The sequence below is a fragment of the Symphalangus syndactylus genome, chromosome 19 (assembly GCF_028878055.3).
Source record: "Symphalangus syndactylus isolate Jambi chromosome 19, NHGRI_mSymSyn1-v2.1_pri, whole genome shotgun sequence".
NCBI classification, from domain to species: domain Eukaryota; kingdom Metazoa; phylum Chordata; class Mammalia; order Primates; family Hylobatidae; genus Symphalangus; species Symphalangus syndactylus.
This window is the reverse complement of record NC_072434.2, coordinates 60,580,190-60,652,278: the sequence shown is the minus strand read 5'-3', so window position 1 is coordinate 60,652,278 and position 72,089 is coordinate 60,580,190. Positions and strand designations below refer to the sequence as shown.

At 37.5% G+C, this 72,089-nt stretch overlaps 1 protein-coding gene across 2 annotated transcripts in view; it reads right to left on the bottom strand.

Annotated features, from left to right (window-relative positions):
- The window catches only part of KCTD3 (potassium channel tetramerization domain containing 3), a 58,082-nt gene extending 57,435 nt beyond the window's left edge, over positions 1 to 647 (bottom strand). Inside the window, exon 1 of one of the 2 annotated variants that reach the window (XM_055233798.2) lies at positions 69 to 647. In XM_055233798.2, the coding sequence (XP_055089773.1) occupies positions 69 to 151 (83 nt within the window). In that variant the 5' untranslated portion in view covers positions 152 to 647. The remainder of the gene's footprint in view (positions 1 to 68) is intronic. The other variant, XM_055233797.2, reaches the window with a different exon arrangement.
- Positions 648 to 72,089: the final 71,442 nt, after the last annotated feature.

Sequence of the window (72,089 nt, the reverse complement as noted above, 5' to 3'; positions counted from 1 at the left end):
GTCGACACCAGAAGGAGGAGGAAGCCGCCACGGCATCCCCGCTGCAAGCCCCCTACCCGCCGACTCACCTGGTCCCCCCCACGTTCAGTTGGACGATCTCGCCGCTGCCAGCCGCTGCCGCGGGGAAGCTGCCGCAGTGCCCTCCCGCCATCTCCGGCGGCTCCGGACGCGCTCGCCGCCCTCCTTCCCCAGCCGGGACCGCCGAGCCCGGGGCTGTAGCCCGAGGCAGCGGCGACGGCTGCAGGGCCAGCGGGGCGGCGGCGGCCGGAGGGCGGGGGGTGCACGGGGCTTCCCCCACCTTCCCGGCTGCCGGGCGGGGCTCACTAGCTTCTGCCCCTTCCCGGGTCAATCCTGCTGTGCACAAGGGCGGCCCGGCCTCCACCTTTCGCGGCCTCCAGGCCGCCGGGCCGCCTGGGCCTCTCCTCCGTGCTCTGCTGCCACCGACGCCGCCACAGCCTGCCTGGGAGGAGGGGTCACCGTTCGGGACAAAATACCGCAGCGCTCACGCTTCGCCCGCCACTGCCGCCTAGATGGAGGAGGAGGAGGAGGAAGGAAAGGCCAGGGAGGAGCTTCCCAACGCCGCGGGGCTGGCGCATAAGGAGGCTAGGGGAATGTGCTCCTGGCCAGCCGCCTGCCCACGCGGGATTCCATTTCCTTCCTCCTCCCCACGAGATCCCAGCCCCTTACCCTTTTACATTTCAGATTTTCTAAAACGAGGAAGCTGATTTGCAGATTGAGGGCAGATCTGGGCAAACCATCTACGGATCTTTATGACCCACTTTGTCAACGTGGATTGGGAAAGGAAAAACTAATCCTAGAGGTAGTAAAAGTTGATGCCTAAATGTAGACAGTGCAAATGCAGGGAACATTTGGAGATTTTAAAACCTTATAGCGTTTACCCCAGAAAACTGCTTACTTTACCCTCTTCAATTTAATCCCCAATCTCCCAAGCAGTTTTTTTGTTTTGTTTTTTGTTTTTGTTTGTTAAGCAGAAAGGAAACCAAAGGACGAAAACCCCTAGGCTGTGTAATGTCCAGCAACCTATTTCTGGAATATAGTAAGCACTCAACTAATGTTAGCCACACGCAGAAAACACACAACTTTATGCGCTTGTTTATTTGTTTTTGCTTTAAACGGTATCTATTCAAACCCAAAACCTTAGTGGCTATTAAGATATTTTTTAAATCGGAATACTATAATACCTGATGCCCTGCTAACAAAGACTAACAACGATAGTGCGTTATGTTTCAGAGGTCATTAGTTTGTGGTACTAAATTCTTAACATCAATTGTTTTGTCATAGTTGTACCATAATAATTCAAACTGATTATGTATCTGATGTTGTTTTTATTCTCATTGTCATAATTTTTACCAAAAAATAAAAAATAGCCTCTGGCAAGCATACCAATGTTGTGATATGCTCTATCTAGATTCGACTTGAAAGATGTTAGTAGTGTGTCCGGAATTGGTGGGTTCTTGGTCTCACTGACTTCAAGAATGAAGCCGCAGACCCTCGCGGTGTTACAGCTCTTAAGGTGGTGCATCTGGAGTTGTTCGTTCCTCCCAGTGGGCTCGTGGTCTCGCTGCTTCAGGAGTGAAGCTGCAGACTTTTGCAGCGAGTGTTACAGCTCATAAAAGCAGTGTGGACCCAAAGAGTGCACAGTAGCAAGATTTATTGCAAATTGCAAAAGAACAAGGCTCCACAGTGTGGAAGGTGACCAGAACAGGTTGCCACTGCTGGCTCAGGCAGCCTGCTTTTAGTCTCTTGTCTGGCTCCACCCACATCCTGCTGATTGGTAGAGCCCAGTGGTCTGTTTTGACAGGGCGCTGATTGATGTGTTTACAATCCCTGAGCTAGACACAAAGGTTCTCCAAGTCCCCACTAGATTAACTAGTGTCAACACAAAGGTTCTCCAAGGCCCCACCAGGCCCCACCAAGACACAGAGTGTCGACACAAAGGTTCTCCAAGGCCCGACCAGAGTAGCTAGATACAGAGTGTCCATTGGTGCATTCACAAACCCTGAGCTAGACACAGGGTGCTGATTGGTGTGTTTACAAACCTTGAGCTAGATACAGAGTGCCGATTGGTGTATTTACAATCCCTGAGCTAGACATAAAGGTTCTCCACGTCCCCACCAGACTCAGGAGCCCAGCTGGCTTCACCCAGTGGATCCTGCACCGGGGCTGCAGGTGGAGCTGCCTTCCAGTCCGGCGCTGTGCGTTCGCACTCCTCAGCCCTTGGGTGGTCGATGGGACTGGGTGAGGTGGAGCAGGGGTGGCGCTCGTAGGGGAGGCTTGGGCCGCACAGGAGCCCATGGAGGGGGTGGGAGGCTCAGGTATGGCGGGCTGCAGGTCCCAAGCCCTGCCCCACGCGAAGGCAGCTAAGGCCTGGTGAGAAGTCTAGCGCAGTGCCAGTGGGCTGGCACTGCTGGGGGACCCAGTACACCCTCTGCAGCCGCTGGCCCGGGTGCTAAGCCCCTCATTGCCTGGGGCCGGCAGGGCCGGCCGGCTGCTCCGTATGCCGGGCCCGCCAAGCCCACGCCCACCCGGAACTCCAGCTGGCCCGCAAGCCCGGCGCGCAGCCCCGGTTCCGGCTCGCGCCTCTCCCTCCACACCTCCCTGCAAGCTGAGGGAGCCGGCTCTGGCCTTGGCCAGTCCAGAAAGGCGCTCCCACAGTGCAGCGGTGGGCTGAAGGGCTCCTCAAGTGCCGCCAAAGTGGGAGCCCAGGCAGAGGACGCGCGGAGAGCGAGCGAGCGAGGGCTGTGAGGACTGCCAGCATGCTGTCACCTCTCAGTAGTACATGTGGATGTAAGATAAGTATTATTTATCCCAGTTGATGATAAGATTAATAATAGCTAATTTGTGTTTATCATATACCCGGTGGTTTAGATATTTTGTCATCTTTCTTCTTCACAACTGTTATAATTATTTTTAAAAAAGGAAATTGGGAATGAAAATGATCAGAAAACTTGCTCAAACTTACATAGGTAGCAAGTGGGATGGCAGGAATTTCAAGGCAAGCAGCTTGAATTCAAGGCCACTGTTCACCATCCTTACCACTGCATTGTACCTCATTATCTTCACTTTAGACAGGGAAGATGAGTAAAAGTTCAGATTAAAGCAGCAGCAGCTAAGAATCTAAACCAGGGTGTCTAATCTTTTGGCTTTCCTGGGCCACATTGGAAGATGAATTGTCTTTGGCTACACATAAAATACACTAACACTAACGATAACTGATGAGCTGAAAAAAAAGAAAGAAAGAAAGAAAGTTTATGAATTTGTGTTGGGCCACATTCAAAGCTTTCCTGGGCTGCATGCGACCCATGGGGCTGCAGGTTGGACAAGGTTGCTTTAAACAATGTTAACTGCCTTTGCCCTAACACATAATATCTGGTTCTATCAGGATCTGAAACTTTGCTTTAAAATTTGCAGCAGAGATTTAAGTGGTAAAAGGGCCATTTAATTTTCCTTAGGTCCAAATCTTGGAAGAATGTGAAAGAATACTTGCTAACAGCTTTTGAATCCAAGAGGCAACTTGGAGTTAGAATAAGGCTTTATAAATTAAAAAATATATATATTTGTGAAAAGGCTTCTTATTTTTCCTGAAATAAATGAAACCGTGTTCATTTTATTATACTGTACTTAACTATTAGGAGAACATCTCTTCAAGAGAAGGAAAAGTTCTCAGTATTTTATAAGACAAATGGTCATGACTTCTTGATATGTCCAGAACAATATAGAGATATCTGAGGCATTTCTTGCTCATAAAACTTAAAGTTAGGGTGTGACTTAATTTTTAAGAATAAATTGGAACACCATTAACAAAAACAAATAGCAGAATGAGAAAAAATATTTGCAATATATATCAAATGATTGAAATATATAATATCTGATCATATATGTATATATTATTCTACAAATAGAGAAAACAAGTAATGAAAAATATGGAAAGAATATCAACAGACAATTGATAAAAACACTAAAATGCTTATTGAAACAACAGAAAGCTGGGTGTAGTGGCTCACGCCTGTAATCCCAGCACTTTGAGAGGCTGAGGTGGGCGGATCACGAGGTCAGGGGTTCAAGACCAGCCTGGCCAATATGGTGCAACCCCGTCTCTACTAAAAATACAAAAATTAGCCAGGCGTGGTGGTACGTGCCTGTAGTCTCAGCTACTGAGGAGGCTGAGGCAGGAGAATCGCTTGAATCTGGGAGGCAGAGGTTGCAGTGAGCCAAGATCATACCACTGCACTCCAGCCGGGATGACAGAACGAGACTCCATCTCAATATAAATAAATAAATACATAAATACATAAATAAATAAATCAGAAAAAATATACTTTTAATCATGAGATTGCAAAAATTAAGAGAGGTTTGATAAAATTCAGGGACAGTGAGAGCGTGCAATGATCATACTCATGCATTGCTGATTAAATTGTGAATGGGTACAGAGTTTTTGGAGGGCATCTCAAGAATATCAACATTTTAAATGTAAATACCCTAGACCCAGCACTTTTCTTCTAAGAATATATCCTACACACACTTTGCTCAATTGGAAAAGGTACATGCGAAGAAGTAAGTGCATATTCGTGGTAGTAGTGTTATAATAGCAAAAACATAGAATCAGAATGTTCAACAATAAGAGAATAATTTTTAAAATTATGTTGGAAGCTATTACTGTTTGGGGGGCAAATTCATGTGAACTGACCAGAAATGATCTCCAAGTATATGATTTAGTGGGGAAAATAATCAGATTACAGAATCATACATTATGAGTACAATCTCATTTATTTAAATAATGGAAAAACTAAAATCATGTGTATATCCACTTATATTTCTATATAAAAAATACGTATTAAACTACGAAGAAACATGACCTCTAGACAGATCATTAGAATCAGTAAGGAGAAGGTAGCAGTGGTGAACGGATAAAACCTTTTACCCCTAAGGTCTTCCATATTGTTTAATTGTTTACAGTGAGTTTTCTTTCATGTATTACCTGTATATATATATGAATGTGTAAATAAATAGAGTAGATACATTCAAGTTGTCCCCATGACAGCTTTTTATTTATGTTATTTTAATACTTAGGCATATAAAGTAAATAAAACATTATTTAAATAATATTACCTTTTTTAGTGACTATATTGAATTTGTCTACTCGACCAGTCCTTGTCAAACTGTCTCAGGTAAGAACTAGTTCAATTTCCAATTTATGGGGTGTATTAGTTGGACTCTCTAGAGGGACTGAACTAATGGAATATATACATGTTTTATAATATATGTATTTATAAATATATATTATATATATGGAATATATATATGTATATTCCATTAGTTCTGTGACGGGTAAACTCCCCTTTATACATATAAAGCTCGGTCGGGCACTGTGGCTCACACCTATAATCCCAGCACTTGGGATGCCAAAGTGTGCGGATCACCTGAGGTCAGGAGTTCGAGACCAGCCTGGCCTACATGGTGAAACCTCGTCTCTACTAAAAATACAAAAATCAGCCAGGTGTGGTGGCATGCTCCTGTAATCCCAAGTACTCGAGAAGCTAAGGCAGGAGAATCGCTTGAGCCTGGGAGATGGAGGTTGCAGTGAGCTGGGATTGCAGCACTGCACTCCAGCCTGGGTGACAAGGCGAGAGTCCATCTCAGAAAAAAAAAAAAGTTTCCAACCTCTTACTCTCATTTTTGTGCTTATTTCATTGCATACTGTTCACAGTTTGTGGATGGGCATCAGTTCATGAACCACACTTAAGTGGCCACACTTAAAGTAGCATTTATTATCACTTAAGTAGCACACTTAAAGTAGCATTTACTTTAAGTGTGGTTATACTAAAAGTAGTTACACTAAAAGTAGTAACCACACTTAAAGTAGCATTGTATTAGATATTCAAGTAAGATGTTGAATAAACTGTTGTATAAAGGACCTAGAAGTTTCAGAAAAAGAACTAAGCTAAAAATTCTCTTATTTTTACTGAAATAAAACTTTGGGAATGAGTAGTATATAGATGGCTGTTAGAGCCATGAGACTGCCTAAAATCATAAGGAGGTGAGCGTAGAATGAGACAAAAATAGAAATCAGAATGGAGCCCTTGACTGTCCAATATTAAGAGACTAGGGAGGAGGTCCAGTGAAGGAAACTAGAAAGGAGTTTCAGCCAGATGGGAGGAAAACCAAGGGAGCCTGGGGTCCTATGAGATCACAGGACAAGTAAGATAAGAACTGAGAATTGACTTTGGATTTAGTGACATGAAGAAAAATAGTGCGGTGGAAGTAAGGGCAGTTCTAGTGCAGAAGTGGGAGAAAAAGCATTATTGGTGGGGTTTTGCTATAAAGAAGAGCTAAGAAACAGACAGTAGCAAGCTAGGGAAGTAAGGCCAAGAGAATGTTTTGTAAAGATGTTTTAAAAAAAATAACTACATGTTGATGAAAAGCAATCAGTAGGTAGCAAAAATCTGACCATTCAAGAGAGGCAGAAGATAATTATTGGAGTAACATCTTTGGGTAAATGAAGAAGATATCTAGTCATCAAGTAAAGATACAGAAACTGAGCCACAAGGAGGATCAGTAATTTGCCCAGTGTTTGTTGTTGCTGCTACTATTGTTATCTTCTAACCCACTCTATATTTAGATATACCCATTATTATTATTATTATTATTTATTATTATTATTTTGAGACAGCGTCTCACTCTGTTGCCCAGGCTGGAGTGCAGTGGTATGATCTCGGCTCGCTACAACCTCTGTCCCCTGGGTTCAAGCAATTCTCCTGCCTCAGCCTCCCGAGCAGCTGGGATTACAGGTGCCTGCCACCATGCCTGGCTAACTTTTGTATTTTTAGTAGAGATGGGATTTCACCATATTGGCCAGGCTGGTCTTGAACTCCTGACCTCAAGTGATCCACCCGCCTTCGCCTCCCAAAGTGCTGGGATTACAGGCGTGAGCCACCACCCCCAGCCTATTTTGGGTATGACTCTAATGATATACTCTGCATAAGAGCCTTTAAAACCACAGGCTTGAGATTGGGAACAAAAATAGGGAAAACTTTCTGCCACAGAACTGTCAATATTTAAAGGCAGACGTTGGCAAAGAGGAAGAAGACTAGAAGGTTTGCTGGATCTCATCTATCAAACCTAAACATATGAATATACATTTCTAGTCTGATAACACACTGACCAAAAGGTGTGGATTTGGGACAGGTGGGAAAGACAATGATCTGGAAGTAACAGTGAAAGGCCAGTGTGCTATCTGTCTTCCAGGACAATGTTATAAAGCTCATGGGAAAGAAAACAACTGAAAGAGAAGTGAAGAATTAGTGTCCACAGGGAAGTGCCGGCTTCCACTCTGTACCTGGAACATTCAGAAAAAGAGTATGAGGATAAAGGGGATTTTTGTGATAATGAATCATGAATTTCAAAGAGCACATTGGAAAGCTCATGTTTTGGGGAAGGAAAGAGAATGATGAACGAGTGACGACCTGGGTACTGGACTTTTGTGCAGACCATTATAAAATGGGCAAATAGGCATAAACAGATTAGTCCAGAGGTTCAGTTAGGCAGATCGTGGTGGTGATTCAAAAGAAACTTCATTTTACTTTGTGGGAGTAGGGGGATGGCGGCAGGCACCTTTGCTTGAAGCAATGGAAGTTCAGAAAACTCTATTCCTCCAAAGACTTCTACGTGCCCAGAAATGAGCTTCTAACCCACCCACAAACTCCCAATCCCTCTCTACTGTCTCCTCCCTATGTTTATTCCTACCTCTCTACTCCATTCCAGGCACACCAGTCACCTGTTATTATTCCATAATGTCAAATGTACTTCTGCTTCAGGACCTTGCACTTGCTCTTCCTTCTATCTACAAAGCTTTTTCTTGAGACAACCAAAGGGCTTGCTGCTTCACTTCTTGCAGGTCTGTGTTCAAGTATCACCTTATTAGAGAGGTCTTCATTTTTCTAAACCATCAAGTTAACAAAATGGAATAATAAAAATAATCCAAAAGAAGGCAAAAGAAGAGGAAACTCAGAACAAAGAAAATGAGCAGCAAAGAAAACAATGAGCAGAATGATAGATGTAAACCCATCCATATCAATAATTACACTAAATTTAAATCGTGTCAGCACTACAATTAAAAGGCAAAGTTTTGCAGACTGGATAAAAAGGCAAGACCTAAGTATATACTGCTGTATTCGTTCATTTTGCATTGCTATAAAGGAATACCTGAGACTGGGTAATTTATAAAGAAAAAAGTTTTATTTGGCTCATGATTCTGCAGGCTGTACAAGTATGGCATCAGCATCTGTTCAGCTTCTGGTGAGGCCTCAGGAGGCTTTTATTCATGGCACAAGGCAAAGGGGAAGCAGATGTGGCACATGGTGAGAGATGGAGCAACAGAGAGTGAAGGAGGTGCCAGGCTCTTTTTAACAATCAGATCTTGTGAATTCACTCGTTATGGAGAAAACGGCAACAAGCAATTCATGTGGGATCTGTCCCTGTGACCCAAACATCTCCCACTAGGCCCCACCTCAAAGATTGGGGAATCACATTTCAACATGAGATTTGAAGGGGACGAATATCCAAAATATATCAACTACCTAAAAGAGAACCTGGCCAGGCGCAGTGGCTCACACCTGTAATCCCAGCACTTTGGGAGGCTGAGGTGGATGGATCACCTGAGGTCAGGAGTTCAAGACCAGCCTGGCCAACATGGCGAAACCCTGTCTCTACTAGTAGTACAAACATTAGCTGGGCGTGGTGGTGCATGCCTGTAATCCCAGCTACTTGGGAGGCTGAGGCAGGAGAATCACTTGAACCCAAGAGGCAGAGGTTGCAGTAAGCCAAGATTACACCATTGCACTCCAGCCTGGACGACAACAGTGAAACTCCATCTCAAAAAAAATAAAAAATAAAAAATAAAAAATTTAAAAAGGGAAACCTTTAAATATAAAGTCACAAATGAATTAAAAGTAAAAGAATAAAACAAAATGAGCCATTCTAACACACATCAAAGGAAGCCTGAATAGATATCTTAATATCAAAGAAAATAAATGTCAAAGCAAAAAATATTATCAGAGATAAAAAACATCATTTTATAATGACAAAGGAACCATATCTTTCAGAAAACATAACAATCTTAAACATTTATCCCCTTGATAACTGAAAACTTAAAAATACAGGGAAAAAAACTAGTAGAACTGCAAGGAGAAAAAGACAAATCCACAATTATAGTCAGATGTTTCAATATCCCTCTCACAATAATTAATTGAACAAATAGATAAAAAATTAGTGAAGATATAGAAGAGTAAAACAACGCAAATAATACTAGATGTTACTTTTGACGTTTACAGAGCATTCCACCCAGTGACAGAATGCATATTCTTTTCACGTGCTCACGGAACAATTTTTAAGATAGATCCTATTTTGAGCCATAAGACAAGTCTAAATAAATGTAAAAGGATTCAAGACATATAAATTATGGTATCTGACCACAATGCAATTATATTAGAAAAATAGCTGGAATATCCTCAGATACTTAGAAATTGCATAACATAGTTCAAATAATGTACAGATTATAGGGAAGTGTAAAGTGTTTGAAAGTGTTTTGAAACAACACAAAAATGTATAAGTATCAAAAATGTATGAGATGCTACTAAAGTAAAACTTAGAAGAAATATTTAGCATTGAACTCATCTCTGAAAAGAAGAAATTCTAAAATAAATTCCCTCTGGGGAAACCTTTAGAGAACAGAAGAACAAGAGCCAACTAAACCCAAAGGAAGCAGAAGAAAGAAAATGACAAAAATCTAAGTTGAAACCAGTGAAATAGAAAAGAAGAAAAAAAAATCCAAAAACCTGGTTCTTTGAGATCAATTAAATTGATAGACTTCTAGCCAGCCTGATTAGGAAAAAAGAGAGAGGGTACAAATGACCAATCTCAGGAATAAGGGTGATGACATCACTACCGATTATACAAATATTAAAGAAAACTATTAAATGTTATGAACAACTTTATGCCAATACATTGAACAACTTAGATGAAATGGCCAAATTCCTTGAAAGACATACACTACAAAAATTCAAAAAGAAATAAATAGCTCTATTTCTAAAAAAGAATTTGTAGTTTAAAACCATCCCAAAAGAAAACTGCAGGCATAGAAGACTTCACTGGTGAAGTCTACTAATATTAAAAGGAAAACATTGTATTCCTTCTATAAAACTCTTCCATAAAATTTAAGAATAGGGGAGAATTTCTAAGTCATCCTCGGTGGTCAGTATTACTCTGATGTGAAGATCATAAAGAGACATTATAAATAAATTAAAAACCAATATTATTCATGAAAGTAGACACATAAATGCTTAGCAAAATATTAGCAAAATGAATCTAACACACACAAAAAGAATAATATATCCATGACCAAGTGAGGTATATCCCAGGAATGCAAGATTGGCTTAATTTAAAAATAAATCAATGTAATACACCATATTAAGAAATTAAAAATTAAAGTCATTGTTTATGACACATAAAAAGAATTTGAAAAAAATCCAGTATGGGCCAGGAGCAGTGGCTCATGCCTTTAATCCCAGCACTTTGGGAAGCTGAGGCAGGATGATTGCTTGATCCCAGGAGTTCAAGACCAGCCTAGGCAACTTAGTGAAATTCTGCCTCCACAAAAAGTAGAAAAAATTAGCTGGCCATGGTGGTGCATGCTTGTAGTCCCAGCTTCTCAAGAGGCTGAGGCAGGAGGATTGCTTGAGTCCATAAAGTTGTGAGTGCAGTGAGCTGTGCCACTGTACTCCAGCCTGGGTGAAAGAGCAAAAACCTGTCTCAAAAAAAAAAATTCATTAAAAATCCAGTATCTTTTCCTAATGTAAACCCTCAGTAAACGATGAATATGAGGAAACACCCTTAATTAGATAAAAGACATCTATGAAAACCCAGTTGTTATCATATTAATGGTAAAAGATAAACTGCTCTCCTCCAAAGGTCAGGAACAAAACAACTATTGTCTTTCCTCACCACTTCTACTCAACATTGCACTGGTAGTTTTAGTCAGTATAATAATGCAAGGAAAACATACAAAAGGCTCCCAGAATGAAGAGAAAGAAATAAAATTTTCTTTGTTTAGAAAAGCACAATCACTTATACAGAAAACCTAAAGGAATCTATTAAAAAGCTACTAGAATGTATAGGTGAGTAAAGCTACTAGAATGTACTGGTATTTCAGAAAAGATGAGAAAAACTTGTGTTGGTAGAGGGTCTTCAAGATGGCTGACTAGATGCATATGGTACTTGTCTCTTCTATGGAGGAGAAATGAAATAGCAAATAAATAATCATAACTCAAATAGATTATCTAAGAGAGAACACTGGCATTCTACAGAGAAGTGCTGGGAAGTACTGAAAGCATGGAAGGAGAGGTCAGCCAGGTAGCCTGCTTCGCTGGGATTGGCTGGGATCCTGGCGAGCTCCCTAAAATGGGGAAAGGGTAAGAGAGAGCCCTCAGTGGTCCACATTCCTTTCACGGACTCCTACAATCCTTGCCACTGGAGAGTCCCTCTACCCTTGCAGGCCCTGAGATTAACATAGGGAGCTTCCTGGAGGCTGCAAATGACAATTCAAAGAGAGAGCCCAGGTTGAGTCCCACAAATCCCTGAGTCCTGAGCAGCTGCAGCACGGTGCCTTTTTGAGAGCCCAGCTCTCATCAAGCTATGTTCTAACCTAGGGCCCCAAACCCCTGCATCTTCATATCCCTGGAGCCACAGTGACATTCCCTTCCTGCAACTGCTGCCACCAGGGCTTAGGCGGGAGCCACTGGCTGTTATCCTGAGTCCCCAGCCGAAGGGCAGCCATGCATTTTCATGTGCCCTGAGAACAAACTCCACTGCCTGCAGTAGCTGCCACTGTAGGCTGCAGAGGGGCCGAAATACGAGCAAGGCATGCCCTGCCAGCTGCCTGCCTATAGCTGCTCCCACTGAAAAAATGCACCTCTCCTCAGTAGCAAGGCTGCAGCACACCCATTGCTGCTCCCACCACAGCATTCTTCTGAAGGCCAGGGAATCACACCACCTCTGCCTACCACAGCCAGTGCATGCACACATCACTAGGGGGTCTAAGGATGGGCCCATTCAGCCCAGCTCTGCCTCTCCCCTACACACAGTACAAAAGCATGCCATTTAGGCTTCTGAGAATTGCCCAGCCCAGTCCAACACTGTTGGCAGCTGAACATTTTTCCAGGGTCTGAGGTCAGGCCCACCCAAACTACCACTACAACCACAGCTTGCACCCACCCACATGTGTCACCTGCAGGCCTGGGAATTGACCCGCCCAGCCTATTGCAGCCACTGACAACACCAGCACTGACAGCTTGGGTCCCAGAGCATTGTTCCACTACTGCAACTGCCATCACTCACACCATGCTTACTACTGAGGGCTCAAGAATCTACCCACCTGCCCACCCCATTGCTGCCATTTCTGGAACTCACACAGGCTATCTGGAGCCCAAATATTGACCTGCCTAGATCTGCTAAAACCAGTGTCAGTGTATGCCAACCTGGGACAGAAGGACAGGCATACTCAGCTCACTGATGCCGCCACTGGCACCTGAAGACTAGACTACGTGGCATCCCAAAACTTTGCCACAGCCTCCATTAACAACACCACCCTGAGCCACCAAGGAAATCACTGACACTATTTACAGCCAAAGAAATCATGCAGAGATTGCACGCACCCAGAATATCAAAGCCAAAGTGCCCTACCCATCCAATACCATAGGTATACTTTTAGGAAAAAATTCTCCCCTATAAAAGCAAATTCAGGCTGGGCATGGTGGCTCACGCCTATACTCCCAGCACTTTGTGAGGCCCAGGCAGGCAGATCACAAGGTCAGGAGATCAAGACCATCCTGGTTAACACAGTGAAACCCCATCTCTACTAAAAATACAAAAAAATTAGCGAGTATGGTGGCGGGTGCCTGTAGTCCCAGCTATTTGGGAGGCTGAGGCAGGAGAATGGCATGAACCCGGGAGGCAGAGCTTGCAGTGAGCTGAGATCGTGTCACTGCACTCCAGCCTGGGCAACAGAGTGAGACTCCATCTCAAAAAAAAAAAAAAAAAAAATAGAAGAAGCAACTGCTACCACTAGAGGCATAGATATTAACATAAGGACATACGAAACATGAAAAAAAGAAAATGTGACACCTCCAAGGGAACACATTAATTCTTCAGCAACAGATCCTAATCAAAAAGAAATTTTTGAAATCCTGGTAAAATGACTCAAAATATTGGTATTAAAGAAACTCCAATGAGACAGAAGAGAATACTGAAAAGAGATACCAAAAAAATCAGAAACACAATTATGGATATGAATGAGAACGTAACCATTAAAAAGAACCAAATAGAAATTCTGAAACTAGAACTGAAGAATTTATTGAATGAAATACAAAATATATTTGAAATATTCAGCAATAGACTAGATGCAGCTGAAGGAAGAATCTTCAAACTTGAAGGTCTTTTGAAATAACCCAGTGAGACAAAAATAAAGTGAAAAGAGTGGGCTAGCCTATATGACATATGGGACACCATAAAGTGACCACGTTTTTGAATTTTCAGTGTCCCTCCCAGAAGGTGAAGAGGAGACAAAGGGTTAGAAAACCTATTTAACAGAATAACAAATGAAAACTTCTGAAGTCCAGCAACAGGTTCAGACATCCATTTACAGGAACTTCAGAGATCCCCAAATAGATTTAGTTTAAAAAAGATCCCCATGGCATATTATCGTCCGACTGTGAAAAGTCAAAGACAAAGAAAGAATTCTAAAACCAACAAGAGAAAAGTGTCTAGTCATTTATAAAGGAACGCCAATCAGACTAACAGAGATTTTCTCAGCAGAAACCTCATAAGCCAGGAGAGAATGGGATAATATATTCAAAGAGCTGAAGGAAAAAGAAAGTCAACCAAGGATATTATATCTAGCAAAGTTTTGTTTCATAAAGAAGAAAAAAAGTATTTTCCACACAAGCAAAAACTGAAAGAATTCATCACCACTAGACCAGTCTTACAAGAAATGCTTAAGGAAGTCCTATGCTGGGACTACTCTCATGAAAACACACAAAAATATAAAAACCACTGATTCAGCACATACTTAAATAAGGAAAAGACTCAAATGTTACCACTACAGAAAACCACCAAACTGCAATGATAAGGAGTAAGAGAGAAAGAAAGGAACAAAGGATATACAAAACAACCAAAAATCAAGTAATAAAATGATAAGAATAAGTCCTCACATATCAACAATAACATTGAATGTAAATGGATTAAACTTACTACTTAAAAGATATAGACTGTGAGTGGATAAGGAAAAAAAGGCTCAACATAGGATAAACTAATCTCACCTATAAAGACACATAGACTAAAAGAAAAGGGATGAAAACAGACATTCCATGAAAATGGAAATCAAAAGTGAGCAGGAGTAGCTATACTTATGTCAGAATAAAAGAAAGACTTTAAGTCAAAAACAGTAAAAACAAAGAAGGTCATTATATAATGATAAAGAAATTAATTCCGCAAGAGAACATAATAATTCTAAACATATATGCACCTAACACTAGAGCACCCAGATGTACAAAGCAAATATTATTAGATTGAATAGGAGAGACAGATTCCAATACAATAATTGGTGGGAAATTCAATACTCTAAGCATTAGACAGTTGATCTAGAATATTAACAGAAGAACACTGTACTTAAACTGCACATAGGACCAAATGGACCTAACAGATATTTACAGAACATTTCATCTGACAGTTATAGAATAAACATTCTTCTCATCAGCACATGAAACATTCTCCAGAAGAGAGCATATGTTAGGACACAAAGCAAGTCTCAACAAATTTAAAAAATTGAAATCATATTGTTTCTTCTCAGACCACAATAAAATAAAACTAGAAATCAATAACAAGAGGAACTAGGGAAACTGTACAAATACATAGAAATTAAACGACGTACTGCTGGATAACTACTGGATCAAGGAAGAAGTTAAGAATAAAAGCAAAAATTTTATGAGACAAATGAAAATGGAAACACAACATACTAAAACCTATGGCATACAGCAAAAGCAGTGCTAAGAGGGAACTCTATAGCAATAAACACCTACATAAAAAAACTAGAAATATTTCAAATAAACAATCTAACAGTGCACCTCAAGGAACTAGAAAAGCAAGAACAAATGAAACCAAAAATTAGTAGAAGAAAATAAATAAGAAAAGAAGAATTAAATGAAAGAGACTAAAAAATAATAGAAGAGATCAGCAAAATGAAAAGTTGATGCTTTAAGAGAGAAATAAAATTGATAAACTACTTAATAGATTAACCAAGAAAAAAGAGAAAAGATCCAAATAAACAAAATTAAAATGAAAAGGGAGACATTAAAATTGATCCCACAAAAATAAAAAATTTTATTGAATATCATTATGAACAAGTATACATTAAAAAACATGAAAATTCAGGGGGAAGGGATAAATTCCTGGACACATACAACCTACCAAGATTGAATCAGGGATAATTAGAAAACCTGAACAGGTCAATAATGAGTAATGAAATAGAATCAATAATAAAAACTCTCCCAAAAATGAGAGTCCATGAATGAATGGCTTTACTGCCAAATTCTATCAAACATCCAAAGAAGAGCTAACACCAGTTCTTTTCTATCCCAAAAATTGAAGAAATGTGACTTCTCCTTAAGTCATTCTGTGAAGCCAGCATTACTCTGATACCAAAACCAGACAAAATAAAAAAAAAAAAAGGAACCCACAGACCAATATCCCTGATGAACATAGATGCAAAAATCCTCAACAAGATAGTAGCAAATTGAATCCAACATATCCCAAGGATAGAAGGGTGGTTCAACATATGCAATTCAATAAATATAACACATCACATCAACAGAAGGAAGGACGAAAACCATATGATCATCTCCACTGATGCTGAAAAAGCATCAGATGTTGTATAAAATTCAACATCTATTCATAATAAAAAACCTCAACAGACTAGGCATAGAAGGAATATATCTCAATGTAATAAATGCCATATATGACAAACCCACAGCCAATATTATGCTGAATGGGGAAAAGATGAAAGCCTTTCCTGTAAGACATATAAGAGGATAAGGGTGTCCACTTTTACCACTCTTATTTAACATTGTACTGGTTGTCTTAGCCAGAACAATCAGGCAAGAGAAAGAAATAAAAGGCATCCAAATTGGAAAAGAGAAAGTCAAATTGTCCCTCTTTGCTGATGATACAATATTATATCCAGAAAAACCTAAAAACTAAACCAAAATACTTTGATCTCATAAATAAATTCAGTATAGGCCGGGCGTGGTGGCTCACGCCTGTAATCCCAGCACTTTGGGATCTGCCCGAGGCGGGCAGATCACAAAGTCAGGAGTTCAAGACCAGCCTGGCTAACACAGTGAACCCCATTTCTACTAAAAATACAAAAACTTAGCCAGGCATGGTGGCAGGCTCCTGTAATCCCAACTACTCAGGAGGCTGAGGCAGGAGAATCGCTTGAACCCAGGAGGTGGGGGTTGGAGAGAGCTGAGATCACGCCATTGCACTCATTCCAGCCTGGGCAACAAGAGTAAAAAAACTGTCTCAAAAAATTAAACAAATAAATAAATTCAGTAGAGTTGCAGGATACAAAATCAATGTAAGAATATCAGTAGTGTTTGTATATACTAGTAACAAACTAGCTGAAAAAGGAATCCAGAGAACAATTCCATTTACAAGTGCTACCCAAAACAAAACAAAACAACACAAAACAAAACAACAACAAAAAAAACCACAAAACAAAAAAATACCTAGGAATAAATTTAACCAAGAAGATGAAAGATTTCAGCAAAGAAAACTACAAGACACTGATGAATGAAATTTAAAAGGGCACAAATGGAAATACATTCTACGTGCATGGATTACAAGAATTAATATCATTAAAATCACCATACTGCCTTAAGCAATCTACAAATTCAGTGCAATCCCTATCAAAATACCAATGACATTTTTCACAAAAATAGAAAAAAACTATCCTAAATATTGTATAAAACAAAAATAGAACTCAAATAGCTTTATTTAAGTAATCTTAAGAGGGCAGGGCCAGGTGCAGTGGCTCACACTTGTAATCCCAGCACTTTTGGAGTCCGAGGCAGGCAGATCACGAGGTCAGCAGTTTGAGATCAGCCTGGCTAACATGGTGAAACCCCGTCTCTACTAAAAACACAAAAATTAGCCAGGCATCGTGGCACATGCCCGTAATCCCAGCTACTCTGGAGAGTGAGGCAGAATTGCTTAAACCAGAGGCTAGAGGTTGCAGTGAGCTGAGATGGTGCCACTACACTCCAGCCTGGGTGACAGAACAAGACTCTGTCTCCAAAAGAAAAAAATTAAAAAGAGGGCAAAGCTGGAAGCATCACACCACCTGACTTAAAAATATATTACAAGGCTATAGAAACCAAAAAAGAATGGTATTGGTATAAAAACAGACACATTGACCAATGGAACAGAATAGAGAATCCAGAAATAAACCCATATATTTATAGACAACTGATTTTTGACAAAGGCACCAGGAATATACATTGGGGGGAAAAGCCAACCTCTTCAATAAAAGGTGCTGGAAAAATTGGATATCTGCATAAACCTATCTTGGATAGGATAGAAAACTGGATATCTGCATAGACCCCTAACTCTCACCATATATAAAAGTAAACTTATCATGGATTAAAGACTTAAGCATAAGACCTGAAACTATAAAATTACTAACAGAAAAGATAGGGAAAACACTTCAGGATGTTGGCCTTGGCAAAGACATTTATGGCTAAAACCTCAAAAGCAACAACAAAAAAATTGGTAAATACGACTATATTAAACTGAAAAGTTTCTGCAAATGAAACAATCAACAGAATGAAGAGACAACCTGTTGAGTTGGAGAAAATGTTTGCAAACTATTCATCCACCAAAGGACAGATATCCAGAATACACAAGGAACTCAAACAACTCAACAGTAAAAATAATAAATAATCCCATTAAAAAGTGGGCAAAGGACATAGATAGACAGTTTTCAAAAGAAGACATACGAATGTCCAACAGGTTTATGAAAAAATGCTAAATTTCACTAATCATCAGGGAAATGCAAATCAAAACCACAATGAGATATCATCTTATCCAAGTTAGAATGACTATTATTAAAAAGATAAAAAAAAAAAAAAAGATACTGGCCAGGATGCACAGAAAAGGGAATTGTTATACACTGTTAGTGGTACATAAATTAATACAGGCACTATATAAAACAGTACAGAGATGTCTAAAAAATCTAAAAGTAGAACTACCATACAATCGAGTCATCCCATTACTGGGAATTTATTCAAAGGAAAATAAATCAGTATATCAAAGGAATACCTGAACCTTCATGTTTATTGCAGGACTATTCAAAGTAGCCATGGTATGGAATCAACCTAAGTGCCTGTCAATGGATGAACAGATAAAGAAAATGTGGTATATATACACAATGGAATGCTATTCAGCCATAAAAAGAATGAAATCATGTCATTTACAGCAACATAAATGGCACTGAAAGTCATTTTGTCAAATGAAATAAGCCAGGCACAGAAAGACCAATATTACATGTTCTCACTCAGACATGGGAGTTTAAAAAGCTGACCTTATGGAGCTAGAGAGCAAAACAATAAATACCAAATACCAAAGGCTGGGAAAGGTGTGTGGGTGGGAGCAGGGATAAAGAGAGGTTGAACAATGGGTACAAATATGTAGTTAGAAGGTATAAGCTCTAATGTTCAATAGCAAAGTAGGGTGACTGTAGTTATCAACAATGCATTTTATATTTCAAAGTAGCTTGAAGAGAAAACTTGAAACGTTCCCAACATGTTTTCAAAATAGAAATGATACATACTCAAGGTGATGGATACCCCAATTACCCTGAATGGATCATTACACATTTTAGGCATGCAACAAAATATCACATGTACCCCATAACTATGTAAAATATTCCGTATCAATAAAAAAACTTGTACTGATAATTATAAAACACTGCTGAAAGAAATTATAGGGGACCTAAATAAATGGCTAGATATACCAGTCCCTCTCAACATACTAATTCTCCTGAAATTGATGTGTAGATTGAATGCAATCTGAAAAAAAATCCTAGCACACTTCTTCATGTATATTGATAAGCTGATTCTAACATTAATGTGGATATATAAAAGTTCTATAAAAGCCAAAAAAAACTTTAAAAAGATGAAACAAAGTAGGGGACTAACACTACCTTATTTCAAGACTTAGTTTTTAAAAATGTGAACATAAAAATGTGTCATATTCTTGTAAAGATAGACAATTCAACCAATGGGACAGAAGAGTCCAGAAATAGACCCATAGATTTTTACAAAGGTGCAAGTTGCAAAGTGCCAGGTGCAAGTTTTAACTAGAAAAAAGCTCATTTTTAAAACTAATTATGCTAAAACAATTTGATATTTATACACAACAAAAATAGCTTTAATCTATTTGCACTAACAAAAATTACTCAAAATTGACCATAGACCTAAATGTAATCTAAAAATGTAAAATGTTTTGAAGAGAACATAACAGGAAAATTTTGTGACCTTCATGTAGGCAAAGTTTTTTTAATACACCATAAAAAAAGAAGTTGATAAATTGGCCTTAATCAAAATTAAAAACATCTGAATTTTGAAATAAACTTTTAAGAGAAAAAAAAGGCTAGCTACCAATCGAAAGAACACATTGCAAATCACATAGCTGAAACGGACTTGTATTCAGAATGTATAAAGAACCGCCTGAAGTCAATAATAAACCAACAAAACAAAAAAATTAAACGTGGACAAAAGATGTGAATGGACACTTCAATGAAGAAAGTATATCGAAGGCAAAGTAAGCACATGTAAAGATGCTCAACACTTAATTGCTTAAAAATGCAAAGTAAAACCAGAGTTAGTTATCTCTCTACATTCCTAATCTACTGGCTAAAATTGAAAAGTCTGACATCCCAAGAGTTGGCAAGGATGTAGAATAACTAGAACTGTTACACAGTGCTGATGAGAATATGAAATGGTACAACTTTGTAAAACAGAGATGGGCTGTTTCTTAAATAGTCAAACACATATCTGGCATATTATTCATTCATTTTATTCCTAGATATTTACCCCAAAGTAATGAAAGCATATTGTATTAGTCTCCTATAGATTCCATATCAAATCACCACAAACCTGGTGGCTTAAAGCAACAAACATTTATTCTTTCACAGTTCAGAAACTGGAAAATCAAGTTAAAGGTGTCAGCAGGATGAGCTTCTTCTGAGGGCTGTGATGCACTGTTCTGTGCATCTCTCCTAGCTTTTGGTGGCTGCAGCATTTCTTGGCTTATAGATGCATCACTCCAAACTCTGACTCTTATCTTCACATGGCCTTCTGCTCACTCCGACTGTGTCTTTCAAATCTTCCTCTCTTCTCTCTTATAAGAATATCAGTCTTTGGATTTATGGCCCGCCCTAAATCCAGGGTGATCTCTTCTCAAGATCCCTAACTTAATTACATCTGTAAAAATCCAATTTCCAAATAAGGTCACATTCACATTTGTTTGGAGGCTAATACTTAGACATATCTTTTTGGGGACCAATATTCATTCACCCCACTATACCTACGTTCCTACAAAAACTTTCACAAAAATATTCATAGCAACTTTATCTGCAATAGCCAAAACCAAACAAAACCCAACTGTTTATCATCAGGTGAATGAATAAATAACTTCCATTCCTTGTAATGAAATATTTCTCAGCAACAAAATAAAATGAACCGTCTCTACACACAAGAACCTGGATGAATCTCAAAATAATTATGCTAAGTATAAGAAGTCAGACAAAAAGGAAAATGTACTGTACTGTTGATTCTACTTAAATAAAATTCTAAAAAAAGTAAACTAGCCTTTAGTCATAGAAAACAGGTAGATCAGTGGTTTTCTGGGGATGAGAGTTGGAAAGTGTGGGAGGGAAGTTACAAAGGGACATTAGGAAACTTTTCCAGTGATAGATATGTTCGTTATCTTCATTGTGGTGATAGTTTCTGGACATATATGTGTGCCAAAACTTATAAAATTGTTTACTTTGCATAAGTGCATTTTAATTATGCTTCAATAAAATTAAAAAATAACACTTCTTCATACATTTTATTATGCTCTTTTAATCATCAGTGATTGTTCCTGGAAATAATATTGAGTCACCCTTGCACTCCCCAATTTATTCCCTGCCTTTTTCTTCCCTTCTATGTGCCATGGGAGACTGTTATAGACTGCAACACCTGGACTTCCTTGCTCTCTGGTTTCCAATTTGCGTCAGCCGATGGGAAGTACCAGCAAGAGAATAAAGGACACATGGGTGGGGGCTTAGTGGTCAGAACATTTATCATTCCATGTTTCTCCATAGTTCTGGAAGTGCCTGTGTGCTTCTATGGCCACATATCATGTAAGGTACCCCTCTTGGAATTCTAGCTCTGACCAGGCTCCTGCAGACGATGTCCTTCCCTAATAAAGGGAAAAGAGTTTCCTGTTATTCCCAGATCTTATGTACTTCACCATCACTTAATGGTCCTCTCAAATCTCCCCACACATCTCTGAACAGTACCTTTATTTAACTGTCTGTAGTTAATTACTACTCTCTCTCTCTGTCACACACACACACACACACACACACACACACACATCCACACACACACCTCCTAAGGTGAAACAAAATATTTTCAGTGATAATACTTATAATAATGAAAATATTATCTGCTCAGATTTTCCATGGAGATAGAATTTTAAATTATTAGGTAGATGCTGTTTCAATTCTCCCTTCTTTATGTTCTTATTTCTAGACCAGAAGTCAGCAAACTATGGCCCATGGGCCAAATGCTGACTCACCACTCTTTTTCGTAAGGAAAGTTTTATGGGAACATAAAGTTGTATTGGAATATAGCCACACCAATTTGTTTATGGCAGTTTTTGCACTAAATGGCAAAGGTGGGTAGTTACTACAGAGACCATATGGCTCGTGAAAGCATAAAATACTATTTGGCCTTTTAGAGAAAAAGTCTGTTGATCTAGCTCAGTGCCTGCAAGTGAGTAACGGATGAGGCCCATGACTGTAACTTTCCAAAGAACAGAGCTATTGCCATCTTCAGACAAATAACTGATAGGAGCTTTGAAGTAAAAGTTTGTATTTACCTTCAATCAATTTCTTAGGCAGAATTATTTTCCACATCATCACCGTAAATAGAAAAGAAGTAATATAATTCTTTCACTTTGTTCTGCTAAAACTCTCTGGAATTAGGTTGTTTCCCCATTTATTTCTTATTCTGTGCTACATTACATCAAAAATGTGTGTCGGTTTATTGTAATAAGGCACAGTAGATTAAAGAGGCTCATAGTGTTTAAAACCTTGAACATAACTATAAATATTTGGTTCCTATTTACACAAAATTAAGTGCCAACCGTTGTAGAAAGCATAGGAAGAACTAAGATGAAGACTATTTTGGCTACAATGACATTTCTGTTTTGTAAAAATCCCTTTAATGAGTATGTTGATTCATATATTTAATACAGTACTTTAATAAATCTTATACTAGTAATAAGCAAAAGCCTTTCAAAACCATTAATTTATATATACTGAGTTTTCATTAAAAGTCAGTAAATCATTATAATATATAGAAGTGCTTTGAAAACAAAACTATAAACCCAAATCCTGTCATCAATAGGTTTGAGAAAAAGGGGAAAGAATCTGAATAATTCCAGTGTTCAAATTGTAACCTTTTCCTCTATGATCTAGTTTTTCCCTTAAAAGCACCAAATACAGAAACATTACTCCTGTAACTGATAAGATTCCTTATTTATCACTTAATAGGGCATTAGTTTTACTGTCACATTCTTGGCAAAAATATTAACAAGTTTCATTATTTCAGAGGTGTTACTTTTTAAAATATGTTTGCTAAAGGCTTTTTGTGATGAGGGCTACTTAAAAAAATAACAACAAAATACATACTTCCTTATTATACCTAATTTATCAGAATATATGTGAACCAAGAAATCTGTATAGTTGTGTTGTACATGAAATTTTGAGAAAGCACTTCTTAAGTCTATGGTTTAGATAGGAAATAATATCACTGTAATTTGAAGCTATGGTTGCCTTTTTTTCTGTCAGAAATATTCTTTAAGTCTCAGACTGAGTTCATATGATGAATAGAAAAAGTGAATAAAATCAATAAGATTTTGTTAACATATCAACCAACGTGCTAGCCTACTTGAAAGAATAAATATATCAATGCTAAATAGAATTTGACTATCAAAAGTTTCCATGAAATCTTTATTCTATTTTATCAGAACCATTATTTGAAAACCATTAGGTAGACAGAAGACTATTACTTCAAACCTTTCTCCACTTATTACCTCCTAATTATTCTTTTTTGGTTGAATAAATTGCTCAGACTTAATATAACTTTTATTTGTTGTAATATGATAGATAATGATGCTTTTTTGAGGTTTCTAAAAGCCATTGAAGAGCCATGTTACAGATAAGAAAATGAAACTTTCTCCAAATTTACTGAGTGTTAGTAAGTGGTAGATTTCAATCTATTTAATATTTTCTCATCACAGGGATCATTGTTTACATGAGTATCATATTCATTTTATTCTATCAATAAGATAAAAATATTTTGTTCACCATATAGCTGTGGCAGAGATTAAACAAATAATTGACACATCAAATAATCTAAGTTGCACTGTAATTCTCCAGTCATTCTCAATACAAATGGCCTTTCTCATGTATCACACATCCTAGTGATCTGGGTGGTAATGAGAGGCCACCATGGTTCAGTGAATTCTGGATTACATCTGGTTTGTGAACAGAACTATATCTCAGATACTGTAGTAAAGGTTTTACATACATGAGCTTCCAGGCATCATTATGTAACATAGAGATGACAAAATAGAGATGACACAATGATTTTTTATCTGTCCTGCCCCAACATTTTGCATCTCAAGAGATGATAAATTCCCTTCCTATCTTTGGCACTTGGGTCATTAGAGAACATTACTAAAGGTCTCACTGTCCAATAATGTGCTGCCATCACTAGTGTTTATCATAGTTTACACACAAATTAATTTCTTTATCTTGATTTCTACCAAACCTGGCCACTGACCTTTAAAAACAGAAGATGTTATAGTGATTAAAATATCCAATAGTTTTTTTCTGGGGTGAGGGAATAAGAAACTCATTACTAGCATTATTGAAGGGAATGGTACTCCATAAGAGCCATTATTCAGTTAACTATTCAATTAGAGATTTGCTGTCTTTCCAAACTAGTTTCTAGCCACAGCTGACTTCTGGGCAGGCGGCCACAATCTGCTTTCCATCATATCCAGACAGCTGTTTTAGTAACATATCATCTTGATTTATGGTCACATATAGTGCAAACGCTCTGCTGCTCAGCATCATCTCCCATATCCCATTTATTGGCAGTAATTTTTTCATGCCATCTAAGAATAACCAGGTGGTAAGTATGGTCTGGACATGGTGAATGGAGTGATAGCTGTAACTGATTACCTGAAAATGAAATCATTAGCAGTGCTGTGTCTCCTTTTTTATCCATGTTATGCAGGTAGAATCTTTAGGTAGAGCTTGTAGAACACCAGAAATACAATCTTCATTCTCTGGAGAAAAGTCCCAAGGTTTCTCCCAACACTGGTTATTAGCTCCAAGTCTTGTTCATAAGAAATATATCTAGATGGGTCAAACTGACAGATAATTAACTCCCCAAACCTTTGTCTGATCATTTGTTTGGAATGGTGATTTTTAGTGCAAGATACAAACATGTCTCCAGCTCCATGACTTTTCACTCTTAGAAGAGTCAAGTGTGAGAATATTGCAACCATTTTATTGATTAAATTGTTGCAGAATACTTCAGCAGTCACCCAGTTCTTATGTTTAAATGGACACAACTAAATCATATAAAATGTTTAATCGACCCGAAAAAAGTAAAAAAAAAAAAAGGAACAAAAAATAAAATAACTAGTTAATAAGAAACTATTTGCTGGAAAACAACTAGAAAAACAGTAGGGTTAAATCTAACCCTATCAATATTATATTAACTGTAAGTAGCCTAAATATCCCAATTAAAAGGCAGAGATTGTCAGATTATACACAAAAAATTAAAACCCAACTATTTGCTGTCTGTAAGAAACCTGCCTTAAATAAAAATAAGAAGACAAGAAAAAGATTTTAAAATGAAAAAAGACATACTGTACTGTCATTTATTAATCTATTGCCTCTCCACTATATATTTTATTGCATTATTTATGAAAATAGATCTGGGCCATTAATATACATATTTTTGACAAATGTTATAACATTAAGATTTTTGTCAATAGAGGGCAGGAGGAAAGGGCGAGTTCCTGGAGAGCTCATCTTTTCTGCACTTCTCAGCTAATGCAATTTTTCCTGTGAGGGTTGCCTGCTGAGTGCAGTTTTTTCCAGGATTTCACTGTATCTTGGGCTTTTGCTAGCTCTTGATGAAGGCAACAGTGGCATAGCCAGGAACCCCAGATAGTGTGACCTGCAGTCCCTGCGTGCCAGTACATAGAGATGACCTTTATCCATGCACTTGCCCCTCCTCCAGCAATTGACTGCTGTTTTTTTTGGGATTATGGTGAAGGGAATGAATTATCAGTTGCCTTGATTCAGCCTCAGTCATAGGCTAGCTTGTACTCTTGAACTTTGGGGGCGGAGGTTTCTCAGTATTCCTACCACTTCCTTGTTACAGTACCCAACTCTGCTATGTTTCTGTGAAAGGTTGTGAGCAGTACAGAGTTTCGCAACCTCCTTGTTCTCACTATTCCTGCCAGCATTAATAGGTTTTCACTTTGTAACTGCAAGGTCCTGAGCCCCAGGGATTTCCTGCTCCCTTGCAGGGCAAAAGCTTTTGCTTCCTTCAGAATCAGTAGACCTTTCTCTGGGCTATGGGGGAAAAGGGAGGGTTTCTTGCACGTCCCACAGGACATCAACAAGAAGTACTCTCCTCCACTTTCTCCTTTGCCCCCAGAATTTATTATAATTATCCATTTGAGGCCTGTGCAAAAGAACTTGTGAGCTGGTTATTTCTGGAGCTCCTAGTAATTGTAAATTATCACATTTGCCTACACTCAGCCTTTAAGAGTTTTTAAAAATTTCAATTGCTTTCTTTTTCCTTGCTTTAAGGTGTCTTTTAGAACAACCACCTTATCCTTTCCTGCTCTACCATAAGTGAAACTGCATATGGGTCACATTCTCTCTTCATAGGGCTTTTCATGCCTTCGACTTTAGCTTACCTAGTTGCTTTGTGCACTCAGCTCTCTGATGGACTCTATAGGAAAATATTACTCTGCTTTTTCTCATTGTTAGAGTGAGAGCAACATTATTTTGTGGTTCTTTACATCCTATGTGGAAATGGAACTTAAATGTTATTTAAATTATAATATCAAATTTTATATTCTACATTCCTTAGGCATCCTGCTATTCTTGATTTCTGTATTCATTAAATGCCATTTTGAGAGGACTAGTCAGTGTTTGTTCATAATTAGCAATCTAGCCAAGCTTGGGTAATCTGGGAATACTCTAGGTTAGAAACAAATGAGAAAATTTACTTTTATAATGCAGAAATTGTCAATATTTAACAGGATTCGCTGGCCAGAGAGAAGATGAGACATCTTTTTCCCTAACAGTGATCAAATTCATCAGTTATTTTTAAAGGACAATGAATAAAAGATGTAGAATTCTAAGAGATGGACATTAGTCAGAAAGCTCAACAAAGTCTCTTTATGTTTTATTTAATATAATATTAGGAATAACCTTATAATAGCCACATTGTTTTTATGCCTTCCACTGATGAGGTGTTTTTCTTTTAACTTTTTAGTAGTCAGGGCAGAACTAGAAAGCAAATCTCTCCTTCTTACCTTAGACCAAAAAGATGTTCATTCATGATCAAGCTCTGGGGGCACATTCTGGCCATTTGGCCGTTCTTTCCCTCCTTTCAAAAATCCAGTATCTGCAACAAGCAAAATAATTGATAGTGGTTACTCCACTGGCAATGTACCCTTTCTCATTCAGGGCACTGAGAGGTCAGCTTCTTTTCTTCCTTGACAGAGGTAAACAAGCATGCTGAATTTCCCATGACAGAGTGGAAGGTATGAAAACTGTGAAACACCTCATTTTTTAATTCTCTTTACTTCTTCTAACTTATTTAGATTATCCTATGAGGATGGAATGGCCAAAGTCATTTCTTTCTATCAGACTATGTGTTGGTAGATGAAGGAAGTATTGTCTCATGCAAATGGACAAGGAGCCACTGACCTTCTGGGGTAAGGTTGTTCAAGTCCCTGGTGCACAGACTCACAGAATTTGAAAGTCAAAGTAACTAGTGATCCAGTAGTGAAACATAAGGACATTCAGAGTTACTGAAAGCCAGGAAAATAAGTGTTCAAAAGTTCAGAATCAGAAGCTAAGAGCACCACAGAAACAAAAGAATCAAAGCAAGGGAAGAAAGAAAACGGATTTGAGGTTCTAACCAAGGAAAATTGGTCTTGAGGCAAATATTTATCTCAGTCAGAAATTTCTTTCTTTAATGGGCTTTCTTTTGAATTAGAGGCCAATTCCAAGTCGTAGCTAACCCAGGATACTTAATGATCAAATCTGAGTAATTGGGTTATCCATCTGATACCTCTCTTTTTTGGTATAGTGGAGTGCTCGGTATTCTTATCAATAGTGCAACACAAATATCTAATCAAACTCTTGTGGTAGCCAAGCACACAGCTCCTAAATAAGAAAAAAGAGGCCTTTTACAATTAAATGGAATGCTTAAAAAACTCATATTTCATGGGGAGGTAAAGGAATTAGTTTGAAATTAAGAACTGCCAAGAGCTTCACAGCTACCACATTTCATACTTTAATTTGAATAATCTGAATTTTCTTTGCTTTTACAAAAACATGATTTAATATTTGAGAGAAAAGCCCCAAACAGACCTTAAGAGTAGCTTGAGGGTTGAAATAGCTCTTATGAAACAATGTTTTCATGAATAGGTTTAAGCAAATCAGAAACACATAGCAAATTTTGCTTGAAATGCACATCAGTACCACAATTGCACAATTCATTATAAATCTGGAAGCTGTTTATTGATTTCTTAGAGTAAACACAATAAGCCTGTAATCACAATAAGCAATACATGAGCTACTTATCTTCCTCATATATATATATTACACACACATGCACATGCATGCATACACACATATGCATACAGAAATGGTCTCTTGACTCTGTAATGCAATGACGTTGTATCACCTCTGACAGTAGAGTTGTGTCACCACATTAAGCCAACACCTTTAAAATAAATAAATTGAACATTTGGAGAAGCTTTAGTATTAAAAAAAATAGAATGTTGGATTTTTATAAACTTAAGTTATTCTCCAACGTGTAATGTATGGACTTCAGAAATGATGCCTTCATGTCAGGTTCTGTTTTAGAATTACATACTATGTACTTAATCATATTAGTTGTGTCAGCAGCGTGTACACAGATGGGATAAAAGAGTAAAGATGATCTCCCTTCTTATGCTTTCACATATGTCCAAACCATATCTTTCTTTAAAGAAATATTGTTCTGTGATAGGTTCTCCACCAGGTTACTTAAGGTTGTATTTCCACTGCCTAAATCTTGAAGCCTGGGCGCTGAGCCAAGGCCATGGTGCCCAGCCAAGGAGCAGATGTCCCTGAGAACCCAAACATCCTGGAGAGTATCTGAAAATCTACCAAGAAAAACAGTCTCATCGCCCAAACACCATAGGCAGAGAGCCAGAAAACTAGCTTAAAAGCAGTTTAGAGAAGGGAGGTGGCACAGGTCTCTAGGGCTGTCCTGCCACCAACCAGGAATGTCCTATATGTTAAGTCCTAATAAACTTATCTGTTCATCATGCTGGATTTGCCCAAATGATTCTTTGGTCTCAGTTTCTTCCCAGTTTATGGGGGGATGTTACAGTCCCAAGCTTTTCTCGTAACAATTGGCATGATGAACAGGATCCCAGAGATCAAATAAGGAGTCAGGAAGAGGTATCTGTGGGAGGAATCCCAGGGTTGTTGGCAACATGCACGTAGGGTGGAATTGCCTGACTGCTCAGCCTTTGCGGAATGCCACATAACTATAGGGATGCTCAGAAAAACCTGGCAGGGACTGAGCACGTATTGGAAGAAGTTAAGATAATAAAGTACCATAAGGGTAGCAAGCACACTGTTGTTGCAACAAGGCTAGCTACTGTTAAATAATTAGATCAAGAAAAAGCGCAGAAACTCCTGCAGAAGTTCAAAAGTATCCCAGGTTTTCTGTGACTCCAGATGGTTAGATATTTTGTCCCCTTCCTGTGCACATTTTAAAATTGATGGACAAATTATAACAAGAAACACTTAGAGCCCAAATGATTGACCTGTAACCATAGAGTTATGTAAAGTCTTCTAAAACTCTCATCTATTTCTCTATTTCCTTTGTACCTGCTTTGAATCTCTTATTATTAAGCTATGGTATTTACATAAAACTCACAGTTTATGGTATTGCCAGTTTAAGGCCACTTGGAAACTTTGTTTTTTTATACAGTTCAGCCAGTTCTTGCCAAAAGGTAAACATTAAAAACTAAATGAAACTGAAGGGGAAAGAAGGGTAAGGATGTTTTTTAAGATAGAATTTCTATAGAAACTGCTTTATCCAAAATTTTGGTCTACAGATTTCACTGGATTACCTAACAGTGCAAAGTATAACCATGTGAGCAGGTCCCACTTGTATCAGAAATAATTTGGACCCAGCTGTCTTTTATAAAACAATGAGTTTGTAATGCTGTCTCATAGCTAGAGTTCTGAGGTAAAGCCTCTTGGATTTTTGTTTGTGTGTGTATACGTGTTTAAATATGTTTGTGCCTGTACATGTATAATGTTATGTGTTGTGTCTAACGTGCTACCAAACTGGCTTATAAGTAAATGAGTACTCATAAATTCAGTCCAAATGCTTTTCACAAAGTTCATATGAATTCAGTAATCTTTAATAAATAAGCTGGCTTTAAAATTATTGGTGAAATAAAAATAGAAATGTCTTCAAAATTGTCAGCATACATTTTTGTCTGGGTTTACTGATTAGTTAAGTTTTATATTTGCCTCTGCTAGATATTTCAAGGTGTCAGGGTTTGACTTAAAGATTAAGAGACAGGGAAAAAAGGAGAAATATACAAGAACCTGGGTGGGCAGTTGTTTCTCAGCAATGAATCTACATTGATGGGAATCACACATATTTGGTAACATTTAGCTATCTCTGCCACAGGAATGGAAAACAAATGTTCATGGATTAGGGCATATTATGCTTCTTTTAGTACTTTAAGATACTGCTCCTTTGTCTTCAGTCTTGCTCTTGTCTTTATTTTTATATGTAATTTGTCACTAATTCTCTATCTTTAAGATATCCTTTTTATCACTGATTTTAAGCATGTGATTATGACGTACTTTAGCATGGTTTCCATTGGTTTATACTGTTTGGAGTTTATTGAGATTCTTGAATTTGCTGGTTTGTAGTTTTTATCAAAGTTAAACAGTTTTGGCCATTATTTCTTCAAATATTTTTTCTACCTCCTCCATTTCCTTTTCTGGGACGGTAATTATATGTATATTCAAACATTTATATTGTACCACAAGTCATTGAGGCTGTGTTCATTTTTAAAAGTTTTTTCTTAGGTGCTTTTTAAAAATTAATTATTTATTTATTTTTTATAATTATACTTTAAGTTCTAGGGTACATGGGCACAGCGTGCAGGTTTGTTGCATATGTATACGTGTGCCATGTTGGTGTGCTGCACTCCTTAACTCGTCATTTACATTAGATGTTTCTCCTAATGCTATCCCTCCCCCCTACCCCCACCCCAAGACAGGCCCCGGTGTGTGATGTTTCCCACCCTGTGTCCAAGTGTTCTCATTGTTCAATTCCCACCTATGAGTGAGAACATGTGGTGTTTGGTTTTCTGTCCTTGCAATAGTTTGCTCAGAATGATGGTTTCCAGCTTCATCCATGTCCCTACAAAGGACATGAACTCATCCTTTTTTATGGCTGCATAGTATTCCATGGTGTGTATGTGCCACATTTCCTTAATCCAGTCTATCATTGATGGACATCTGGGTTGGTTCCAAGTCTTTGCTATTGTGAATAGTGCCACAGTAAACATACGTGTGCATGTGTCTTTATAGCAGCATGATTTATAATCCTTTGGGTATATACCCAGTAATGGGATGGCTGGGTCAAATGGTATTTCTAGTTCTAGATTGTTGAGGAATCAACCCACTGTCTTCCACAATGGTTGAACTAGTTTACAGTCCCACCAACAGTGTAAAAGTGTTCCTGTTTCTCCACATCCTCTCCAGCATCTGTTGTTTCCTGACTTTTTAATGATGGCCATTCTAACTGGTGTGAGATGGTATCTCACTGTGGTTTTGATTTGCATTTCTCTGATGGCCAGTGATGATGAGCATTTTTTCATGTGTCTGTTGGCTGGATAAATGTCTTCTTTTGAGAAGTGTCTGTTCATATCCTTCATCCACTTTTTGATGGGGTTGTTTGATTTTTTCTTGTAAATTTGTTTAAGTTCTTTGTAGATTCTGGATATTAGCCCTTTGTCAGATGGGTGGATTGCAAAAATTTTCTCCCATTCTGTAGGTTGCCTGTTCACTCGGATGGTAGTTTCTTTTGCCTTGCAGAAGCTCTTTAGTTTAATTAGATCCCATTTGTCAATTTTGGCTTTTTTTGCTGTTGCTTTTGGTGTTTCAGTCATGAAGTCCTTTCCCATGCCTGTGTCCTGAATGGTATTGCCTAGGTTTTCTTCTAGGGTTTTTATTGTTTTAGGTCCAACATTTAAGTCTTTAATCCATCTTGAATTAATTTTTTGTATAAGATTTAAGGAAGGGATCCAGTTTTAGCTTTCTACATATGGCTAGCCAGTTTTCTCAGCACCATTTATTAAATAGGGAATCCTTTCCCCATTTCTTATTTTTGTCAGGTTTGTCAAAGATCAGATGGTTGTAGATGTGTGGTATTATTTCTGAGGGCTCTGTTCTGTTCCATTGACCTATATCTCTGTTTTGGTACCCGTACCATGCTGTTCTGGTTACTGTAGCCTTGAGGTATAGTTTGACATCAGGTAGCGTGATGCCTCCAGGTTTGTTCTTTTGGCTTAGGATTGTCTTGGCAATAGGGGCTCTTTTTTGGTTCCATATAAACTTTAAAGTAGTTTTTTCCAATTCTGTGAAGAAAGTCATTGGTAGCTTGATGGGGATGGCATTGTATCTATAAATTACCTTGGGCAGTATGGCCATTTTCATGATATTGATTCTTCCTATCCATTAACATGGAATGTTCTTCCATTTGTTTGTGTCTTCCTTTATTTCATTAAGCAGTGGTTTGTAGTTCTCCTTGAAGATGTCCTTCACATCTCTTGTAAGTTGGATTCCTAGGTATTTTATTCTCTTTGAAGCAATCGTGAATGGGAATCCACTCATGATTTGGCTCTCTGTTTGTCTGTTATTGATGTATAGGAATGCTTGTGATTTTTGCACATTGATTTTATATCCTGAGACTTTGCTGAAGTTGCTTATCAGCTTAAGGAAATTTTGGGCTGAGATGATGGGGTTTTCTAAATATACAATCATATCATCTGCAAACAAGGACAATTTGACTTCCTCTTTTCCTAATTGAATATCCTTTATTTCTTTCTCCTGACTGATTGCCCTGGCCAGAACTTCTAACACTATGTTGAATAGGAGTGGTGAGAGAGGGAATCCCTGTCTTGTGCCAGTTTTCAAAGGGAATGCTTTCAGTTTTTGCCCATTCAGTATGATATTGGCTGTGTGTTTGTCATAAATAGCTCTTATCATTTTGAGATACATCCCATCAATACGTAATTTATTGAGAGTTTTTAGCATGAAGGGCTGTTGAACTTTGTCGAAAGCCTTTTCTGCTTCTATTGAGATAATCATGTGGTTTTTGTTTTTGGTTCTGTTTATATGATGGATTACATTTGTTGATTTGCATATGTTGAACCAGCCTTGCATCCCAGGGATGAAGCCCACTTGATCATGGTGGATAAGCTTTTTGATGTGCTGCTGGATTCAGGTTGCCAGTATTTTATTGAGGATTTTTGCATCGATGTTCATCAGGGATATTGGTCTAAAATTCTCTTTTTTTGTTGTATCTCTGCCAGGCTTTGGTATCAAGATGATCCTGGCCTCAGAAAATGAGTTAGGGAGGATTCCCTCTTTTTCTATTGATTGGAATAGTTTCAGAAGGAATGGTACCAGCTCCTCCTTGTACCTCTGGTAGAACTCTGCTGTGAATCCATCTGGTCCTGGACTTTTTTTGGTTGGTAGGCTATTAATTATTGCCTCAATTTCAGAGCCTGTTATTGGTCTATTCAGGGATTCAACTTCTTTCTGGTTTAGTCTTGGGAGGGTGTATGTGTCCAGGAATTTATCCATTTCTTCTAGATTTTCGAGTTTATTTGCGTAGAGGTGTTTATAGTATTCTCTGATGGTAGTTTGTATTTCTATGGGATTGGTGGTGATATCCCCTTTATCATTTTTTATTGCATCTATTTGATTGTTCTCTCTTTTCTTCTTTATTAATCTTGCTAGTGGTCCATCCATTTTGTAGATCTTTTCAAAAAACCAGCTGCTGGATTCACTGATTTTTTTGAAGGGTTTTTTTGTGTCTCTGTCTTCTTCAGTTCTGCTCTGATCTTAGTTATTTCTTGCCTTCTGCTAGCTTTTGTGTTTGCTCTTGCTTCTCTAGTTCTTTTAATTGTGATGTTAGGGTGTCAATTTTAGATCTTTTCTGCTTTCTCCTGTGGGCATTTAGTGCTATAATTTTCCCTCTACACACTGCTTTAAATGTGTCCCAGAGATTCTGGTATGTTGTGTCTTTGTTCTCATTGGTTTCAAAGAACATCTTTATTTCTGCCTTCATTTCATTATGTACCCAGTAGTCATTCAGGAGCAGGTTGTTCAGTTTCCATGTAGTTGAGCGGTTTTGAGTGAGTTACTTAATCTTGAGTTCTAGTTTGATTGCACTGTGGTCTGAGAGACAGTTTGTTATAATTTCTGTTCTTTTACATTTGCTGAGGAGTGCTTTACTTCCAACTATGTGGTTGATTTTGGAATAAGTGCAATGTGGTGCTGAGAAGAATGTATATTCTGTTGATTTGGGGTGGAGAGTTCTGTAGGTCTCTTAGGTCCACTTGGTGCAGAGCTGAGTTCAATTCCTGGATATCCTTGTTAATTTTCTGTCTCGTTGATCTGTCTGATGTTGACAGTGGGGTGTTAAAGTCTCCCATGATTACTGTGTGGGAGTCTAAGTCTCTTTGTAGGTGTCTAAGGACTTGCTTTATGAATCTGGGTGCTCCTGTATTGGGTGCATATATATTTAGGATAGTTAGCTCTTCTTGTTGAATTGATCCCTTTACTATTATGTAATGGCCTTCTTTGTCTCTTTTGATCTTTGTTGGTTTAAAGTCTGTTTTATCAGAGACTAGGATTGCAACCCCTGCTCTTTTTTTTTTTGCTTTCCATTTGCTTGGTAGATCTTCCTCCATCCCTTTATTTGAGCCTATGTGTGTCTCTGCATGTGGGCTGGGTCTCCTGAATACAGCACACTGATGGGTCTTGACTCTTTATCCGATTTGCCAGTCTGTGTCTTTTAATTGGGGCATTTAGCCCATTTACATTTAAGATTAATATTGTTATGTGTGAATTTGATCCTGTCATTATGATGTTAGCTGGTTATTTTGCTCATTAGTTGATGCAGTTTCTTCCTAGCCTCGAAGGTTTTTACAATTTGGCATGGTTTTGCAGTGGCTGGAACTGGTTGTTCCTTTCCATGTTGAGTGCTTCCTTCAGGAGCTCTTTTAGGGCAGGCCTGGTGGTGACAAAATCTCTCAGAGTTTGCTTGTCTGTAAAGGCTTTTATTTCTCTTTCACTTATGAAGCTTAGTTTGGCTGGATATGAAATTCTGGGTTGAAAATTCTTTTCTTTAAGAATGTTGAATATTGGCTCCCACTTTCTTCTGGCTTGTAGAGTTTCTGCCGAGAGAGCTGCTGTTAGTCTGATGGGCTTCCTGTTGTGGCTCACCCAACCTTTCTCTCTGGCTGCCCTTAACATTTTCCCCTTCATTTCACCTTTGGTGAATCTGACAACTATGTGTCTTGGAGTTGTTCTTTTCGAGGAGTATCTTTGTGGCGTTCACTGTATTTCCTGAATTTGAATGTTGGCCTGCCTTTCTAGATTGGGGAAGTTCTCCTGATTAATATCCTGAAAAGTGTTTTCCAACTTGGTTCCATTCTCCCCGTCACTTTCAGGTATACCAATCAGATGTAGATTTGGTCTTTTCACATAGTCCCATATTTCTTGGAGACTTTGTTTGTTTCTTTTTACTCTTTTTTCTCTAAACTTCTCTTCTCGCTTCATTTCATTCATTTGATCTTCAGTCACTGATACCCTTTCTTCCACTTGATTGAATTGGTTACTGAAGCTTGTGCACGCGTCACGTATTTCTCTTGCCATGGTTTTCAGCTCCATCAGGTCATTTAAGGTCTTCTCTACACTGTTTATTCTAGTCAGCCATTCATCTAATCTTTTTTCAAGGTTTTTAGCTCCTTTACGATGGGTTCGACCATCCTCCTTTGGCTCGGAGAAGTTTGTTATTACCGATCATCTGAAGCCTACTTCAGTCAACTCATCAAAATCACTCTCCGTCCAGCTTTGTTCTGTTGCTGGCGAGGAGCTGCATTCCTTTGGAGGAGAAGAGGCGCTCTGATTTTTAGAATTTTCAGCTTTTTTGCTGTGGTTTTTCCCCATCTTTGTGGTTTTATCTGTCTTTGGTTTTTGATGATGGTGACCTACAGATGGGGTTTTGGTGTGGATGTCCTTTCTGTTTGTTAGTTTTCCTTCTAATAGTCAGGACCTTCAGCTGCAGGTCTGTTGGAGTTTGCTGGAGGTCCACTCCAGACCCTGTTTGCCTGGCTATCACCAGCCAAGGCTGCAGAACAGCAAATATTGCAGAACAGCAAATGTTGGTGCCTGATTCTTCCTCTGGAAGCTTCGTCTCAGAGGGGTACTGAGCTGTATGAGGTGTCAGTCGGCCCCTACTGGGAAGTGCCTCCCAGTTAGTCTACTTGGCAGTCAGGGACCCACTTGAAGAGGCAGTCTGTCCGTTCTCAGATCTCAAACTCCATGCTGGGAGAACCACTACTCTCTGCAAAGCTGTCAGACAGGGATGTTGAAGTCTGCAGAAGTTTCTGCTGCCTTTTGTTCAACTATGCCATCCCCAGAGGTGGAGTTTACAGGGGCAAGTAGGCCTCCTTGAGCTGTGGTGGGCTCCACCCAGTTCAAGCTTCCCGGCCACTTTGTTTACCTACTTAAGCCTCAGCAACGGTGGATGCCCCTCCCCAAGCCTTGCTCCCACCTTGCAGTTTGACTTCAGACTGCTGTGCTAGCAGTGAGTGAGGCTCTGTGGGTATAGGACTCTCCAAGCCAGTTGTGGGATATAATCTCCTGGAGTGCTGTTTGCTAAGACCACTGGAAAAGCACAGTATTAGGGTGGGAGTGTCCCAATTTTCCAGGTACTGTCTGTCACAGCTTCCCTTGGCTAGGAAAGGGAATACCCTGACCCCTTGTGCTTCCCAGGAAAGGCAATGCCCCGCCCTGCTTCGACTCACACTCCATGGGCTGCACTCACTGTCCAACAAGCCCCAGTGATATGAACCGGGTATCTCAGTTGGAAATGCAGAAATCACCCGTCTTCTGCATTGCTCATGCTGGGAGCTGTAGACTGTAGCTGTTCCTGTTCGGCCATCTTGGAGCCTTGTAGGTGAGGTTCTTGAGCCACTTGCTTGAGCCAGTTCCCTCTCTGTGGAGTGTACTTTCACTTCAATAAGTCTACGTTTTTGTTGATTCTTTCATTACTTTGTTCTTCTGTTGCATTGTTTGTGCCTTTGTTCAAAACACTAAGAATCTGGACTTGTAGTTAGATTGGTAGTCAAGACCCTCCACCAGTAACACTTGCACAGTGCCCGGCACATAGGAGGAATTCAATATAATGTTTTCTGAATAAATGATCAAATGAATAAACAAATAATCCATCATTTGTAATCACAGATGATCTGGAATGAGTGGGAAATTTACCTCAACATAGACAAGTGTTGAGAATAAATAGGTTTCTTCATTTTGTTTAGCTTAAGTCAGTTCTATAGCTCTTCTGTGCACACATAAACATTTGAATCAGATTTCATACAAGCTTCCCTGTGGAGTTTCCCTCCCCATTTCAGAATATTTGCAGATGTGCATTAGTAATTCACTAGTCCTTAGTAATATCACTTTCATGTTTTCAGGGTCTGAGATGCATTTCAGGAGGCAGAAATGGATCTCAGGTGCATATGGCTTTGAACATATGATTCCACTTCAATTATAGTATTATTACTTAGACATAGTCTTGATGTTTGCCCTTGAGCATCATTTGCTAAAGATGACTATTAGGTTTTCCTACATCATCCATGAAGTACCCCCCAACCCCATCTAGCCCAGCTGGCCTCTCTTCTACAGGGAGGGAGTCAGATATTCTTGGCCAACAAGATGAGTACCACACTAATGCCTTCCCAGTCTGGCTCCTAGAGAATTTGGTACTGTTCTTAACCTGAGTAACCTGTATGCCTAATTGAGTAAGGACATCTTCTGAGTGTTCAGTCATCTAAATTTGGTTGAAAATCTAGTATTACTATGATAAAACGTCTCTTACTATGATCTTGGGTAAGAAAGAGCTGTAATTTTTTTTGCAGAGAAGATGAAATGCAATGCAGTATGGGTCCCCTGGAGAATAATAGAGAAAGAGGGAGTTAAGGATTTCTCCATTTGCTACATACACATATCCAAATAAGCACCAGCCAGATCTTGTGCTCAAGGAATAGGAGCCCCAGAAATACCAGTAAGAGGGAGCTTAAATCCTCTAGCCCTATAGCTGTAACCTGCCCCCTGGATTTCTTTCATGACATTGGTAGTCAATGAGAAACCTACGTTTCATTAAAATCTCCAGAACTCTTTTCATCTTGCAAAAGTGAAACTCTGTAGCCATTAAACAACTCCCCATTTCCCCTCCTCTTAGCCCCTGGCAACCATCATTCTATTTCCCATCTCTCTGAATTTTACTACTCTAGGTACCTCCTGTAAGAGGAATCATACAGTATGTGTCCTTTTCTGACTGGCTTATTTCACTCAACATAATATCTTCAAGGCTCATTTATATCGTAGCATACGTCAAAATTTGTTTCCTTTTTAAGGCTGAGTAATATGCCCTTGGGTGATATAACACATTTTGTTTACCTATGCATCTGTTTATGGATGCTTGGGTTGCTTCCACCTTTTGGCTATTGTGTATAATGTGTTATGAACCTAGGTGTACAAATATTTATTTAATATCCTGCTATCCACTATTTGGGGTATATGCCCAGAAGCGAAATGACTAGATCTTATGGTAATTATAATTTTAATCTTTGAGGAACCACCATACTATTTTCCACAGTAGCTGTACCACTTCCACCAACAGTAGACAAGTGTTCTAATTTCTCCACATCCTCCAGAACACTTGCTATTTTCGGTGTTTTTTTGTTTTGTTTTGTTTTGTTTTTATCGTAGCCATCCTAATGAGTGCAAGGTGGTATCTCATTACAGTTTTAAGTTGCATTTCCTTAATGATTAGAGATGTTCAAAGGCTCTACATTAAGGAAGTAATTATACTATATATTTCATCTGGTGACCACTTGGGCTGTGAAAACACATTTTTAGGAATAGGTACACTGATTCTAAAAGTGCTGTAGCTGATCTACAATATTGTTGGCATGGGGATAATACATAGACGGCTAACAGTATACATATTCTTTTAAAGAACATGTATAAAATAAAAGCCCTTTGTCATTAAGAAATTTATAATGTTTTTTGGAGCAAAAAAACAAATATAAAATACTTTCAGAATTTCTGAATTATATGCTAATGATGATATAAGCTTAGAAAAGGGGAAGATGAGTATGGGCTTGAAAATTTAGGAGTGGATTCGTGCATGACAGCAGAGTTGGAAGACAGTCTGAGTAATCGCATGAACAGAGGTACAGAGATAAAACAGAGCTTTGTTCATTTGGGAGCCATGAGATAACTTACCTACTAGCTAGGAGAAAGTGTGCTAGTCATTCTGCCCAGCTGTTTATTAGTGCATATTACTTACATGTAGGACTATGCTAGATGCTGGGAGAAATACGAAGATGCAGACAAACAACTTTTCTTCATAATACATGCTATCTTGTGGATGGGGCAAGCCACAACTAACTGCATTAAGAGTCAGAATAGCTCAGAGCTTGCCAAAGGGCACAGGCCTTGGAGTTTCCCTGACCAGCTCCATCACTCTTGCGGGATGACCTCGGGGAAGATAGTACTTCACTTCTCTAAGCCTTGGTTTCCTTACCTGCATGCACAGTTGGGGTTAATCTCAACTGGTCTGGATTGCTCATGCTCTTATGCAGGGAGCTACTGACCCTTGGCTAATGCTATAGTACTTATTAACTAAAGACAAATGCTATTCTGTATGGGTCTGTGAGTTGTTCTGGAGCAGGATGTATCAGTTTGTCATCATTGTTTAGAAATAACTGGATTTATGATTTGCATCTGGTTTCAGTAGAGGTTTGGAGCAAGGGGTGATGTTTCAACAGTTAAGGCTGGTCACATAGCTGAGATGTGCCTAGTGACCAGGTTATGGTGAGAGATTCCTTACCAAGAACGGACTTTGGACTTCTAGATGCTGATGGTGGTTTGAGACCTAGAGACTAAGTGAAGCTGGTATGACCCTACCCAATGGAAAGAGGACAAGGAAACCTGTGCTTAACATTTTGGGACCCTTTTGAATGCATGTCCTTCTCCTGCCATTGCCATATGTATCTCTTGCCTGGTGATGATAAACAGAGCCTTGAGTCCTTTCAGCAATCAGACCCTTAGAATGATTAATGTGTAATTAATGGACTGAAAAATAGTAATAATGATAATCCCCACATTATATTGTTGTATTGAGAATGAAATAAAACGATCTAGGGCCAGTTCTTGGATTCATGTCTGGCATGTTGTAGGTGGTTAATGAATGATTGTTATAATATTTACCAAATAATGTGTTTGGGATAAATCATGTTTTATCCCAAGCATTCAGAGGCAAAAACCAATCCTACAAATTATAGTGGTAATCAGAAATTTCATAGAAAGGGTGAAATTTCATGCTGGCTTTGGATAATGTGTAGAATTTATGTGCAGAAAGAAGTGTAGAGGCACAGGGACAGAGAAAATAGGAGCAAAGTGCAGGATCAGGAAATACAACGGCATTTTTAAGAGACTGGTGAGGATATAAGCTTGGCCGGAAAGAAAATATTATTAGGAGATGAATCCCCAAAGGTACATGGAGATCTTGTCTGACATTGTTTACAACAGCAAAAATTGGAGAAAATTCCAAATTCACATCCTCAAAGACAGCAGATGAATGATCTGTTATAGTCAACATAAAATACTATATAATGCGACACTCAGTAAATGAACTGTGATGACATGCAGCAACACAGAGGAATCCTAACATAATATTGAGATAAATAACTACAATAAAAATATATGCCTTTAAAAAACAGACAGACAGATCAGATAAGACCATGTTAAAAAGAGAGAGAAGGAAAATGCACACCATATTTAGGATGGTAGTTACCTTGGGAAAGGGGTAGCAGATAGAAGGGATGAGGACCACACAGCTAGATGTGACTTATTGCCAAAGTTTGAGCTTCCAGATTGGCTGTTCAGTCCACAGGTGCTTGTTACATTATTAAAATACACACATACATACATGCATAATTAATGGAGGAGAGACATGCAGAAACCATCAATAAGTGTGCCATAAGCCAAAGATTGAGATTAATACAATTCTGTGATCTTGAGGTCCTTCAGAGAAAGAAAAATACAAATAAAAGCAAAAGTAGGCCAGATGCAGTACTCATGCCTGTAGTCCCAGCACTTTGGGAGGCTGAGGCAGGAGGATCTCTAGAGGCCAGGAGCTCAAGACCAGCCTGCACAACAGAGTGAGACCTCTGTCTCTACAAAAAGATTTAAAAATTAGCTGAGTGTCATTGTGCAGTAGTAGCAGTAGTCCCAGCTATTAAGGAGGCTGAGGCAGGAGGCTAGCTTGAGCCTAGGAGTTTGAGGTTACAGTGAGCTATGATTATGCCACTGCCTCCAGCCTGGGCAACAGAGCGAGAAGCTGTCTGAAAGGAAAAAAAAAAAGCAAAAGCACTAAATGTTCTGCTAACCGATACAATCCAAAATATTTATACTTTGTATACTTTATACTTAATACTTGGAAAAAATATTTATACACTTTAATATACTTAATATCTGAGAAAAATGGAATCTGTCTCTGCAGCAAAGCATAATCCTCCCAAAACCTTCAATTTGCTACCCTTTATTTTACATTTCCCTTCAGCTAGACAATTGGAAGATGTGAGTTTATTGCTGAACCAAAGTGCGAAATACACTCCCATAATGTTAAACTACTGAGATTTGAGAGTTGGGTTTGTTACCCCAGCATTAAGTAGCCTGTACTGACTAATTCATCTACATTATGAAGACCTTATGCATTTCAAATTCCAAACTTACAAAACAGATGTTATTCACATCACATAAGGAACTTATAACTTTATCAACAGAGTTAATGATAAAATAATCATCTTTAATGCATCAAGAGAAAAGAACACCAGAACTGAAGTCATTCAGTTAATTCTTTGCATGGTGGTGTTAGGTGAATTACTGACCCTGTTATGTTTCCATTTCTTTATGTATAAAATGGAATAATAGTAAAAGTTTTTATTTTTTTACAACTTGGCTGTGAATATTGAATGAGACAAGGTGTATGAAACTTTAACAAATATGGCCTTCTTTTGAGGATCTTATTTTTCTTTAGAGAAACTACCTCCTTGAGAACCAACAGGCCAAATAAAACTAAATTGTTAAATCCTCCAATAGTTAAAGGTAAATGAGAAATTATTAACTATTAATGAACAGAAACATATTGATTTGGTATATAACAGATTAACAAATATTTTTAAGAAATATAATGAATACATGTAAGTGAATTTCTCAATTTGACCACTAGATGGAAGCATTCTCCCAAAAATTGTGCACCTTTCTTCAGTTTGTCTTCTAATGCAAATACAGTACCTCTCCAATGCAAAAACTTGAAGACAGGTCTCACACTTAGGAATAAACACATAATAGCATATCCCTGGATCACAATAATGTAATGCATGACTTTTAAAAAGTGATTCAACCATTCTTTTCCTTGTTTTATTTTCTGCTGCAAAACACTTTAAAGATACACGATAACAAATTAGAGCAATGGAAAAGACATAATGGAAACCCAGAAATGATCTACCAAACACACTAGAGAGAATCACCTCCCAGTTTCTAACATTTTTTCAACCACACCTTTACTTGTTATCCTTGGGCCTGGAATTTCTTGAGATCCTGTTTCCCAGGTGTTACCTTCTTGGTCAGGTCTTCCACTTCCCCTTTATCCTAAGGGCAGAGAAGATCATCTCCTCCGTGATTCTTCCCTACATCTCTGCACCCTTTGTGCACATCTCCATTACAGCACCAGCCCATTGTCCAATAGTTTATTCATGTATCTGTCTCCCAATCTCTCTGGGCACTTCTGAGCACAGGGAATGGGGTCTTCAGCCTGGCAGAGGTGCCTGTTATATACAGGGAACCAATAGTGGTTTGCTGAATGAACCTTAATCTTACCTGAATATGTATAAACACTGGCACCCATTGGACTAAGATATTGTCTGACTGATCCAAAATGTATCAAAAAAACTGTCTTCTTCATCCTCTCCACACTTTTCCAATGTTGTCCGCACCCACCCAGATGCAAGTGTTAAAACAATGCTTAAAGACAAAGTTTTAAACTTCCTAAGTTAATTACATTGTTTTTGTGAATGTGGAAAACCTTTTTAAGTTTAAAGTCATTATGTTAATTTTATGACAATAATGTAATATAAAATATGTAGACAATCTTATTTAAGAACTTCCTAGAACCTATTTTATGGTTAAAAACTAATGACATAAGCAAAACCAAATATTGTGAGTTATGGAAATTGAAGAGCATCTGAAAAGTGCATGAAATATACCACCTTGATGATCCTTTTTTTTTTTTTTTTTTTTTTTTTTTGAGACGAGTCTCTCTCTTGCTCTGTCGCCCAGGCTGGTGCAGTGGTGCGATCTTGGCTCACTGCAACCTCCACCTCCCAGGTTCAAGCAATTCTCCTGCCTCAGCCTCCTGAGTAGCTGGGACTACAGCCACCTGCCACCACACTGGGCTAATTTTTGTATTTTTAGTAGAGACGGGGTTTCACCGAGTTAGCCAGGATGGTCTTGATCTCCTGACCTCGTGATCTGCCTACCTCAGCTTCCCAAAGTGCTGGGATTACAGGCATCAGCCACTGCACCAGGACCTTGATGATACTTTTTTTTTTTTTTTTATTATACTTTAGGGTTTTAGGGTACATGTGCACAATGTGCAGGTTTGTTACATATGTATCCATGTGCCATGTTGATTTCTTGCACCCATTAACTCGTCATTTAGCATTAGGTGTATCTCCTAATGCTGTCCCTCCCCCTTCCCCCCACCCCACAACAGTCCCCGGAGCGTGATGTTCCCCTTCTTGTGTCCATGAGTTCTCATTGTTCAATTCCCACCTATGAGCGAGAACATGCGAGGTTTGGTTTTTTGTCCTTGCGATAGCTTACTGACAGTGATGGTTTCCAGTTTCATCCATGTCCCTACAAAGGACACGAACTCATCATTTTTTATGGCTGCATAGTATTCCATGGTGTATATGTGCCACATTTTCTTAATCCAGTCTATCGTTGTTGGACATTTGGGTTGGTTCCAACTCTTTGCTATTGTGAATAGTGCCGCAATAAACATACGTGTGCATGTGTCTTTATAGCAGCATGATTTATAGTCCTTTGGGTATATACCCAGTAATGCCAAAAAACACATGAAGAAATGCTCCTCATCACTGGCCATCAGAGAAATGCAAATCAAAACCACAGTGAGATACCATCTCACACCAGTTAGAATGGCCATCATTAAAAAATCAGGAAACAACAGGTGCTGGAGAGGATGTGGAGAAATAGGAACACTTTTACACTGTTGGTGGGACTGTAAACTAGTTCAACCATTGTGGAAGTCAGTGTGGCGATTCCTCAGGGATCTAGAACTAGATGATACTTTTAAGAACATCTTATGCAGTTAGAATTTTCACCTACTTCACAAGAGGTAGTTTTCTTTTCTTCTAGCCAATTTTAAAAGCAAACTAATCTAAGCTTGTTATAATGCTAAGTCCTGTGAGCTATCTTGATTTCCTTTGTGTACAACATTTGAAGGTTTTTATGAAGATTTATCTAATATCAGTAATTACTATAAAATTATATTTAAAAGCTACCTATTTGGGAATGTAAATTAGTTCAGCCATGTGGAAAGCAGTATGGGGATTTCCCAAAGAACTTGAAACAAAGCTACCATTTGACCCACAATTCCATTATTGAATATATATTCAAAGGAATATAAATCATTCTAGCATAAAGACACATACATCCATATATTCATCCCCATGCATCACAATAGCAAAGACGTGGGATCAAGCTAGGTGCCCATCAATGGTGGATCAGATAAAGAAAATATGGTACGTATACATCATGGAGTACTATGCAGCCGTAAAAAGATTGAAATCATATCCTTTACAGCAACATGGATGGAGCTGGGGGCCATAATTCTAAGCAGATTAATGCAGGAATGGAACACCAAATACCTCATGTTCTCACTTATAAGTGGGAGGTAAACACTGAGCGCCCATGCACATAAACATGGGAACAATAGACACTGAAAACTACTAGACGGGAGGGAGGAGGGCATGGGTCAAAAACCACCTATTGGGCACTGTGCTCACTACATGAGTGCAATATCCCATATAACAAACTTGCACATGTAGCCCCATATTTAAAGTCAAAGTTGAGGGTAAGGAAAAACCTCCTATACCACAGATTCTGTTTTGCTGCATGTAAAATACATACATTATATATGGTGAAGGGTCTTCACTAGACCAAGAATATAAATTGCCTCCTTAAGTGAGTGCATACCAATAAGAAACTGATCATTAGTATTTTTTAGGCTGACATAAAAATCCCAATTTTGAATGAATAATTTAAGCAGGCATTTTAGCTTAGGTTACAGTTACAGTGTTTATTGGATTTTCTTTACTCCTAGTAAGTCTTAGTCTATTGTGGAAAGATTTTCAGATTGTGGTGGTGGCAAGGAAGTAATAAAAACACTAATGTTTATAGCACTTCACAGTCTGTAAAAAGCTCTCTTATGGACTATATTTCATTTGATTGACACAACAGTCTCCAAAGATAGGCATGGCAAATACCGTTTCCTTTTTCTATTTATGAAAAAGAACTAGAACTTACGGATTTAAGTGACTTGCTTAACAGCACACAATTAATCATGTGACAGAGCTTAGTTGGCAGCCCTGGACTTCTGACCCCTAATCCCACATGTTCTTGTATTCACCAAGATGTACTCACAAGGACCCAGAAGCTGAAAGTTTAGTCTCATCTCTGTCATTTAAGTGCCTTATAAACATTAACAGCCAGATATTTCGAGTTTCAGTTTTTCTTGTTTAAAAAATGAAGGTTTTAATATCTGTCCCTTGTATTTGACAAGATAGCTGTGAAGTACTTTGTGAGCTATTAAAGTGGTCTATTGAAAATATATGTGTGCAATATAACTGATTCTGTAGACCTGTGAAGTCAGGATCATTGATATTGGTAGAGAAGGGAGTTTTTTAGATTACAGAAGTCTTAGCTTGGATTATAGGTTGTTGAAAGCACGGGAACCGAAATAAATTATCATTATAACCACACTGTGGCACTACTTACTCACGTAAGATTTTTCATTTCACATTTTCTCCCTAAATTGAGCTTTATAAAATGGAATATGATACTATGCCTGGGGAATTCATTATGTTTTCTTACATATCTCTAAGTATTTTAATTATTTACTACAAAGTTTCATAAAGATTAACATAGTAGTTCCAAACAATTGAAAAGTTGAAAATTATCATCTTGATATTCTGATATCAAATTCAGAAAACATTGTAGCTTCTTGCTTTGTGTTAGAATGTGCGTGCACATGTGTACCCAAAGCTACTGAGTAATAAAAGTGCAAACCCAAGAAGACTTTAGCAAACTGCTTGAACAATATTCTCTTTAAACCTGGTATTACAACCAGCTGATTTGGTTCCCAGAGGTGCACTGCCCCAGCCATATGCTATAATGAGTTGTCAAACGCATGACTTACCAGGAACAGAAACAAAATGATAGGCTTAACTAAGGAGAGATGGACTCAAGCAACAAATAAAATTTACTGAGGGCCTATTTTATATTCAAATTACTGGAATCCATTACATTCGCATGTGACCCAAAAAAACCCTGTAAATGAAAGGTTGCATAGAAGTAGTTCAAGTTTTCTTTCTTTCTAGAGATGGGGTCAGGGGCAGGTCTTGTTATATTTCTCAGGCTGCCAGGCTGGTTCCACTGGAGACTCTTAATTAATTACATGGAAGAATATGCAATGGCACTGGGAATGTCTAAAACATTCTAGACAGGAAGACACACAGGTTTGTTTGAGGGTGAACCATCTTGGAGACTGACTTCCTTGGGAAATCTAACCTAGAGATACCCTGGGGGGATGGAGAGGATGAAGCAGGCCACCATGTCCCTCTTTGCCTTGCCAAGTTAAGGGAAGGATGGAGAAGGATCATGTGGGTTTATCTGGCTCGGAAACAACCCACAGATATCTGTGAGACCCAGCTGCTCACACTCTATACACATTTATTGAGCATCTACCTTTTCAGACACGGACCATCAGAAAAATTACCTGCTTGTAATTCCAATCTCAAAGAATACACACTCTTGAGTGAGAATAGACACAGGCACAAATAACCATCATGCACATCCAACCACGGAAAGTTCCTTAGAGAACGTAATAAGGATCTGTTGAGTCTGAAATTATTTCATCAAATGCTTGAGCACATAGTATAAATGTAAATTTATAAATTAAAAATCCTATTATATATTTACTGTTTCCTGGATATCATGATAAGTTCTTAATCTAACAATCGTAATTCTCATAAAACTCCTAAAGGTAGATATTATCATCCCAATTTTACAACTTAGAAAAGTAATATTGACTGACTTGTCACAAACTGAGGTCTGTCTGATTTAAAAACTCATGCTTTGAAAAACACAATTTCAGGCTGGGCACGGTGGCTTATGCCCGTAATCCCTGCACTTTAGGAGGCTGAGGCGGGCGGATCACCTGAGGTCAGGAGTTCGAGACCAGCCTGTCCAACATGGTGAAACCCCATCTCTACTAAAAACACAAAAAATTAGCCAGACGTGGTGGCGTGCACCTGTAATCCCAGCTACATGGGAGACTGAGGCAGGAGAATTGCTTGAAACTGGGAGGCGGAGGTTACAGTGAGCTGAGATGGTGCCACTGCACTCCAGCGTGGGCAACAAGAGTGAAACTCTGTCACAAAAAAGAAAAGAAAAATGCAATTTCAGGTATTCTGACTTCAACTGCAGTGCTGTTTTCATGACCCAAAAGACAGAAGGATCACTGCGTACAATTAATTACTTCTGACTCCAGTGGTAGGAGAAGGGGACACAGACGTGGAAAGTACCTTTTGGAGTGAAGGAACAATGGCACAATGAACACAGCTCATCAGGCTTCCTTCTAATTGCCAGTATTGTTCACGAATAGAATAGGATTGACCCAGGCCTCATATGTTGGGCTACACCCAATCGTTCATTCATTCCCTAAGTCTTTTTAATTGCATAATATATTTTCAATGGCTCTATGCTTGGGGTAGAGCCAAAGCATCCACACAGCATGGTCCTCAGGGCCTGGCAACAAAATCAGCAGGGCTTTATTAAGGTGACAAAATATTTGATGGATGAGACAGACTTCAGTAGAATTGATTCACCAAAGAGATGCTTCTCTAATGATTTCTATCAAACTCTGAATAACACCCAGTGGCCTAAAGCCATCACGTAACCGGGCTACTTCTTTAACCTAATTTCCTACCATTTTGATCCTATGCATGTTCTCCTCCAGCCACACAATGAGGAAGCCTACAAAGTCCTCTCTTGCATGAAGATCTTTGCACATGACTTTCTGTCTGCCTAGAGTGCTCCTCATTCAGATACCTGCTTGGCTAGTCCCCTGACTCTCTTCGGGTCTCTGTTCAGATGGCACTCATCAGGGAGTGTGACCATCCTATGTAGAGGAACTACCACACCATCCAGCCTGCTCCCTTAGCCTGCTTGGTTTTTCTCCATAGCTAGCACTCATCACCATCTCACATAATGTACTCTATATTCATGTATTTGTTTGATGTTGGAAAGTTCTGAGATGGCAGGGAGTTTGCTTGCCTTGTCCATTTTAGCAATCTTGGTGCTCAGAATAATAAATATTTGTGGATGGAATGAATGTTATTCTTTTACTAATAATGTGAAATGTGTGTGTTTTTTTTCCAAGTCTCCATTAAAAGACCATGGGGTATTCAGTTAAACGAATACATTTTGAGCACTTTGTGTTTATGCTAGACACCATAAGAGGTGCTGGCACAACAGCAGAGATCAAGACTGAGTCCCTTCAAAGACTTCAGGAAAGTATAATTAATAGGTAATAGAAGAATAAGAGGATTCATTCCCAAGGTGCTCTGGGAACCATTGATGGGCACCTCGCCCAGGTCTAGGGAATCAGAATAGATAGCTAAGAGAAGCTGCCATCAAAGCTGAGATATGAAGGACAAGTAACAGTTAACTATTAATTTAAAAATCACACTCTATAAATTTGGGAAGGAGTTTTTTTTTTTATTATTTTTTATTAAGGGTTACGGCCTGCAAGGTGTCCATCTTGAGAGGCTGGGAAGCATAGCCTCTGGCAGAAGCAGTTAGCAGACACCTTGTGGGAGGAGAAGGTGGAAGAGGGATTTATGCTGATGGGTTTGCTAAGTATACATACTCAATAGGTTATAGGAGGAGCTATAAATGAAGCGGGTCCTAATGGATGCGTACTGAAATAAACATGCATTTGCATGCAACCCATGTTCACTTTGAAGTAGAGACAACATTTAAATGTATTACAATTAGGCCTATACATCAAAAGGTGAAGCAGGAACATGAAGACACTCAAGTGGGCAGCCTTTGTAAATTGGCCAGAACCAGTCTGTGATCAGTGGTCTTCTTATCAGGATAAAGTTATTAAAATTAATGTCTTGTCCAATCAAAGCTGCAGTTATGGCTTGTGGAAGAGGGAGGTCAGTTAGTCAGTGTCTGGTAGTGGTGAAATCCACTTGCTTCAGTATTGCTAATCTCTAGGCCAGTGCTTATTTAGGTGATAGAGAAGAAGAAGAAGAAGGAAAAAAAAAAAAAAAAAAAAAAAAAAAAAAAAACTCATGGCAGCTAGAGCATAGTTTATTCTTTCTTTATTTATTTTTTAATTTTTTTTTGAGATGGAGTGTTGCTCTTCACCCTGGCTGGAGTGCAGTGGTATAATCTCAGCTCACTGCAACCTCTGCCTCCCGGGTTCAAGCAATTCTCCTGTCCCAGCCTCTCGAATAGCTGGGATTACAGGCGCGTGCCCCCACGCCTGGCGGGGGGTTTCACCATGTTGGCCAGGCTGGTCTTGAACTCCTGACCTCTGGCGATCTGCCCGCCTCGGCCTCCCAAAGTGCTGGGATTACAGGTGTGAGCCACTGTACCCGGCCCATAGTTTATTCTTTAAGTATAGGGATGCGTCACTTAACCATTGTCTGGCATGGCCTTGGTCCCGTTTATAATTTGGTAAATTATTGCCACAACAGTCCATTCTGTCAGTCTTATGATCTCTATTTTAACGTTAATGCTGGTCAGTTGTGTCTAAACTGCAAGAGGGTGGGAATGTAATGAGGCATGTCTGACCTCCCGTCCCATCATGGCCTGGAACTCAGTTTTTTATGGTTTCTCTGAGGTCCCCTTGGCCAAGAGGAGGTCCATTTAGTCAATTGGGGGCTTAAGATACTATTTTTAGTTCTCATAACTAAGCAAAAAGAGAATAATATTACAAGCATGTGTAAAGACAAGTAGTTCTAAACTGAAATCTTGTGAAAAATATAATATTCTTAATTATATTGTCACTTTCTATTAAATATGGTAGTTATATTTTTAGTAACTCATTTTAATAGATAGTAGGAACAAATTTTATCTTAGATCATCTGTCACTGACCATTGAGGAGGCCATTGAACTTGGTGGGCACACGTACTCCAGTTGCTGAGGATTGTGGCTCTGGCCACCAAATTTTATCAACCCTAGGATGCTATCATCTGTAAGGTCTGCTAATGTTTGCTAAGTTGCACTAAGAAAAAAACTGCAAATAAATGCTTTTTCAAATAGCATTCACTTTTATACTCACAAAATATATTTTTAAACTTATTTAAACATAAATTTTTATTACATATTACTCTTGTACAGAGAAGAATGTAAGTGAAATAATTGCTTAAGGCATTCCTAAAACCTCTTCACTTTTACAGTTTATTTTTACAGTTTTTTTTTTTTGGTCTCAAAATCATTAAGATCAGTATCTCCATCAAGACTTCACTACTGTCAGTAAGATTTTCTTACAAGCTGCTGCAGAAAGTATTGGTGATGAAGCTTTCTTGATCTGACCAGGAAGTGCCAAAAGAAGGTTTTTAGATGTCATTCAGGAAGGATACACCTTCCTCAAATGGCCCTTAAGTGATTTATCAGCTGAAGCATCAAGATTGCAGTTATTCAGTCATATTGCAAGGACCAACAATCATGTTTGTGGGTAGATAGTTAATAATAACTGGATCACGATTGCAATTTGGCTGAGAGTGATGTGTGAGAAAGCACATGTTGGTAAGATACCAATTTTAGGAATCCTCAAATTTGAAAAAGTGTGCCTTAAAAATGATGAAATATGCCAATTTTAAGAATCCTCAAATTTGAAAAAGTGTGCCTTAAAAATGATGAACTATGGAAAGTAAAACAACAACAACAGTTTATCAGGCTATTCCAGATAGAATATTGCTTATATTTATATAATTTATTCTACATACCAAGGAATCTGATTTCTTTTCTTTCAAACTTTGATGCCAGGAAGGTGGTCCTGCATTGTAGACTTGCATTTTACAGTCATTAGAAAGATAAGTTATAAAAGTGCTATCAGCTGACACATACCAGTATTTAACATATGCTTGATACTGTTTTAAGTGCTTTGCAAATATTAACTAATATCATTCTCACAGCTACCAGGAGAGGTATATATTATTATTCTCATTTTACAGATGCAGAAACTGATGAATAGAAATTAAGTTGCCCAATATTACCGTGCTAGTAAGTGGCAGAACTTGGATTTAATCTGAGGGAATCTGGTTCCTGAGTCTGCACTCTGGTGTAAATATGTTATAAATGCAAAAAATTAACATTTACAAATCTATTTATATGCGAGATATTATGCCACAACATCTGATCTGGCTTTTAGTTCTAAGTCTAGCTTAGCATCTGACTCCTGTTCTGTCCCTGGATTTGAGTTTAATTCCTTGGTAAGAAAACAACTTCCTGTGAATAGTAGAATCTGGGAACCAGTTTTGAGGGTTCTCAACTTCCGCACTATTGACATTTTGGGTTGAATAATTCTTGTTGTTGGGGTTGTCCTGTGCATTGTAGGAGGTTCAGGAGCATCCTTGGTCTCCACCCACTAGATGCCAGTAGCACTCCAAGCTGTGACGATGGAACAGTCTGAAGACATTGCCAGGTAACACTTTAGGGAGCAGAATCACCTCTGGTGGAGAACCCCTAAGTCAAAAGTACAGTGGGCACAGAGTAGTTTTCACGGGTCTGTTAATTGATAGGGGATTTCTTACACATGGTGTGTATGATTCTAACTCTGCAATGACTAAGCAGAAAAGAAGGGTTTATATAATCTACATAAGTATGTCTTCGTATAGATTTCACCAGTGAGGAAAGGGGAAGAGGTGAATTATGATTCATGCTAGCAGATGGAGGAATAAACAGGCATTGCTAACATTTTCCTGCTGGACTTCTGCAGTATTTGAATACATGAATTTTTAAATATTGGAGTTCAAAAAAGAGTTTCATAAAATTGTGATTTCTTTTTAAATATTTAATCAATTTATTAATTATATGTATTTTTGAATATCTCCTTTGTACATAATTGTGCAAGTTCTCAGAATATAGAAATGAATACAATATGATCCCAGCCGTCAAATAAGCTGAACTCTAGAATGACAAAGCATAACCTTGTAGCATTGAGCTATTTTTCTAGTGAGTCTACAGAGTCCTGCTTTTAATATCACAATGCCACTGTCAAAAGACATACAAAATTAGATAATATTTGAAAAAGCAAAAAAAAATACAGTTAGTTGAAAGGAATAAGATCTAGTGTTTGGACTAGGAACAAGATCTAGTGTTAACTACAGGGTAACTATAGTTAACAATAATTTATTACAAATTTCAAAATAACTAAAAACATGAAATCAAAATGTTCCTAACAAAAAGAAATGATAAATGCTTGAGGTGATGGATATCCTAGTTACCCTGATTTAACCATTATACATTGTATGCTTGTATCAAAATATTATTATATGTGCCACATAAGTACATGAACTATTATGTAGCCATAATAATTAAACATTAAAAAATAATTTATTGTGAAAGGCTATTAACTCAAGGCATCTGAAAACTTCGTGTATATGCCTATTATAGAAATGGTATTTGTTTGAGTTTGGTGCTAGGAATATGGGGTTGTTTTTGCTTTTTCAAGTAAAAGTCTGATTTCTAACTAGGTTACTGTGACAAAAGGAAAAAAGTCATCAAAGTTCATTCTTGTCAGTGGAAATAGACAATAATTCTTGGTAATTTAATTACATATCCCTTTAAAGAGCTCTAAATACATTAGAATAAGAGAATTAAATAAAGACAAGTAGATTCATTATCATCTTTATGCTAGACTCATGAAAGAATATATATTGCTAAACTTATTGACAAAATACTGCTTAATAAAAGTAGCATATACTGAAACCTTTCTACTACGTTTCATTTTTAATCTTTTACTTCTATATATTTAAAATAACCTAAGGTAAGGAAAGAAAGTAAGATACCATTAGAGGGGACATTATGATGGACTGTTCTAATGGGAAGGTATTGCCTTGTTAACAATTAAACACTTAGCCTATGGAGTCAGAATCTGTAGGTTCAAACTGTGAGTCCATTTCTTAAAAGATAAGAACAAGTCTCGGGCAAATTACTTAATCTTTATTCATTTGTGATATCAGGATAATAATAAATACCTACCACCATAGTGCCTTTGTGAAAATGAAATAAGAAACTCATGTACGGCTTAAAATATACTGTTTCTGGCATATAATTACATATACACAGATAAAAGTTATTACCATGACTGACAAATTGATATCTTCAACCTTAAATGAGTTGGAAACAGAGTAGATTTCACACCAAATACCTAATTATATATTCCACCCATCATCTTCTGGCCTCCTAAACAGGGCTTCTTCTCCCTCCCCAACCATGAAGTTTCTACTAAAAATGTTAAATAGTTCACTTTTTTCCAGTATCTTTTCTAGACTTTTCTCTTGGGCTTTTCAGTATGTTTCGTGGAGTGCAGTGGCACAATCTTGGCTCACTGCAGCCTCCGCCTCCTGGATTCAAGCAATGCTCCTACCTCAGCTTCCCGAGTAGCTGGGATTACAGGCATGTGTCACCATACCCAGCTAATTTTTGTATTTTTTGTATAGACGGGGTTTCACCATATTGGCCGGGCTGGTCTCGAACTCCTGACCTCAAGTGATTCGCCCACCTTGGCCTCCCAAAGTGCTGGGATTACAGGCATGAGCCACTGCGCCTGGCCCTTAAATTTTTTTATTGATACATTATAATTGTACATGTATCTCATTAACATGATAATGTTATATATATACATATAATATTATATATGTACATGTAATATTTGATTACAATTGTACATACAATATTTTGATAAAGCATATATTTTGTAATCATCAAATCAGGAAAATTGGGATATTCATCATCTCCAACATTTATCACTTCTTTGTGTTGGGACATTTCCAATCTTCTCTTCTACATATTGTGAAACATATGATAAACTTTTGTTTAGTCTCACATATTATAACTTATTCTTTCTATTTATCTCTGTGTTTATCCCCATTAACCAACCTCTCTTCATCCTCCCTGTTTTCCCAGCCTCTGGCAACTATTGTTTTATCCTCTACCTCCATGAGATCCACTTTTTTAGCTCCCACATATGAGTGAGAACATGCAGTATTTGTCTTCCTGTGCCTGGCTTATTTCATTTAATATAACGTTCTCCAGTTTCATTCATGTTTCTGCAGATTACAGGATTTTATTCTTTTTTATGGCTGAATAGTATTCCATTGCATATATACCACATTTTCTGTATCCATTCATTTGTTGGTGGACACTTAGATTGGATCCGTATCTTCACTATTGTGAATAGTATTGCAATAAACAGGAGGGTTCAAATATTTCTGTGATATACAAATTTCCTTTCCTTTGGACAAATACCCAGTAGAGAGATGGCTGGATTATATGATAATTCTATTTTTAGTTTTCTGAGAAACTTCCATATTATTCTCCATAATGGCTGTATTAAATTACATTTCCACAACAGTGTAAAGGAGTTCTCTTTTCTTTGCATCCTCATCATCATTTGCTATTTTTGTATTTATGATATCTCAGTGTAGTTTTAATTCACATTTTCCTGATGATTAGCAATATTGAGAATTTTTTATATACCAGTTGACCATTTGTATGTCTTCTTTTGAGAACTGCCCACTCATATCCTTTGTCCACTTTTTAATGGCATTATTATTATTATTTTTACTATTGAGTTGTTTGATGTCCTTGTATATTTTGCATATCAGCCCCTTGTCAGATGAATCATTTACAAATATATTTTTTCCCATCCTGCAGGTTGTCTCTTCACTCTGTTGATTGTTTCCTTTGCTTTGAAGAAGATATTTAGTTAAGTAGAGTCTCATTTGTCAATTTTTTTTGGTTCTTGTGCCTATGCAGTGGTAGTCATAAAATCTTTGCCTAGATAATGTCTTGTAGCATTTCTATTTTATTCTTGTAGTTTTATAGTTTTGGCCCTTACATTTAAGTCTTTAATCCATTGAGAGTTGGTTTTTGTATATTTAGTTTTCCCCTTATCATTTATTGAAGAAAGTATCCTTTCCCCCATGTATGTTCTTGGTACTTTTGTCAAACACCAGTTAGGTGTAAATACATGGATTTATTTCTGGTTTCTCTATTCTGTACCATTACTTTATGTGTCTATTTTTATACCAATGCCATATTGTTTTGTTTTTTATAGCTTTGTAGCATATTTTGAAGTCAGATAGTCTGACGCCATGAGCTTTGTTCTTTTTGCTCAGGATTGCTTTGGCTATTTGGCATCTTTTGTGATAATTTTAGGTCTTTAAAAAATTTCTACAGATAATGTCATTGATTTTTTATACCAATTTCCTTGAATATGTTGGTTGCTTTGAGTAGTGTGGTCATTTTAATAATATTTTTTTCTGATCCATGAGCATGAAATGGCTTTCCATTTGTTTGTGCCTTCTTCGATTTCTTTCATCAGTGTTTTGTAGTTTTCATTGTAGAGATCTTTCACCGTCTGAGCTAAATTTATTCCCAGGTATTTCATTTATTTATTTTATAGCTATTATAAATGGAATTGTTTCCTTGATTTATTTTTCAGCTAGTTTGTTATTGGTGTATAGATACACCAATGGTTTTTACATGTTGACTTTATATCCTGCAACGTTACTGAATTTGTTTAACGTTTCTAAGAGTGTTTTGGTGGTGTCTTTAGGCTTTTCTATACATAAGATCATGTCATCTGCAGAGAGGGACAAATTGACTTTCTCTCTTTCAGTTTGGATTTTTAAAATTTCTTTCTCTTGCCTGATTTCTCTGGCTAGGACTTCCACTCTTACGTTGAGTAAGAGTAGTGAAAGTGGTCATCTTTGCCTTGTTCCAATTCTTAGAGGAGAATTTTATTATTGATTCAAGCTCATTACTCATTACTGGTCTGTTCAAGTCTTATATTCCCTCTGGTTCAATCTTGATAGGTTGTATATGTTTAGGAATTTATGTATTTCCTCTAAGTTTCTCAATTTGTTAGTGTGTAATTGTTTATAATAACCTTTAATAATCCTTTTATTTCTGTAGTATCAGTTGCAATGTCTCCTTTTTCATTGTTGATTTTATTTATTTGGGTCTTCTCTTGTTTTCTTGGTTAGTCTAGCTAGCAGTTTATCAATTTTGTTTACTTTTCTAAAAACCAACTATTTGTTTTATTGATTTTTGCATTGTTTTTTAAGTCTCTATTTTGTTTATTTCTGGTATAATCTTTATTATTTATTCCTTCTACTACTTTTGGGTTTGCTTTGTTCTTGCTTTTCTAGTTCCTTAAGGTGCATCAAATTTGAAATTGAATTTGAATTTTTTTTAATCTACTTTTTAAAGTAGACATTTATTGCTATGAACTTTCCTTTTAGCAATATTTTTGCTGTATCCTCTAGGTTTTGATATATGGTTTTCACTTATGTTTTTTTCAAGAAACTTTTTGATTTTATTCTTAATTTCTTCATTGATCCAACGGTCATTCTGGAGCATATTGTTTAATTTCTATATATTCATAGAGTTAGTTTCCAAAGTTCCTCTAGTTATTGATTTCTACTTTTATTCCATTGTTGCCTGAGAAGATACTTGATATGACCTTGAGTTTTAAAAATTTGTTGACACTTGTTTTGTGGCCTATTTTATGGTCTATTCTGGAGAATGTTCTGTGTTGTTGAGAAGAATGTATAGTATATAGCTGTTGGATGGAATGTTCTGTAAATATATGTTAGGTCCATTTGGTCTATAGTACAGATTAAGTGTAGTGTTCCTTTGTTAATTTTCTGTATAGATTATTTGTCCAATGTGAAAAGTGGGATGTTAAAATTCTCAACCGTTATTTTATTGGGGTCTACTTTTATTGGGGTCTACCTCTTTCATTAACTGTAGTAATATTTGCTTTATATATCTGGGTACTTCAGTGCTGGGTGTGTATGTATTTATAGTTGTTATATCCTCTTGCTGAATTGCTTCATTTATTATTATATAATGACCTTCTTCCCTCTTTTATATTTTTTTGACTTAAAGTCTGTTTTGTTTGTTATAAACATACACACTCCCGCATGCTTTTGGTTTCTGTTTGTGTGGAATATCTTTTCCATCATTTCACATTTAGTCTATGTGTCTTTCCAGGGGAATTGAGTTTCTTGAAGGCAGTATATATTGTGTCTTGTATTTTTAATCCATTCAGCTCGTATATATATATTTTTTAATTGCAGAATTTAAACCATTTACACTCAAGGTTATTATTGTAAGTGAAGACTTACTCCTGCCATTTTGTTAATTTTTTTCTGATTGCTTTGTATATCCTTTGTTTCTTTTCTCCTTTTATTGTTCACCTTTATACTTTGGTGGGTTTTCTGGTAGTGATAACTTTGACTCCTTTCTCTCAGTATCTTTTCTACCAGTGAGTTTTATGCTTGTGTGTGTTTTTATGATGGCAGACATTATCCTTTTGCTTACAGGTGTAGAACTCCACTAAGCAACTCTTGTAGGTCCAGTCTCATGGTAATTAATTCTTTCAGTTTTTGCTTGTCTGGGAAAGATTTCATTTCTCTTTCATTTTTGAAGGATAGCTTTGCCGGATATAGTATCCCAGTTACAACTTTTTTCCTTCTTTCTACACTTTGAATATGTCATCTTCTTACCTCCTGGCTTGCAAGGTTTCGGTTGAGAAACCAGTTTTTGTCTGATGAGAATTTTCTTATATGTGACTTGATGCTTTTATATTGTTGTTTTAAAAATTATCTTTGTCTTTGAATTTTGACTATTTGACTATAATGTTCCTTGGAGGAGACCTTTTTGGGTTTAATCTATTTGGGAATCTTTGAGCTTCCTATACCTGGACATCTATATCTTTTGGGACATTTGATAAGCATTCAACTGTTGTTTTTCAGACAGGTGTTCTATTCCATTTCTCAGCTCTTCTCCTTCTGGAAGTCCCCAAATTTGAATATTTGGTTGCTTTTTGATGTCCCATATGTCATATAGGCTTTCCTCATTCTTTTTTTATTCTTTTTTTCTTGTCTGACTGGGATATTTCAAAATATATTTTTTCAAGTTCAAATTTTCTTTCTTCTGCTTAACCTAGTCTGCTGTTGAAGCTCTCAATTGTATTTACTATTTCATTCGTTGAATTATTCAGTTCCAAGATTTATTTTTCAAAAATGATATCTATCTCTTCATTAAATTTCTAATTCAGATCATAAATTGTTTTCCCGATTTCTTTATATTATTCATTTGTGTTCTTCTGTGTCTCACAGCATTTCTTTAATATCATTATTTTGAATTCTGTTTAAGGGAGCTTATGGATTTCCTTTTCTTTAGTATCTGTTGCTGCAGAATTATTGTGTTCTTTTGGAAGTATTATGTTTCTTTGCTTTCTCATATTTCTTGGATTCTTATGTTGGTATCTGTACATCTGGTATAGCAATCATTTCTTTTAATTATATGGATTGGCTCCCTTAAAGGAAGACTTTTTCCTATAGGTCTACCTATAGTGTTGGTCGGGTAGAGTATTTTTACTTTGATTTCGGGATGGGCACAGTAGTATAGTCTTCGTATAATTTCTTCAGCTGTAGTCAGCATCAGTGGTCTCTGTGAGTTCCTCAGTGGCTTAGGCTGTGGTTGTTAGTGGAGGTCCTTGGGTGATGTAGTGTTTACTGGCTGCCTCCACTCTTTTATATCTCTTCTCTAAGTGGGGTATTTATGAAATATTATTTGAACTTTTTTAAAATTTATTTTTTGCTTTATTGTTTGGGTTTTCTCTTCTTTGGGAACTCCAATTACAAGCAGGTTGAATCTTTTTGCTTGTCTTTTATTTATATATATACTTTAAGTTCTGGGGTACATGTGCAGACATGCAGTTTTGTTACATACGTATACACATGCCATGGTGGTTTGCTGCACTCATCAACCTGTCACCTACATTAGGTATTTCTCCTAATGCTATCCCTTCCCTAGCCCCCCACTCCCTGACAGGCCCCAGTGTGTGATGTTCCCTTCCCTGTGTCCATGTGTTCTCCTTTACAACTCCCACTTATGAGTGAGAACATGTGGTGTTTGGTTTTCTGTTCTTGTGATAGTTTGCTGAGAATGATGGTTTCCAGCTTCATCCATGTCCCTGCAAGGACATGAATTCATCCTTTTTTATGGCTGCCTAGTATTCCATGGTGTATATGTGCCACATTTTCTTAATCCAGTCTATCGTTGTTGGACATTTGGGTTGGTTCCAAGTCTTCACTATTGTGAATGGTGCTGCAATAAACATGTGTGCATGAGTAATAGGAACATCTGATGCAAACTCCTAAATTTCTGGAATTTTCTGTGTGATATGTGATAGGAGTATCTTTTGGTCTAAGGTGACTTTGGTGAGCTCCTGGTTGGGGGCTGGTCACTAGAAAGATCCAGCCATGATTATAAGCTTGGAGCTTTCTGCCTCAAACCCCATTCTCTGGAGAGGGGGGAGGGCTGGAAATAAAGTTAAGTATGAATCATGCCTATGTGATGAAGCCTTCAATAAATCCCTAAACTCGGAAGTTTAGGGAGCATTCAGGTTGGGAAACACATTTATGGGGTGGAAGAGTGGTGCATCCTAACTCCATGAGGACACAAGCTCCTGCACTCGGGACCCTTCTAGACCTTGCCTTATGTATCTCTTCATCTGGTTGTTCATCTCTATTCTTTGTTATAGTCTTGTTAATTAACTGGTAAATAAAAGTAAAGTGTTTCCCTCAGTTATGTGAGCCACTGTAGCAAATTAATCAAACCTGAGGAGAGAGTTATGGGAACTCCAATTTACAGCAGGTCAGTCAGAAGTACAAGTCACAACCTGAGACTTGTGATTGGAAGTAGGGAGCAGCCTTGTGAAACTCAGCCTTAACCTATGTGATCTGATGATACCTCCAGGTAGACAGTGTCAGAATTGAATTGATTGGAAGACACCCAGCTGGTGTCTGCCATGGAATTGCTTGGTATGTGGTGAACCCCCTCCCAATATCTTGTGTCAGAACAGCTATGCTGAGTGGTGAGTGATAGTAGGAAAAACACTTTGGTTATTTTTATATCTCAGAGTCCCTTCGCATATTTTAAAATTCTTTTTTTCCTTATTTTAATTTGTTTTACTAATTTGGTTGTTACACTTTTCTATTTCTATTCTTTTAGTATTTACCCTACTAATGTACTTAACAAGTTCTAAAGTTAATTAATATTTTAACCATCCTTTCAATAAATAAAAAGACCTTAGATCTTTGTACACCAAAATGTACTTCCCTAAATTTATACTCTTCTTGTCCATAACTTTTGTCTTGCATATTAAACATTTTGGTTACTGTTTTATATAGTCAACTTGTTAAGCTTACATAAGTTTAGCACTTCTTTTTCCTTTTCTTTTTCTACTCATATTATTCATGGAATGTTTGACCTTACTTCTAGGATCGTTTTCCTTCACTCTTTTATCCTTGAAGATTCTTTTGGAAGCAATTTTTTTTTCAGTACTTTTTCCAGTTTTTATTTACTTACTTTTTGAAAATGTCTTCATTTGAAATGTTATTGGAACCCAATTTCTATGAATCTAAATTTCTAGGTTGAAAGTTACTTTATCTTAGCATTTGAATATACTATTTTTTTATATATATATCCAGCTTTCATTGCTGCCAATGGAAAGTCAGCTGTCAGCTGTCAAGCTATTCATCACTTTTTTTTAGCCACTGGGATGCTGCACAAAGCTTCTCAGAAATAGCATTGCTCAATTCCCAAGGACACCATTCACATAGACCACAAATGACTAGTACAATCTATGGTACTATATAGCTTGCACAAATGTACATGGCAGCTCTCAGAATTTATCTTTTCTTTCTACTACTTTTAAGATTTTCTCTTTGTCTTTGATTTTGTGCATTTTTAATACAGATAACTTATTTAAATAAGTTTCTTTTTATTTACTCTGCTTGAATTTATCCAGGTGCCTAAATCTAAATACTGAAGCTTTTCTTTATTTTGAAAATAACCACAGACATTCCTCCTTCATGTATTGCCTTTCCCTTATTTGTTTTTTTCTTCTGCTGTGAGCACTGATTAGATTTACATTGGCTTTTCTTCTTCTAGCCTTCATTTCCCTCAATTTATTTTTCATGCATTATTTTATCTCTCTATGCTGCATTTTTTGGTAATATCTTCAGATTTATTTTCCAGTTTATTAATTTTCTCTTTGGCTTTGTTTAGTCTTCTATTTAACATATGCATTGAATTTTGAGTATTTTCAATTACAGTATTATTTATTTATAGAAGTACTCTTTTTTGATATTTGCTTGGTTAATTTTAATATCCTTTTAAATTTAATCATATTTGAAATCTTTCTTTATATCAAATATATTTACTTTATATTCTATATTTGATAATTCTAATATCTAGATATTTGTTTGTCTGACCCTGCACTTTGAATTTCTGCAGATTCTTGCTCATGGTGCCTTGTTTCTCAGGTGTTTAGTGAATTTCCAAATTGTAATGTTTGTTCTATCTTTATACATTGGAATTTTAATGATGTAATAACCTGGGAGGATTATCAAACTGAATCTACTACAGAATAAACTTTTGATTTGCAGTTTTTTAGTCCACACTAATAAAATTTGGTACATAAGCGCCAACTAACAGTTTATGATGCTACAGAAAGGTTGCCTTTTCTCCCAGTGCACCTGGAGCCAAATTAGAGATCAGTAAATCATCTTCTTTGGTATGCATTTTACCTGAATCTTCCACTGACTGTGGAATACCTTTGAGCATACCAGCTTTACACAGCAGTCTTATTTTAACTTCTACCCAGTCAGACCCCTATGTTTGTGTGGTTTTATAATCTCAAGCCATCAAGAATTAGCAGATATTCTTTTGTGGTTTTATAATTTCAACCACCAAGAATTAGCAGATGTTCTTTGGAAAAATAAACCTCATTCTTCTTATTCCTATGACAAGGGATAGTTTTCTTTACCACAATCCACTGCCCACTGACCATCAGCACGCTTTCTCTGTAAAGTCTTCTTTGAAACCTCTCTTTAAGTGTGTCTCAGAATTAATCAAATATTCCCACCTATTGCCCTTACTATTCTTCTTTTCATCATGTCTCTAAAAATTTGTAACATTTGTTTCCTTGTATTTTCTCAATTGATGCTGAAGTCCTTTACAGAGACTGTGCTTTGTTCATCTCTGTATCCACAGTACCTCATACTGTATCTGCTTTATAACTTGGTGAATAAATGAATGAATTAATGAATGAACACTATCCTTTTCTGCTTCCATGCCTTTGCTCATGCTGTCCATATGTTTGAAAAGTCCCTTTTTAGTAATATCTTTCCGGTTTATCATTAACTTAGATGCCGTGTCTTACAACCTTATTTGGCAGCAATCTGTTCTTTATTGTTGTGGTAATCAATTGCTTTCCATTCATATAGTTCTGTACCTTTATGCTTTATCCTATAGTGACTATGTCATTTATCTCTATATTCCTTACAGTGCCTGACATAGAGCTGTACATAAAACAGGTGTTCAATAAATACTGTTTGATTGAATAGAAAAATAGAGTCATCTTAAGGGCTCATCTCAGGGTCAAATTCTAGACTCCATTATATAGACCATTTGTTTTACTTCTGTCCCAAATATCTTTTCGTCCACACCTAACTGTTTTCAACTTGTTAGAAGCTAAAACTCTTACAATTATGCACAAATAGGAATTGGCTCATGTGATTATGGAGGCTGAGAAGTTCCACAATCTGCCATCTGCAAGCTGGAGAACCAGGAAAGCCAGTGGCATAATTCAGTCTGAGTCAGAAGGCCTGAGAGCCAGTGGAATCAATGGCATAAGTCATAGCCTGAGTCCGAAGGTCCAAGAACCATGAATGCCAATGTCCAAAGGCAGAATATGGAATTTTCCTTAAACAAAGGAAAATTCACCCTTCCTCTGCCTTCTTGTTTTATTCAGACTGTCAAGAGATTTGATGGTGCCCATCACATTGGTGAAGGTGATCTCTTCCAGAAACACTCTCATAGTTGCATCCAGAAATAATGTTTTACCAACTCTCTAAGTTTCTCAGTCAAATTGACATTTAAAATAAACCATCACAACAAGTAAACTAATAATTAAAATAAAATTCAAAAAATAAAAAATATAATAATAAAAATACTAACAAACAAAGGTAAAAAATATATACTACTAATAGAGGCATAGAGGAGAAATAATTAAATTCCCAGGAATATAAATGAAGGTTTGGGAGAGGATAAAACATTTTAACTGAATCTCAAATAAATTATTCAGTAGGAGATGTAGAAAGTCATCGTCACAGATAATTACAGTTTGTTTTTTGAAATAAAACTTTATTTATTAATACTGAAATTTGAATGTTTTATAATTATCAGGTGTCACAAAATATTTTTCTTTCTAATTTTTTCCAGTCATATACAAATGTGAAAAAAAAAAATCTTGGCACATGGGACATACAAAAACAGATAGTGAATCAGCTTTGGCCTGCTAGCTACAACTAAATGAATCCTAATCTTTTTGCTCCAAATGCTTCAATCTTCTAATTTTATATTATGGGTTGTTTTGCATGTAGAAAATTTCCAGAGGGAGAAATGTATAGGGATGGGGGGAAATCAAAGAGAAGGATATTGTTTGCAACCATTATAAATTAGATTTTAGCACTCCTTGGTCTCTTCCACACCTTTTCACTTGCTCCTTCTTCTGTTTCAGGTACTCTTCCCCCACTGTCCCTTGGGCTCGCTCCTTACATCTTAAATTTCCATAGTTAGATGTTAGATTAAAAGTTATTTTTCCAGATACACCTTCTTTGGTCACTATAGATACTTTAATTTCTCCTCCCCAATCTTTATCTTCATCCTGTATTTATTTCTGTAATTTTGTATTTTATTTTGTAATTGTTTGTCTGTTTAAATGTTTAAAAGTCACCTTTGTCTGTATCCTTTCAAATGGAAGCTTGAATGTCTTGTTTACAATTATGTCCCAAGCATAATCAGTGGTTATTAATCATTTTTTGTGCGATGGCTCACTTTGACAGTCTGATGAAACTCCTCAAAGTGATGTTTTTAAGGGCATAAAATAATATATATAATATTCTAGAGGAAGCCAATTGTATTAAAACACAATTATTAAAATACTAGAAAATCAAATTTGTGATACAGTAATACATGGACTTTTCAACAATATCTGGTGGTGTATCTAATAACTACTGTACATTTGAAATTGTGATTAGCATAAATGAAATTTCAAGGTTTCTACAACAAGTGTAATGTGAAACCAAAATATCTGTGACCTTTTATTGGTGACAAAGTAAGAGGTACTGCCAATGATTGTGCTGGAAAGCCATTTAAGCAATGGCGACATGATCTACTTTATCATGATCTGCAAACACCTTGTTGGTCTTGACACCATCTTTGCAGGGATCCATAGAGCTTTGCTCCAGGCAAGACCTGCCTTATCTCCCTAGTCCCTTATGCCATGAAGCAGGGAGGTGAATAAATATTATCCTTTCTCTCTTTAAAAATGCCCAGGTCTTTTGAAGCTTGTGCCAGTAGATGACACCAAACATTCCCAATTCTTATTTTATACATTTATTGAATTCTTTTGGAATTTTCCTTTATTTCTTGAAAATTTTAGATAATGGCACCATATTTTTCTTTCCAGTAATACTTCTGTTACAATTTTTGATGATGTCAGTATGTATGTAGATGATTTTCTGATACTTTAGGATCTTGATTCCTTGACCTCTTCATCCTCAATGAATTTGTACTCCATGTCACTTCAACCATTCATTCACATCATTATAACCTTGCTGTGAATAGCAAAAATACCCTCTCCTTAATGTCTCTGAAATCCATCATCTTACCCCTCAAATCTATAAGACCCCACTGTTAGCTGGTTTGGGCGTTCAGGGAAACGTCTCCAAGGAGGAAAACCACCAACTTGTAGTTCTTCCTTGTTTCAGAGGCATTCTTTCAGTCCAAGTTTCTACATTTGCTTTTATGCTTTTGTCCAATGTTTATTAATTTTTTCAGGATGAATCACCAGACCTCTTCATGTTGCCATTCTTTCTATTAAATTGTAATTTCGGTTAGTGTATTTTTGTATTTCTTGAATTTCTATTTGTTTCTTCAAATCTAAGCTTTAACATAGTTTTAATTAAAAGTATTTTCCCATTTTTGCTCATATTTTCAAGCTTTTTATTAATTTCTTTTTATAAAGTGAGAACAAATTGTTTTACAATCTGTGTTTGATAATTCTAATTTCAGAAGTCTTTCTGGGCCTGTTTCTGTTGTCTGATGCTTCTGTTAGTTCTGACCCATTATGCTTTGATATAGTTCACACACACACACACACACACACACACACACAAACACATTTGGTGCGTGGTTAGTTTTAACTTTTTTTTTTTTTTTTTTTCGGAGTCTTGCTCTGTTGCCAGGCTGGAGTGTAGTGGTGCGATCTCGGCTCACTGCATCCTCCGCTTCCCGGGTTCAAGTGATTCTCCTGCCTCAGCCTCCTGAGTAGCTGGGATTACAGGCATGTGCCGCCACCCCGGCTAATTTTTTTAGTTTTGGTAGAGACGGGGTTTCACCATATTGGCCAGGCTGGTCTTGATTTCCTGACCTCGTGATCCACCCATCTCAGCCTCCCAAAGTGTTGAGATTACACACGTGAGCCATCACGCCTGGCCGGTTAGTTTTAACTTCGTGGTGCTCATTTATTTGATAAAATGTTTATAAGCATTCTTAGAGACCTTAATAAAGGCATATTTACTAAAGAGATTATTTGCATTTACTTCTGGTGAGAGGCTAGTTGACTACCTATCTGAACCACTTAAATCTGAAATAATAACTTGAATTTTAAAAAATAACCTAAATGATGTGGATTTGGGCACCAATCTGGGCAAGGTAGATTTGTGGTTACAACTCACTAGTGATGACTTCTCTCCATCTGCTCTCCAACCCCTGCTCTGCTGAGTGCCAGGATAACTCTCCTTGCAGTTCACTGGAGGTGAGGCGTTGATGAGGTTTATCTGCACCTTCCTAGTGTAGCCCTTAGGCTACCAGCTTTAAAGGGGTAGATCTCCTATCAAATTTTCTACCTCAATTGGGCATTACTTCTTGTGAAGCTATCAAAAGCCAGCTGTCACAGCCAAAGCTCAAATTCCTCTGGTTTGGTAAAAACTTTGACAACAAAAGCAGCTTCAGTTCTCTGAATTCCTTTCTGGTTTCTGCTTTCATTTATATTTTCAACTTTAATTGTTTACCATCTTGTTAGCTTTTTAATACTCTTAAGATTTTTAAAGTATCCATCTTTTATAAGATTTTAAAGTTTTTTCCAAGCAGAATTATTGGTCCAGAAACTTAGCCCTCAATATTCCTTTTCTGCCTATGCTTTTTCTGTATCTAAATGCACAATCAGCATCTCAAATTTAACATTTCAAAACATGCTTTAGACTCTTGGCCCCAAGGCCAAATGTGGTCCTCCTGTAGAACTTCTCATCTCAGTAAAACCAGCTCCATTCTGAAGGAATCTCAGGTAAAGCTTTGGTTTCATCCTTGAATCTCTCATTATCTTACACTCCATATCTATCCAGGAGCAGGTCTTGTCAACCATATCCTCAAAATAGGCCCAGAATGTGACTAACCATCACCAGCTCTGCTACCACTACTCTGACCACATTATGGTTACCTTTTACTGAATTTAACGTAGAAGCCTCTTATTTGGTTCTGCTGCTTCTTCCCTCACCCAACCACTCCATTCTCAATGAATCAGCCAGAGTGAGGATCCTTTATGGATTTCATTACTCCTGTTACTTCTCTGTCCTAAAATTCCCAGTCTACAGACTACTCAGCTTACTTAAAGTTCAAGACTCTTCTAGAGCATGCCAGGCTTCCACGATCTACCTGCCCACTAACCCAGAGGACTTGTCTGACCTTGTAAACTACCACTTCCTCCACCCACCCCCAAACTCTTCTCTGGCTGCACAAGCCTCCTTGCTGCCCCTCCAATGTGCTTCTACCTCAGGGATCTTATACTTTGTAGCATAGGATCACATTGGGAATAGGGTCTTTGGAGGTGTCATTGATTAATAATCTTGAGATGAAGTCATCCTGGATTTTGAGTGGGCCCTAAATTCTATGAATGTATCCTTATGAGACAAGGAAAGGAAACAGAGAGACACTAGAAAAAAGAAAACCATGCCAAGATAGAGGCAGAAATTGGGGCTATGCTTCCAAGAGTCACTAGAAGCCAGGAGAGGCAAGGAAGAATTTTCCCCTACAGACTTCAGAGAGGGCATGGCTCTGCTGACACCTTAATTTTGAACTTCTTGCCTCCCGAACTGTGAGAGAATAAATACCTATTATTTTAAGCCAGTGAGTTTATGGCACTTTGTTATGGCAGCCCTAGGAAGCTAATACTTCCTGTTTCTTCTGCTTGGAACACTCTTTCCCCATGTGCCCCTACTTCGCTTACTCTTTTGATTTCTTCAGGTCTCTGCTCAAATACCATTTTAGCGGAGTGGCATGTATGACCACGCTAAACAAACAGCACTCTTTTCAGTCAGTCTCCATCCCTTACTCTGCTTTATTTTTTTAATGAAACGTATTACCACTTGTTGTATTATCTTTATTCTGTTTGCCACCTATTCATTTTCTGTCTCTTTCCACTAGAATGTAGGAGCATGAAAACAGAAATTTGCCTTTCTTGTGCACTGTTCCATCAGCAGCACTTAGAACAGAATCTGGTACCTCATAGACCTTCGGTGAATACCTTTGCTATGTATGAATGTGCAGTATGGCTTACTTGTACAAAATTATTGGTGAATAAGCTACCAATAAGTCAAAATATGTTAAAATATAAAATACCAAGTCCCAAATATTTAAAATATGTTTAAAATACCTATATCAAACAAAACACAAAATACCAAAATATGTTAAAATTGCACATTTGAAGTGTTTTATCACATGATAAAAAGAACATGGGCTTTGGAGTGAGAAATACCCAACTTCTAACATCAGCTCTTTATTTTATGACCCTGTGATCTTGAATAAAGCACTTAACCTTACTGAGTCCAAAATTTGTAAGATAATCTTTACCATGTGGAGTTGCTGTGGACTATAAATGAGAAAATTATGTGTAAAATACCTAGCCCTGTGCTTTTCGTACAGGAGAAGCTTATTGAATGTTCTTTGAGAACTATTATGTGAAAATAACAAAACCAACCCAAAACAAAAACCACGACAATAATGTCATGGACATACATTTTGTGTATGTCATACACACACACACACAGATGTGTGTGTGTATATATATATATATATGGGTATGTGTACATACACAGATATATATATATATATATAGGTATGTATATATTTGTGTATATACATATATGTATGTAGACATATATAGGTATGTATATGTGCTCACATATACCTATATATGTATAGAATTTTGTGTATGGCCTATCTATCTAGAGAGATTGAGACTAGATTAGTTAGGAAGGATATTGACTTTACAATGTACCTTGACAGTTACATCTTTGGCCCACATTGCAATGTGTTTTTTTGTTTACTCAATGATAAGAACAAAATCACTGCCTCATGAAACAAATATCTTAAAGTTCCTGCCTTTAATTTTGTGACCTCTACATGTCACATAATTAAATCAATGTTACAGATTAAAGAGAGATTTCCTTCTGAAATGTAGTGTGCTAATATAATCACAATAAACAAGTTCTGGCTTGGAATGCAAGTCATATGGTGAAATAGGAACAGAAATGGAGTGGAAATCAACTTCATATTTGAATTTGATGGGTGATTTTAAGCAAAAACTTCTCTGTATTTTGGTACCCACATCTCTAAAATTAGAAGACTATTCTAGCTTCATGGAACTTTTGTTCACCCAAAGAATATATTTTTATAACCTGCTTCTTCTTTTGTGAAATGAAAGCAACACACACTATTTTTGTGAAAATTAAAGTACCTCACTTGAAAAACTCTAAAACTGTGTTTGGCACGTGATAGGTACCAAAATAATCCTTGTCGAGTTTGATCTGACACAGAAATTCCTTCGTTTCTGGAATCCAAATTCATCTTCAAACTTTTAGTCTCACTGAGATAGTTTTTTTTTTTCTCTGAAAATGTGAAAGCTGATAAGAGGTCTGTTCATGACCACCTTCCTCAATGACATATTACTTATCAACTTCTGCATTAAAGAGGTATATTGAACCATTAATCTTAAGTAAATAAATTGCTTTATTTACTCTTTGGTAGAAGTCTCATAGTAGGGGTACCGACTAAGCCAAATAATTTGAAGATAAATGAAACTCTTCAAAGAAAATATAACAGCACGGCATAAATCTATAAAACTATAGACCCTTTCTCCCCCAAAGAGAGTACTTGAAAAACTATAAATAAATCAATTGTCTTTATTCCCTACTGAAATTCAACCACTGACAGAATAAAGAGCTTTGAGCAAAATCGGTTTACCAAATTCTCAGCAGAATAATTTGCTTCTTTTTTGTCCTGGGCACTGTCCTAAGCTTAATGGAGACATACATGCAATTTAGTATCTATGTTCCCACTCCCTCGAGTATGCCCCTTGGGGTCTCACCCTCATGCTTAGCTGCTTATCAACATATTTTCTAAAGATACCTCTGGGCTTTCTTCAAAGAATTACAAAATGAATTGCTAAGAGAAGAATGTTTTTGATTCTAGTGTAAGCCAAAGGGTTTTTGGAGTCTACTGCTTTTGTGGCACATTGATTTAAAGAAACATAAGCAGGATCAGCACTAGAGCAAAGCTTACATTTATTTCATTACTGGTATGTATTATAAATCTGAATTATTTTTTTGCCATAGAACAGGCTCTGGATAAATTTATATATGGTATAGAGGAGACAATAAGTATTTCATAAATGAGTCAATTAAAAATAATTTGTCAGTTGGAGGTATCATACCCTCTTTCCTCTTCCCATTCAGGCTCTCGACATCTCAGTCTATTCTGTTCTGCCCTTGACCTCACACTTCATGCTTTGCTCTTTTTTTCATCAAGGTTTGTCATCACCTTGCTTCTCATCACTGACCCCACTAAAACTTCCAAATCCAGTATGATGTTACTCCTGGACCTGTAATACAAATTAATTAGTCAAATAAACTCCCCTTTATGAAATTGCAAATGATATTTTAGCTATCTGATCACTCCACCTCCACTCTTTCCTGCTCAGTCCAATAATAACTCAATCTATAAGACCATACAAGCTGGTGGGGTGATGTTTTGTGGTATACAAGTTTTGTAGTCCCTTCCAAATCTCATTTACTTCACTTTCAAATAAGGTTAACAAAGTTCACTACCTTAATAGGGTTCTGGCAGAAAAATATTGTAATACTAGAGGTCTGAGTACTAATATGAATGTTTTGCTTGCTCTAACCTGTATTAGTAATGGAATGGCTTATTACACATTAAAGCCTCCTCTGAAACCCTTTTCTAGCACCTTAAGGAAATAATCAATATGGTCTGATTAAAAATGACTGGTTTTTCCTCTGCATACAACTTGGGTTTGTGAATGATGATTTTTAGTTTTAGTTTTTGCGTTTTTCAAAACATATATCTAGTGCTTACTCTCTGTCAGTCCCTGCTCTAAATATTTACTAACTTGAAATTTAAAACAATCCTATCAGATAGACACTGTTACTCTGCTCATTTTACAGACATGGAAATAGAAGCTTTATTGATGTGCACAAAAATTATGTAATTTGTTTAAGGTCATTAGGTAGTAAGTGGTATAGCTGGGCTGTGAATCCAGGGAACATGTCTCTAAAGTCCATACTCTTAATATCATGCTCTGCTGCTCTTAGAAACAAGAGAAGATTCTATTCTCCTCAAGAGGATGCCTAGCTAAAAAAAGTTGATCTCATGGAGGTAGAGAGTAGAACGATTGATACCAGGGGCTGAGAAAGGTGTGTGGTTAGGGGCAGGAGGGATGAAGAAAGGTTGGTTAATGAGTACAAACATACAGTTAGATAGAAGGAATAAGTTCTCATAGTTGATAACAGAGTAAGGTGACTATAGCTAACAACATTGTATTGTATATTTCGAAGTAGCTGAAAGAGAGGACTTGACACCTTCCCAAAAGATAGAAATGAAAACACTAGAGGCAATAGGCACTCTGGCCTGAACATTACACATTCTATGCATGCAATAAAATATCACATGTACCCCATACATATGTACAAATATTTTCGTTAATGAAAACATAATTCTGGGCAATTTAAACAGAAAAGGAATTTGCTTAAAGGATGTTGGCTAGGTGAAAGAACCAACAAGAATTTTGAAGGATTGAACATGGAAATGGGACAGGAAGAAAAGAGACCAAGCATCAAAATCATACTACAGAATAATGTGGTGAAGTCCCTGCAGCTGCTGCTACTGCTACTGGACCTGGGATTAAAC